The sequence below is a fragment of the Pantherophis guttatus genome, chromosome 3 (genome assembly GCF_059756535.1).
Source record: "Pantherophis guttatus breed Tessera chromosome 3, ASM5975653v1, whole genome shotgun sequence".
Lineage (NCBI taxonomy): Eukaryota > Metazoa > Chordata > Lepidosauria > Squamata > Colubridae > Pantherophis > Pantherophis guttatus.
Window position 1 is genome coordinate 26,723,754 of NC_142065.1, and position 66,433 is coordinate 26,790,186.

Here is a 66,433-nt window from a genome sequence, read left to right on the forward strand (position 1 = left end):
CTTCTTTGGCACTGGGATGATAGCAGAGCAATTGAAGCACTAGCACATCTCTAGTGATTTATTGAAGATTTGGGTGAAGATGGGAGCCAATTGGTCAGCACAGACTTTTAAGCAAGAAGGAGTTATCTTGTCTGGGCCTGGAGCTTTTCCTGACTTTTGTCTGTGAAATAGGTCTTGCACTTCCTTTTCTGTGATCACTAGGGATTGTGAACTGAATGGTATGGGATCAGTTATAGGAGGAGACTTGGCTATTGTTGGTGTGTCTGAGATGGGGATTGTGGAGATAGGTGGCTGTAGTTTCCTTTCAAACCTGCAGTAAAACACGTTCAGGTCATCTGCCAGTTGTTGATTTCCTTCAGCCTGAGAAGGAGGTTTGCCGTAGCCAGTGATATTTTTAAGAGTTTTCCACATGTTTGCTGGTTTATTTATTGAGAACTGATTCTTTAGCTCTTCAGAGTAACTTCTTTTTGCTGCTCTGATCTCCCTTTTTAATTCATTTCTGGCCTGATTGTACAGCATTTTATCACCTTTTCTGTAGGCTTCCTCTTTGGAATGATGTAGCTGCTTAAGTTTAGCTTAAGCTAAAGATTTGTTGTTATTGTATATTTACAAGTTCCTGGTCGATACACATAGGTCTTCACAGAAGCTGATATATGATGTTACAGTATCTGTGAGTTCATCCAGGTCTACAGAGGTATCTTCAAAAATATTCCAATCAGTGCAGTCAAAACAAGCCTGTAGCTTTAACTTTGCCTCCTCAGTCCAAATCTTCACTGATTTAATTGTTGGTTTTGTGGTTTTAAGTCTTTGCCTGTAAGTTGGTACAAGGTGAATCATGCAATGATCAGTGTCTTACAGCTGCTCGTGGTAAGACCAATAAGCATCTTTTAGTGTTGTGTAGCAATGGTCTAAAGTATTCTTGCCTCTAATGGGACAATTGACATGCTGAAAGTATTTTGGTAGCTCTTTCCTTAAATTTGCCTTGTTTTGATCTCTCAAAGTAATGGCCATTGAATCGGGGTATTTGGCTTCAGCCTTCATAATTTGGTCAGATAGAGTTTGTAATGCCTTGTTTACACAGGCTTGTGGTGGGACATAAACTGCAATTAGAAGAAATGAAGAAAATTCACGAGGCGAATAGTACAGTTTGCAGTTGATAATTAATGTCTCTATGTTTTCATCACAGAATTTATATATTATAGTTATATCCTGAGACCAGTTGTTGTTGATGTATAAGCATACGACTTCTCCCTTCTTTTTACCAGATGTTTCTGCAATTCTGTGTGATCGTTGAAATGGAAACCCTGGGATATGCAGGCTGCTATCTTCAATTCATTATGTAAAATACAGTCCGTGTTCGTAGTTTTCCAATATACACATGTGTCAAGGCTCCCGTCTGGGTTGCGGTTGACCAGCACATCCAGAAAGCCCAGCGTGTTGTTGGTCTCTTCCTCCATCATAAATTGAATATCTGGAAATATGGAATTGAGAGTTCTTATAAATCTAGTCTTATCTTGCCGTTTAATGATGACAAACATGCCATCAACATAATGTGCCCAAAACCTGGGCTTGTAAATTTTCATAGCCCCCATTTTCCAATTTCTGGAGGACCACCTCTGCTACCACTCCCGAGATCGGAGATCCCATGGGCGTCCCCTTTATCTGCTTGTACCAATGGCTGCCAAATGTGAAATAGGTCCTGAGGCAGAAATTCAACAGGTGGAGGAGGTTGTCTATGCTAGGAGATTTGGGGTTGTGTGACTCCCTCTCCACTAATAATTTCTTTATAGTTAGGGCTGCGAGCTCCTGGGGGATGGATGTAAACAAAGACACGACATCAAATGATATCATAGTGTCATCTTCCCCAACCTCCACTCCCTCCAACTGTTGTAAAAAGTCAGTGGAGGACCTCACGCTGGTAGTGGCATCTTCAACCAGATGTCATAGTTGTGGGGTGCCCCATTGTCTCCCTTTGTGGCACTCCTACATTTGGCTTAGCCAAATGGTTATATGGGCAACTACGACATCTGATATGGTAGTTTAATACTCTGACGTCAGCAGATGGCTGACGAAAGCTTAATAGAATAAAAATGTAATTATTTTAGTTCCGGAGTTCGCAGAATGTCTGCTTCTTTCTTTACACACAGACACATATATTATATATATAAAAGCGAAATACCACTCATGTATTGTCACAAAATCTCCACAACCATAACGCTTACAAACATGAAATTTGCCACATATGTTCCACTTGGCTTCTAAGTGCTCACTAAGAAAGGATTTTTTTGAAATGACCATCAGAGCATTAGTATTTCCTATATTATTATTAACACGCTCTGATGCTAAGGAGTTCCGTTCCCTCTCCCCACCTGAAAAGAAATCTGTTCCAAATGCAAAACAAAAGCAGAGGAGAGGAGTTTCACAAGGCTGAGGGAGAGAAGAGAATAAGGTAGGGGTGGCTTCTGTGGGGCAAGCCTGAGGGAGAGAAGGGGATAGGATAGGAAACATTTCTGTGGGTCAAGCTTGAGGGAGAGAAGGGGAGAGGAGAGGCCGATCGTAACTACTTATTAATTTTCAAGATCAATCCAGGAGCCCTCAAGCAGTCGCATTCACGACAAACCATTTTATACCAAATTTATATTTTGCTGATAAAGAAATAAAGGGAGACTAGTATAGATCTATTTCAAGCTTTTTAGCTTTCATCAGCTAGCCATACCCTTACTCGGATTCGAACTTGGGCTTCCTGCATGTTAGGCAGTTGAATTAACCTTCTGAGCCACAAGTTCTCCTTCCTTTGTCAGCTTGAGCCAGGGGAAAGATTAAGTGTTTTTCTATTGAGACACCTGGTCTACTCCAACATGTGGGAGGGGGCATTCTGCTCCCTTTTGCCTTTCAGCTCCAATCCAGGAGCCCTCAAGCAGTCGTATATATACCCGGTTGAAGAAAAATACACACAAATCTTACTAGATATATATATAGAGAGAGCTACAAAAAAACCTTGGCTACGTAGGGAAAACCTGGCTAGAAGAAAAACATATATTATATATATATATATATATATGTAGGTCTTTGGTTATTCGGGTCTTCTCCCACGTAAAATTGGAAGTGTCTTGGCGACGTTTCGACGAAGTCTCATTCATCATCTTCAGGCTGGTGTTCTCGGCTTCATGCTTCCAGGAGCAATGTGAGATCGCAGCTGTCTCTTCCTTTTAACTGCTAGTGGGGGTGTGAGCTGATTGGGTGGGAACTTGGCTGTGTTCTGATTGGGCAGAGGTGTGTTCTGATTGGTTAGGGGCTTGGCTGTGCTCTGATTGGATGGGGGGTTGGTTGTGCTCTGATTGGCTGGGGGTGTGTTCTGTTTGGGTGGGGGCTTGGTTGTGCTCAGCTTAGTCTGAGTTGCAGGGGATTTGAGCTGGTGAGCTGCGTTGTTGTTTGGCTTCGTGTTCGTGGCTGTGCTATCTCTTCATGGTGGGTGTCAGTCTGCTTCATGTATGGATTGGAGGGGTTTAAAGTGGCTAATGATGCAGCTGTGGTCTGGCTTCTGGTCCTTGGTCGTGGCTCATTATCAGTGTGGGTTTGAGTCTGCTTTCTGCGTGGATGTATGGTGGTGACATCCTGTGTGGCTCTCGTGAGTGTGGGTCTGGTGTCATTCGTCATGTTAGGGACTTGTTTGTCAATAAGGGCGGGTTTCCAAATGGCTGGTAGGCGGGAGGTATTGTCTCGTTTGTTCATGCTGTGTGGGCGTTTTTCTATCTCGATGGCTTCTCTGATTATTCTGTTGTTAAAGTGTTCAGTTTTGGCGATAGTTCTGGTCTTTTTAAAGTCAATATCATGTCCTGTGGCTTTAAGTGTTGGACCAGGGAAGAAGTTGGTTCCTCTTTTCTGACTGAGTTCTTGTGTTCTTCTATGCGTGCACTTATTCGTCTGATGGTTTGTCCGATGTATGTGGTGGGGCAGGCGGTGCATGGGATTTCATATACTCCTTGATTTTCTAACTCAATTTTGTCTTTGGGTTCCTTAGGATGATGGATATTTTTCGGTTTGTGCAGAATGCTGTCTTGATGTTATGTTTGTGGAGGATTTTGCTTATTCTGTCTGTGGTGCCTTTTATGTATGGGAGGAGGGCTTTGCCGTTTTCTTGTTCTCTGTCTTGGGTTTTAGTGGGGGTTTCTTTTTGGATTAGGTTGGTGATCTTATTTCTTTGGAATCCATTGGATGTTAGTACATTAGTGAGAGTGTGTAGTTTGGTTTTTAGGTGTTGTTCGTCAGCTAAGCGTTTTGTTCTGGAAATGAGTGTCTTGGCTACAGAGTTGATCTGGGTAGGGTGGTGGTGTGAGAGTGCGTGCAGATAGCGGTTTGTGTGTGTTTTCTTCTGGTAGATAGTGTGTCCTAGGGAGCCATTGGATTTTCTGTAGACTAAGACATCCAGGAAGGGAAGTTGGTTGTTCGCTTCTGTTTCCATGGTGAACTGTATTTTGGGGTGTAGGCTGTTGAGGTGTGTGAGGAAGTTGTCCAGTTTTTCTTTCCCATGTGGCCAGATTATGAAGGTGTCGTCCACATATCTGAGCCAGAGTTTGGGTTTGTGATCAGATTTTTCTAGAGCTTGGGTTTCAAAGTATTCCATATAGAGGTTGGCAATGACAGGTGAGAGGGGTGATCCCATGGGTGCTCCTTCTGTTTGTTTGTATTTCTGTCCATTATAGATGAAGTATGTGTTGGACAGAAATGGACTATATCGTCGCACATGCATGAAGCTGAACACACCACCCTGAAGATGACGAGTGGGACCTCATCGAAACGTCACCAAGATACTCTCAATTTTACACAGGAAAGGACCCGAATACACCAAGACTTGCATATATATGCGAAAACCTCAGAAAATAAATACACACACACACACATATATATATCTTTAGCCAGGTTCCACCTATGTAGAGAGGTAGGTGAGAAATAGAGAGGCTAGAGAGAAATACACATAAAACCTATGAAAAAGAAAGAAAAACATATATATATATATATATATATGTTTTCTGAGGTTTTCGCGGGTATTTGTATGTAGGTCTTTGGTTATTCAGGTTTTCTCCCGCGTAAAATTGGAAGTACCTTGGTGACGTTTCGACGAAGTCTCATTCATCATCTTCAGGCTGGTGTCTTTGGCCTTGTGCTTCTAGGAGCAATGGGAATATTGCTCCTAGAAGCACAAGGCCGAAGACACCAGCCTGAAGATGACGAATGAGACTTTGTCGAAACATCACCAAGGTACTTCCAATTTTACGCGGGAGAAAACCCAAATAACCAAAGACCTACATATATATATATATATATATATACATAATTTTTGATAAAGGTAGTCATTCAAGAACCAAGATTCATGTAATTTATTTCCTGATTCCAGCAATTGGCTTTAATCTGGTCCCTTCAATTTTATGATCACAGTAATCTGTAGATCACATCATATTTTCCTAGGGTAAAATTTGAAAAGCACATCACAATTGATACTATATGAACACTAGCATTTTTCTTTCTTTTAGTAATAATTTTGCAATGGTAATAGAAAACAGCAACCCCAGAGCACAGAGGATTTTCTTACTTGTTGTTCAGTATGTTGATTGGAAAGTATAATTCAGATAAAGAATGGAGGGAGCAAGGAGCAAGGTGGAATTTATTATTCGTCCATCAACCACCTCCAACATTATAGCATGAAACTCTTCCATTGGGGCCCCAAGCCAACTGGCAGAGTCAAATCTTCTGACTCTTACAGAAGGTTAGGAGGGTGGAGGCAGATCTTACCCTGGGAGGCAAGATGCTCCCAAGGGTTGGTGTCATGGCAGAGAAGGGTCTTCTCCGGGATCCCAGCAGCTGGAATTCCTTGCCCAAGATGCCTCTTCTGCTGGCATGAGTGCATCAGGCCTATCTCTTTCAGGTGAGACAATTCCTCAAGTAACCTGCCACTCAATGCTTTGTAGCAATAACCAACACATTGAATTACATTAGGTTGGTATATGAAGAGTGCGTTTAGTATTTGGAAAAAGAGTTTTCCCATTTTTTAGTTCATGAGTTTGGACACTAGGGAGACATTTTGTCTCACATACTGTTACCATGCCTTTTGTAACTGAAGGAAATGTATAGTTATTTGCAACTAACTATACATTTATTATGCAAATTGCATAATATAGTTATTTGCAAATAGCAAAAGTTAAATATTTCTGAAATAACAGAATGACCACATCTTTGAAGATCTATTGCATGTACAGGGCATGTTGCTCTTACTTCAAAAGCTCAAAAAATGCAAATTGTTTCTCTGGGTTGCAAAAAATCTTTGGATTCTTCTTCTGCATTCTTCGACACAAGGCTAATTTGAAGGGCTATTGTCTTTAATCAGTGCTTTAAACTGGCTACCCCTTGAATCTGTCAAAGAAATAACCATGAGGAATGTTACCAAATGATGCCAACGGGCCAAGACTTTGCTGTACCTTCAGCAAGGAAGATGATATTGCTGAACCAGGACAGTGGAATCCTGCATTTGCCAGATGATCCTTGAAACTTCAGCCATATGTATATAATCTCCAATGCACCGGGATGCCTCCTCCCCACCTTTTGACAGTATTTATTACTTATTATTGTTGTCGTTTTTGTTTCATTCTAATACGTACCAGTTTTAATGTTTATAAGATGACCAGAGTCATCTATGATGAGATGCAGCACACATACAGTAAATTTAACAGGTAGGTAGGTAGGTAGGTAGATGATAGATAAATAAACAACCTATTACCTTGACGTTTTTGGGACATTGATGCACCAAGTGGCTATTTTTTTCTTATTAGGTCTCTTAACGGTTTGTGGTTAACTGACACTTTCTTGAAACTGTAATGTGGTTCGGTTATTTCACATTCACTCCATCAGCAATATCCTGTTACTTTTCCCATTCAACATCTCAAGCAAAGCAGTTCTTGTCTCCTACATTCTGATGGAAGAACCAATTGACAAAGTAAGAATCTGCCCATGCTCCTTTTTTTTTTCATACTGTTTTATTTTTTTACACAAACACACACACAAACATAGAATGTATTTTTGTTGAACAGAGTATTTGGCCTATTAACAAATTTAAACAGTTTTTAGTCCTTTCAACTAAATTACAATTTCTATACCTCCTTTTTGCCATAGTATTTATTCATCTATTTTTTCTACCAATATTACCCTTCATTTTCATCTCTAATTTTAATCAAATTCCATTTTCCCCTTCTATTGTATGTTAAACCCCATTCCATCCCAACCCCCTATCTAGAACCCACCACTGGATGGGAGGTCCAGTTAGAAGAACCAATCGGTGTAGTAAGGATCTGCCAGGGGTGAAATGCAGCCGGCTCTATCCAGCTCGCGTGGGCCAATAATGCCGGCGGTGTGAGGTTCGGCAACCTGGTAGCGCCAACAATGGGAGGCTCTGCCCATGTCACCATATTGCGGTTTTAACCCTCTGGTCTTGTGCAAAGCCTTCTGTGCATGAGCACAGGGTCAAAACCGTGATGTGATGATGGCACACATGTGAATGAAGCGAGCACACTTCTGAACCAGTAGGGAAGCCAGCTGCATTTCACTCCTGGGATATGCCCATGCTCCTTATGGATAATAGTTCCCATATTTAGTCTGATAATAATATACAGAATTCTTCAAACACAATCCAGTTTCAAATATCATAAACTTTGCACAAGATGTTAAAACTTCCTGATCCTGAGAATGCTGAAAAGAGGTGATTTGTGGTTGAGAAAAGTTATATTAGAAGAGAATCAGAATCATCTAACCTGGGGGAAGGCTGACTGAAAGGAGGGATAAAATGGATTGTGGAGAACTCTTTCAGTTAGGAAATGATTTGAAGCATTGGGTGGAGGCATGTGTGATTGCTATTGTGGAGGATTTCAGCTATAACTTATGTGGTTGCAAGGTGGCAGCTTTCCTTGTCATATTTGATCTCTTAAGGACTTTTAATAATATCAGTTCTAGTATAATTTGGGAATTCAGGGCACAGTATTACAATTGTCTATTTATAATATGATTCTTTTGCCCACTCAAGCCTGAACTTTTCCTTCTTTGAGGTATGAAAATGTGAGAATAACATCACAGTTCAATGGAATCTATTCTGTCATGGTTGTATTGTCTTTTTCTTTTAAAAATGGTGAATTAAAAATGACCAAGATTGCATTCTATAGATAAATAAAGGAAGAATTAAAAAGTGAAATTTGCAGAAGTAACTTTATTTATAATAGAGAAGTAATCATTGGCATTGTAATGAAAAACACATACAGTTTTATTCATTTTTCATTATCCATTGATTATCCTTTGAAAATATCTATATAATAGCAAGCTATAAAACAGAAACTGGGAAATTCAGCGAAAGAGACAGAAAGAAAAGTTCCGTGAAACAACAAGGAGTAAAGCAGTGTGGCAGATATCTTGCTCTTCTCATCTCTTGTTCAAGAGACATTTTTGAGGCTTATGAAGGGATCAGAAAGATGCTGTCATATTGTTGAATACATTGAACCGTCAAACCACTTTCATTAACTGGGAAACCTGTTATGGATTAGGAGTGACATGTTAAAATTTAAGAAAGCAACACTCCAGAAGTCACTACATAAGAATCACATTTCTTACAACCAAACTAGTTTCAAGAGTACTGTACCCATTTTGCTGGAGAAGTTGTCAAAGAAGAAGCCAAATGATACAATAAAAATATCTGTCAAGTTGGATTGGAGGATTCTAGTTGTAAATGGCTTGCTGAAGAATTTAAAATAAGGGTCAAGGGCTGACTTTATATGGGAATTTTAGTGAAATATAACGATGCCAACAAATTAGGTTGTCCAGTACCCACAGAGTTCATCCCAAGCAGGGGGAATCAGAGGCAGGCGAGGTGAAAGCAATAGCTATATCCCCCCCCCCAGGAAAAAAAAAGGAAAGAATGAAGGGGAGGTGAGGGTAGAAGGTTAAAGTGAAAGAAACATGGAGGATATCACAATGAATCACAAAGAAGATGAACCAAGAGTGCCGTTGAGAAAAATGCATATAAAGTATTACCTGAGTCTCAGAACTTCCTTGGAGGTACACAGCGAAATGCACAACAATACGGACAACATTTATTCCTTCCTTTGCAATTATTATCTCTCTGGCACTCTCTAAGTTTAAAAGTAATGCAGATGCAAGGAGAGATTGGGCACTCCCCTGGCTTCTCAGGACTTTGCTTTCCTGCAATAGCAGAGGATAATGCAGAACAACAGTGGTTAACCTTAAAATATAATGTATAGGTAGACCATCCAGACCATCCCAACGATGCCTTGGAAGTGATGTCCCAGTGCCTGGAGGCCGTGCGGGTCTGGATGGGGAGAAACAGGCTTCGACTCAACCCTTCCAAGACCGAGTGGCTGTGGCTGCCGGCGTCCCGGTATAGCCAGCTGACGCCATCGCTGGTTATTGGGGGTGAATCATTGGCCCCCACGGAAAGGGCCCGCAACTTGGGCGTCCTCCTGGATGCACGGCTGTCCTTAGAAGGGCATATGACGGCCGTGGCCAGGGGGGCTTTTTATCAGGTTCGCCTGATACGCCAGTTGCGCCCCTTTCTGGATCGGGACTCCCTACGCACAGTCACTCAAGCACTTGTCACTTCTTGTCTGGACTATTGTAACACTCTCTACATGGGGCTCCCCTTGGGGTACACCCGGAGGCTCCAACTGGTGCAGAATGCGGCCGCGCGGGGGATTATGGGAGCGACTGGGCGCTCCCATGTGACTCCTCTCCTGCGCGAGCTGCATTGGCTTCCGGTGGACTTCCGGGTGCGCTTCAAGGTGTTGGTGATCACCTTTAAAACGCTCCATGGCTTAGGGCCAGGGTACTTACAGGACCGCCTTCTGCCACCAATAGCCTCCCACCGGCCAGTTCGCTCCCACAGAGAGGGCCTCCTCAGGGTGCCGTCGGCTAGACAATGCCGGCTGGCGACCCCCAGGAGGAGAGCCTTCTCTGTGGTGGCACCTACCCTTTGGAACAATCTACCCCCAGAGATACGAGTGATCTCCGACCTCCGGACCTTTCGTCGGGCCCTAAAAACTCATCTCTTTCAGTTAGCCGGTCTCTCTTGATTTTATGATTTTAAACTATGGGCCAAATTTAATTATTTTAAATCTATTTTTAATCGTATTTATGTATAAATGTTTTTATTTTGGCTGTTCACCGCCCTGAGTCTGAAAGGAGAAGGGCGGTATAGAAATTCGAATAATAAATAAATAAATAATAAATAAATAAATAATAAATAGAAGTCACTTATAAACTGCTTTCTTTAGTGACTAAGCACAGTTACTATTATGATGAAAAAATAATAACCAGCCCAGCATTTATTCTCTTTACAGATTTTTAAAACAAAGGAAAGCTGAAGGACAATCACCGTTGCATTTGGTGACTGCTTTGCTTATCAAGAGAGTTGCTAAAAGAGAATTACCTGCATTAGGAACACATAATTAGCAGCCAAAAACCAACATTATCAATGGCAAAATTACTAAAGCTTGTTAAAAGGATGAGCTGTGCTCATTTTCCTGGAGACTAACAAAGAGGAGATTAATTAGCTTCTGTGTTTCTTGTTGTGTTTATTCTCTGTTTACAGAGCTACCTCAAAAAGATTTCTGAGAAGGATGCTTTGAACAATTTCATCTTCCTAAATTCCTGTGGTACAACTACTATTTTGTTCTTTTAATACCTTGTTTTTATTTGGAATGTGATTTTTTTCTTTGATACTTATTGTTAAGTTGGGTGAATGAGGATGCAGCAAGCCAGGCAGTGAGTGCCTGCCCAAAATCTACATACATAACACTTATAAAGCATTTTTGGCTCACGTAATAGTCACAATCAGCACTGAACAGCAGGAAATTTTGTCACAGCTATTGTTCAACATATTCTCTGTGGAATTCCTAACCCTATCTTCCTTACAGAGGCCAATCCAATCCACTCACTTTGTCAGGCTTCTGACTTAAATCTATGCTAACAAAATACAGAGGGGGAGAAATGTGGAGTAAGTTAAGTAATCAATCAATCAATATCAGCTTTAGAAATTTTTGATTTCTATTTAATTCCTTTCAAGTGTTGTAAAATTAATATAGATTATTTTTATACTGGAAATGTGCATCTTCAGTTTACTGAAATAAAAATAGAGATGTTTGAAATTGTTGCCATCTACAGATGTAGCTAATATGTATAGCATGGAGTACATTGAGTTTGAAAACCCCAACATATCCGTGAGATGAACTGATGTGTCTTAAATCAAATTCTATTGGTCAAGTGGAAAAACTCTGAAAGTCCACAGGTTGGTTGAATACTATAAGGACCACAGTACATTGTATGAAGAGCATCTCCAACAAAATACATTTACATATATATGCAAATTATGGATTTAAATATGTTAACAGATTTCTATGATAACAATAATTGTAATAAATAAAGCAATACAGAAATCAATATTCAATCATCCACAGAAAATAGATGATATTTAAATAAGAATGTAGGTATAAAAACCAGTAAGACTTCCTGCTCTTTCCTTCGTCCTGTCTTCTCACTAACAGCAAGTTTTATATCTTACCTGTTTGGAAGTCCCTTCCAATTACGGAGGGGACTCCCATCCAAATTACCAGAAGGAAGATTGCAAGGGGAAAGATAGTCAGCAGCTTCATGTTGTCCTCCAGATTCAGGAAAAATTAATAATAATCAAGAACTATAACTGAGTAAAGCCAAGATATAAACAGAGATGTTCTAATGAATATAGTTGCACCTAACTGCAATCAATAGGTTGCAAAAGATCTTTATATGGTTTCACCCCACCCCACCCCAAACTTAAGCAATTGCCTTGGTCTAATTTCCACAGAATATATGCTGTGTTAAGGGAACTGGTGTCTACATCCATAACTGCCATATTCTGGTGTGGTGTAGACTATAGTCACCCTTTCATGTCCTGAGACCTGGGGTTCCCTCACCTCCAGCAAATGCAGGAGATGTCCTTCTCTTTCTTCTCATGACCTTTGTCTATATGGTCCATTGGGATTTTGCTATTAATGGAAGTTTTTTTTTACAAAAGTAGTCATTCAAACGTTTATATATTGTGATCTTGTAAATTGTCTGCTTCTTTTTCCTCACATCTGACAACAGACTAGACAGCCAAAATATAATTTATTTAATATATTTCTTGATTCTTTAATTCTATAATCACTGTAAATCACATGATACATTTTATCTCTCTCTCTCTCTCTCTTTCTCTCTCTCTCTCTCACTCACTCACTCACTCACACTATCTCTCTATCAGGGTGAAATTTAAGAAGCAATTCTTCTCTTTTTTGTTGAAACAGAAGCTAGGGTTACAACAGGTGGGAACATTAGTAACTGCAATATTAAGGCATAGTCCAGATCATGATCATCCTTCCATGTCTGTAAGCTCTGATGTCCAACAAAAGGAGATGTCTTCTTTTTTGTCCTCTATCTCTGTCTGGCAAGCAGAGTCTTAAAATCAAATATATATTATATATATTTTAAATTTTTGAACCTTTTCGATAAAGGTAGTCATTCAAACTTTCATATATAGTGGCCTTTTAAAATGTCTGCTTCTTTCATTTCCTCATCTGTGAATAGATTTAAGAGCCAAGATTTATGTAATTTATTTCCTGATTCCAGTAATTGGCTTTAATTTGCCCCCTTCAATTCTATGATCATGGTAATCTGTAGATTATTATTGATGAATTAATTGATGAATTGATTAGTTAGACATTGATTAATTAATTAATGTAACAGTGAAATCCAGCAAACAAGAGGTACTCAGTTACACAGTTAAAAAATCTTTTTCAATTGCACCAGTGCCTCCACAGAAAACCTACCATGCCAGGCAAACACTTCACTGCCAAACCCCAACCCAAAAAGGATGACCACACGACTCCTACACATGATTAATCTATACAGAATCTTTCAAGGAGGATGAGAGTAGCATGAAGTGCTCCCTATGCAACATGTATGGTCACCACAAGTGCTTAACCAAAAACAGCCCAGTTCCAACAAGCAGCCTCACTTAAAACCTCCCAGTTTGCATTTCCACTTTTCTGCCCATCATGCAGACCCAGACTGGACAAATTTATTGTCCTACTTGAAAGATCAACACCATTGAAGCACAATTAGCATCCCTCCAAAAAAAAAAAAAAAGATAAAACACAGAAAAGCGAAGATCCAACACAACAACCACAACAACCACAACTACATGAAACCACCAACCCTACGAGTAACATCTCCATCCTCATCAAAGATGCAATAGAATGCGAACAGAAGTGTCCCAGCGCTTTCTTATTTGGACTTGAGGACACCAATGAACCCGAAGACATCACAAAGGTTTGCAACATCATCAGCAACTTTCAAGCAGCAACCATCTCTCCCAATGAAATCATCGACATTTCCTGTGATGGCCCTGAGTTCAAGAACAGCGACAGCTCAGTGGCCCCACACTTCTGCAGAGTCATTTGCAAGAGTGAGTCCAGCAATTGCAAATTCATCTACACAATAAACTCACTCACCAAAAGCAGCATTAACTGTAAGAAATTTTGTTCATGTCCGACCTATCCATATTGTAACATGCCCGCGAGCTCCACTTGGAGCTCAAAAGACGCCAGGACCAAGGAGAGATTGATCTATACATCGACTACCGCACTGACTGTGTCAAACGCAAGACCAATGGCCCGGGCCCCAACAACCACCCCTCCAACAACCAAAACTAGGCATGCACGCCCCCAACTTCCTCCCAGTCCACTCTACTTTCCTCTTTTTCCAGCCCTTGTTGGGAGACGCATGACTTTTCACTGTGCCTTGAGACTGGCTGGGCTGCTCAGCTGCAGCCAATTCTCTACATTGTAATGAGCTCCAGGAGGAGACTACCGTGCTGACTGTATCAAACACAAGACCAATGGCCTGCGTCCCAACAACCCCCCCAACAACCAAAACTAGGCATGCACACCCCCAACTTCCTCCAGGTCCACAACTACAGACCTTAAATGCAAGCTACTTAACGCAAGAAACCTCACAAACAAAATTCCTGAATTCCTCTTCCTATTTGACCTTATACTTGTCTGCGAGACGTGGTTGAACATATCCTTTCCAGACTCCATTACCACAATAAGTGACTATCATGTTTACAGGTCCGACCATGAAATCTGTAGAGGGGGTGGTGTTGCTATCTTCTATAAGAAGTCCCTTGATCTGAAAAAGATTCAAGTTACACAGGAGCTTGCTCTTCCTGAGACCATTGTCTGTGAACTGTCACTAAATACCATATTTCGCTTCTTACTATGTTACAGAGCCCCTGATTACAATCTTGGTCATGCAAACAAGCTAACTGCATTACTAACATGGGCAGCCTCCTGCCCGCACCCCCTTATCTTTCTTGGTGACGTCAATTTACCTCTTATTAATTGGACCCTAAACGAATGTACAACCGAACCTATACATGCAACCCTGTACAAGGCCTTTACTACTCTGGGTCTGGATCAATTGGTAAGGAACAACACTACGGTCAACAACTGTCTTGATCTCATCTTCTGCAATTTTAAACTTAATGTATGGCCTCCAAGTTAAAGAACCCTTTTCCAACAGTGACCACAGCATAATTGACTTTGGTCGCAATTTACGTCCTTGCAAAGAAGGTCATAATGATGGGACACCAAATTATAACTTTAAAAATCAAACTATGATCTCATAGCTGCTGACCTCTCATCTCTTGATTGGCACCTTCTGTTCACTGGCTGTGTTCATACTTATACCTGTTATCTCGTACATGTTTGACAAACTAAATAAATAAAATAAATAAATATGTTCCTAGGGTAAAATTTGAAAAGCACACCATAGTAGATACTGTATGATCGCTAACAATTTTTCTTTCTTTTCATAATAAATTTGGAATTGTAAATGAGCATAGAAGGTTTTCCTACCCATTGTTCCATTGAAAATCTCTAAATTCCCTAAATTTAGAATGTCATAACATTTCCAAAGGATGTAAACAAGCGTTCCTCTGAGGGGGAAAACAGGAGACGATATGGATTTGGAAAATAAATGTGCTTAAAGAGAGAAACAGGATCAATGGACAAGGACTGATTGAAAGGAGGATTGAAATGAATGAGTTAAAGCCCTTTCAGTCAGAGTTCAAACTGGAAACATGGGATGCAAGCATATGTGGTTGCTCTTGTGAATGACCTAAGTTGTAACTTAGATGCTTGGAGTGCAGCCTTCCTTAAAGCAGGGGTGCCAAACTCACGGTGTCACATTTTTTTGTCATATGCCAAGCCACGCCCACCAAGCCACATTCACAGAACCGGTAGTAAACAGTTTTGAAACCCACCACTGCAGAGAAGAGTCTTCTCCTGGATCCAACCAGCTGAAATTCCTTGACCGACACGATCTACGGCCTCCTCTGCTGGCATGAGTGCATCAGGCCTGTCCCTTTCAGCTGAGATGATTCCTCAAGTAATCTGGACCCCTGCCATTCAGTGCTTTGTAGTAATAACCGACACATGGAATTGCATTAGGTTGGTATAAAAAGAGTTCCTTTAATATTTGGGAAAGGAGTTAAAAGCTTTTGTGAATTTCCCATCTTTTAGTCCATGTGTTTGGACACAAGGGGGGAAATTTTGTTTCACATACTGTTACCATGCCTTCTGTAACTGAAGGAAATGTGTAGTTATTTGCTGCTACAGAAAATTAAAATATTTCTAAAAAAGCAGAATGACGACATCTTTGAAGATTTCTTGCATGTACAGGGCATGGTGCTCTTACTTTAAAAGCTCAAAAAATGCAAATTCTTTCTCTGGGTTGCAAAAAATCTTTGGATTCTTCTTCTGTATTCTTGGACGCAATGCTAATTTAGAAAGCTATTGTCTTTAATCAGTGCTTGGGGAATAAAAAACTGGCTACCCCTTGAATCTGCCAAAGAAATAACTATGAGGTATGTTACCAAATGATGCCAACTGGCCAACACCTGGCTGTACCTTCAGCAAGGGAGATGATGTTGCTGAACAAGATAACCAGGACATTGGAATCCTGCATGTGCCAGATAATCCTTGAAACTTCAGCCATATGTATACAATATCCAATGAGCCGGGATGCCCCCTCCCCATCTTTTAACGGTATTTATTACTTATTATTGTTCTCATTTTTGTTTCACACTAATATGTACCAGTAATAATGTTTGTAAGCTGAACAGACTCATCTATGATGAGATGCCGTTGCGAACTGGTAGTAAAGGTAAGTAGAACCCACCCCTGGATGGGAGGTCCAATTGGAAGAACCAGTTGATGTAGTAAGGATCTGCCCATGCTCCTTGTGGTTCCCATATTTACTTTGGACATTCAGAATTCTTCAAACACAATCCAGTTTCAAATATGATAAATTCCGCAGAGGATGTTAACAAACCTTCCTGATCCTGAGGATGCTGAAATGAGGTGATATCAGGTTGAGAAAAGTTATATTTGAAGAGAATCAGGATCATCTAACCTGGGGGAAAGCTGACTGAAAGGAGGGATAAAATGGATTGTGTAGAACCCTTTCAGTCAGGACACAATCTGTGCAGCTTAGATCTCTTAAGGACTTTTAATAATATCAGTTCTGGTATAATTTGGGAATTCAGGACACAGTATTACAATTGTCTATTTATAATGTGATTCTTTTTCCCACCTAAACCTGAGCTTTTCCTTCTTTGAGGTATGGAATTGTGAGATTAACATCACAGTTTAATAGAATCTATTCTGTCATGGTTGTATTGTCTTTTTCTTTTAAAAATTGTGAATTAAAAATGACCAAGATAGCGTTCTAATAGGTAAATAAAGGAAGAATTGAAAAGTTAAATTTGCAAAAGTAACTTTATTCATAATAGAGAAGTAATCATTGGCAATGTAATGGAAAACACATATAGTTTTATTCATTTTTCATTATCCACTGATTATTCATTGAAAACATGTATATAATAGCAAGCTGTAAAACCGAAAGTGAGACATTCAGCGAAAGAGACAGAAAGAAAAATTCCCTGAAACAAAAAGGAGTAAAGCAGTGTAGCAGATTATCTTGCTCTTCTCATCTCTTGTTCAAGAGACATTTTTGAGGCTTATGAAGGGATCAGAAAGATGCTGTCATATTGTTGAATACATTGAACCGTCAAACCACTTTCATTAACCGGGAAACCTGTTATGGATTAGGAATGACATGTTAAAACTTAAGTAAGCAACACTCCAGAAGTCACTACATGAGTATCACATTTCTTACAACCAAACAAGTTTCAAGAAGACTGTACACATTTTGCTGGAGAAGTTGTCAAAGAAGAAGCCAAATGATACAATAAAGAAAAACGTCTGTCAAGTTGGATTGGAGGATTCTAGTTGTAAATGGCTTGCTGAAGAATTTAAACTAAGAGTCAAGGGCTGACTTTATATGGGAATTTTAGTGAAATCTACCAATGCCAACAAATTAGGTTGTGCAGTATTCACAGCAGGGGGAATCAGAGGCAGGGGAGGTGAAAGCAATAGCTATATTCCCCCCCTCCCCTCCCACACACACAAAAGGAAAGCATGTGGGGAAGATGAGGGTAGAAGGCTAAAGTGAAAGAAACATGGAGGATATCACAAAGAAGATGAACCAAGAGTGTCCTTGAGAAAAATGCATATAAAGTACTACCTGAGTCTCAGAAGTTCTCTGGACGTACACAGCGCAATGCACAACAATAGTGACAACATTTGTTCCTTCCTCTGCAATCATTATCTCTCTTGCACTCATTAGGTTGAGGAGGAATGCATAGGCAAGGAGTGACTGGGCACCTCCCTGGCTTCTGTGGACTTTGCTTTCCTGCAATAGCGGAAGATAATGCAGAACAACAGTGGTTAATCTTAAAATATAACATATAGGTAGTACACTAGATTCAGTGCACTAGATTTAAAAAAGGTGCTTGCAAAGAGAAATGTGGAGTAAGTTAAGTAATCAATCAATCTCAGCTTTAGAAATTTTTGATTTCTATTTACTTCCTTTCAAGTGTTGTAAAATTAGTATAGATTATTTTTATAGTGGAAATGTGCATCTTCAACTTACTGGGAAAAAAATTAGAGACATTTGAAATTGTAGCTACAAATGTAGCTAATATGTATAGCATGAAGTACATTGAGTTTCAAAACCCCAACATATCCGTAAATTGAACTGATGTGGCTTAAATCAAATTCTATTGGACAAGTGGAAAAACTCTGAAAGTCCACAGGTTGGTTGAATACTATAAGGACCACAGTACATTGTATGAAGAGCATCTCCAACAAAATACATTTACATATATATGCAAATTATGGATTAAAATATGTTAACAGGTTTCTATGATAACAATAATTGTAACAAATAAAGCAATACAGAAATCAATATTCAATCATCCACAGAAAATAGATGATATTTAAATAATAATGTAGGCATAAAAACCAGTAAGACTTCCTGCTCTTTCCTTCGTCCTGTCTTCTCACTAACAGCAAGTTTTATATCTTACCTGTTTGGAAGTCCCTTCCAATTACGGAGGGGACTCCCATCCAAATTGCCAGAAGGAAGATTGCAAGGGGAAAGATAGTCAGCAGCTTCATGTTGTTCTCCAGATTCAGGAAAAAATAGTAATAATCAAGAACTATAATTGAGCAAAGCCAAGATATAAACAGAGATGTTCAAAGAAATATAGTTGCACCTAACTGCAATCAATAGGGTTGCAAAAGATCTTTATATGGTTTCACCCCACCCCACCCCACCCCAAACTTAAGCAATTGCCTTGATCTAATTTCCACAGAATATATGCTGTGTTAAGGGAACTGGTGTCGACATCCATAACTGTGACATATTCTGGTGTGTTGTAGACTATAGTCATCCTTTCATGTCCTGAGACCTGGGGTTCCCTCACCTCCAGCAAAAGCAGGAGATGTCCTTCTCTTTCTTCTCATGACCTTTGTCTATATGGTCCATTGGGGTTTTGCTATTAATGGAAGTTTTTTTTTTACAAAAGTAGTCATTCAAACGTTTGTATATTGTGATCTTGTAAATTGTCTGCTTCCTTTTCCCTCACATCTGACAACAGACTAGACAGCCAAAATATAATTTATTTAATATATTTCTTGATTCTTTAATTCTATGATCACTGTAAATCACATGATACATTCTCTCTCTCCCTCTCTCTCTCTCTCTCTCTCTCTCTCTCTCTCTCTCTCTCTCTCTGTCTCTCTCTCTCTCTCTTTCTCTCTCATGGTGAAATTTAAAAAGCAATTCTTCTCTTTTTTGTTGAAACAGAAGCTAGTGTTACAACAGGTGGGAACATTAGTAACTGCAATATTAAGGCATAGTCCAGATCATGATCACCCTTCCATGTCTGTAAACTCTGATGTCCAAAAAAAGGAGATGTCCTCTTTTTTGTCCTCTACCTCTGTCTGGCAAGCAGAGTCTTAAAATCAAATACATATAATATATATATTTTAAATTTTTGAACCTTTTCGATAAAGATAGTCATTCAAACTTTCATATATAGTGGCCTTTAAAATGTCTGCTTCTTTCATTTCCTCATCTGTGAATAGATTTATAAGCCAAGATTTATGTAATTTATTTCCCGATTCCAGTAATTGGCTTTAATTTGCTCCCTTCAATTCTATGATCATGGTAATCTGTAGATTATTATTGATGAATTAATTGATGAATGTGAATAGGTAAATAAAGGAAGAATTGAAAAGTGATATTTGCAAAAGTAATTTTATTTATACTGAAGAATTTAAACTAAGAGTCAAGGGCTGACTTTATATGGGAATTTTAGTGAAATCTCCAATGCCAACAAATTAGGTTGTGCAGTATTCACAGCAGGGGGAATCAGAGGCAGGGGAGGTGAAAGCAATAGCTATATTCCCCCCCCAACACACACACACACACACAAAAGGAAAGCATGTGGGGAAGATGAGGGTAGAAGGCTAAAGTGAAAGAAACATGGAGGATATCACAAAGAAGATGAACCAAGAGTGTCCTTGAGAAAAATGCATATAAAGTACTACCTGAGTCTCAGAAGTTCTTTGGACGTACACAGCGCAATGCACAACAACTATAACAACATTTTTCCCTTCTACTGCAATCATCATCTCTCTCGCACTCATTAGGTTGAGGAGGAATGCATCTGCAACGATCGATTGGGCACAGTCCTGGCTTCTGTGGACTTTGCTTTCCTGCAATAGCGGAAGATAATGCAGAACAACAGTGGTTAAACTTACAATATAATGTATAGGTAGAAGTCACTTATAAACTGCTTTCTTTAGTGACTAAGCACAGTTACTATTATGATGAAAAAATAATAACCAGCCCTGCATTTTTTATCTTTATAGATTTGTAAAACAAAGGAAAGCTGAAGGACAATCACTGTTGCATTTGGTGACTGATTTGCTTATCAAGAGAGTTGCTAAAAGAGAATTACCTAATGATGTGTTTAGGAACACATCATTAGCAGCCAAAAAAAATCAACATTATCAATGGCAAAATTACTAAAGTTTGTTAAAAAGATGAGCTGTGCTCATTTTCCTGGAGACTAACAAAGAGGAGATTAATTAGCTTCTGTGTTTATTGCACATTTTCAGAGCTACATCAAAAAAGATTTCTGAAAAGGGAAGCTTTGAACGATGATTCCTTCCTGAGTTCCTGTGGTACAACTACTATTCTGTTCATTGAATACCTTGTTTTTATTTGGAATGCCATTTTTTTCTTTGATACTTTTAAAGCAATTTTGGCTCACATAAGAGTCACAATCAGCACTGAACAGCAGGAAATTTTGTCACAACTATTGTTCAACACATTCTCTGTGGAATTCCTAACCCTATCGTCCTTACAGAGGCCAATCTAATCCACTCACTTTTTCAGGCTTCTGACTTAAATCTATGGTAACAAAATGCAGAGGGAGATGGCTGAATGCCATGACCTGTTCCTATCCATGAGTAAAAGTAGCTTGCTATTTGCTTCAGCCGTTTATATGAACACAGCCATTTATTCTTCATTCATTAGCAATTTAGCCTGTTCTTCATTCTCTTCTCATAGAACCTATCTCACGCAACACTTACAAATTTTGAAAAAGTGAACTGAATTGTAATTTTCTCCAACTGAAAAGCCTTCAGGGCACTAGATGTAAAAAAGGTGCTCACAATGACAAATATGGAGTAAGTTAAGTAATCAATCTCAGCTTTATAATTCTTTCACTTCTATGTAATTCCTTTCAAGTATTGAAAAATTAATGTAGATTATTTTTATAATGGAAATGTGCATCTTCAACTTACTGAAAGAAAATAGAGACATTTGAAAATGTTGCCATCTACAGATGTAGCCAATATGTATAGCATAGAGTACATTGAGTTTGAAATTTCCAACATAGCCATGAGTTGAACTGATGTGTCTTAAAACAAATTCTATTGGGCAAATGGAAAAACTGTGAGGGTCCTCAGGCTGGTTGAATACAGTAAGGACCATGGTACGTTCTATGAAGAGCATCTCCAACAAAATACATTTACATATATATGCACATTATATATGCAAATTATGGATTAAAATATGTTAACAGGTTTCTATGATAACAATAATTGTAATAAATGCAACAATACAGAAATCAATATTCAATCATCCACAGAAAATAGATGATATTTAAATAATAATGTAGGCATAAAAACCAGTAAGACTCTTGCCTGCTCTTTCCTTTATCCTGTCTTCTCACAAATAGCAAATTTTATGTCTTACCTGTTTGGATGTCCTTTCCAATTACAGAGGGGACTCCCATCCAAATTGCCAGAAGGAAGATTGCAAGGGGAAAGATAGTCAGCAGCTTCATGTTGTCCTCCAGATTCAGGAAAAATTAATAATAATCAAGAACTATAACTGAGCAAAGCCAAGATATAAACAGAGATGTTCTAAGGAATATAGTTGCACCTAACTGCAATCAATAGGGTTGCAAAAGATCTTTATATGGTTTCACCCCACCCCACCCCACCCCAAATTTAAGCAATTGCCTTGGTCTAATTTCCACAGAATATATGCTGTGTTAAGGGAACTGGTGGCTACATCCATAACTGACATATTCTGGTGTGGTGTAGATTATAGTCACCCTCCTGTGTCCTGAGACCTGGGGTTCCCTCACTTCCAGCAAAAGCAGGAGATGTCCTCCTTTTTCATCTCATGACCTCTGTGTATATTGTCCAGCCTTTGGGTTTTCTTTAATTTAATGGAAGTTTTTTTCGTTTTTTTACAAAAGTAGTCATTGAAACCTTGTGACCTTGTACATTGTCTACTTCTTTCATTCCCTCATCTAACAACAGACTAGACACCCAAAATATAATGTATTTAATATATTTCTTGATTCTTCAATTCTATGATCACTGTAAATCACATTACACACACACACATACACACACACACACACACACACACACACACAAATGGATGAAATTTGAAAAACGAATCATGGTGAGTTGTACATTATCACAAAAAGTTTTTCTATATCTGAATAATGATCACTTCCAGTACTTTGCTGGTAGAATCTAGATGAATATTCTCAAAGCAGAAAATGCTCACAATGAAGCTTCTGTTCCTATATTACAGAATGCGCAGAAAACTTTATCAAGAATCACTTATACTTATTTATAAGTACCTATGGTCACTAGCCATGGTCTCCAGCCTAGTCGAAAATTACAGACCAATCTCTTTATGCTGCGTCACCTGCAAAGTCATGGAATCAATCATCAACCAATCCATTACCCTCCACCTAGAAACAAACAACCTGCTCTCTAATAAACAATTTGGTTTCAGAAAAAAAATATCCTGTAATCTACAACTTCTACACTGCAAGAACATATGGACTATGAATCTTGATCAGGGCAAAGCAATAGATGCAATTTACATAGACTTCTGTAAAGCCTTTGATTCAGTGGCACATGACAAACTACTTCTAAAACTAAATTCCTACGGCATCTCCAGACCTCTCCATAATCGGATAACTACGTTCCTGTCAAACAGACAACAAGTGGTCAAAATAGGGAGCGCCCTATCAAATCCTGCACCTGTTAATAGCAGTGTCCCCCAAGGCAGCGTTCTAGGAACAACACTCTTCATACTACACAGAAATTACCTTTGTGATCATATTATAAGTAACTGTGTTCTCTTCGCCAATGATGTTAAACTATTTAACACTACCAACAATGCTGCTACCCTTCAAAATGACCTTGACTTTGTGTCGAAATGGTCAAAAAATTGACAACTCCAAATCTTAACTAACAAATGCTCTGTCTTACACATTGGCAAAAGGAATCAGAATACAAAATACAAGCTAAGTGGACATGACCTTGTAGATGACCCGCACTCTGTTAAGGACCTTGGACTACTCATATGAAATGATCTAAGTGCCAAAGCCCACTGTAACAACATCACCAAAAAGACATTAAGGGTTGTAAACCTTATCTTATGTAGCTTCTTCTCCGGTAATATTACACTACTAACCAGACCATACAAAACATTTGCTAGACCAATTCTCAAATACAGCTCATCTGTCTGGAACCCGCACTGCATATCGGACATTAATACAATTGAGCACATCCAGAAATATTTCACAAGTAGTGTACTCCACTCCTCTGCTCACAACAAAATACCTTATGCCACCAGACTCTAAATTTTGGGCTTAGACAACTTAGAACTTTGCCATCTTTGGTCTGACCTAAGCATAGTACATAAAATCATCTGCTACAATATCCTACCAGCCAATGAATACTTCAGCTTCAACTGTAGTAGTGCGGGAATAATGAGAGGCACAAGCAAGCTAGTGACAACAGCTCTTTAATTCAGGGTGAGACTTCAGCAAAGAAACACAGGCAACAGTCCTCTTTATATACTGTTCAGGGACAACCGTTAACCAATCACAAGTAACAGTGCATTTGAATTTCCCACACAAAATAGATACATACATAACACCCCTCCACTCCCAGAAGGCACTTATCCTATCTATTTACATATTTACATACAAAATCACGCAGGTGACCAGGGCGTGACTTTACCCTGGTGGACCTGCGCAATTCAGTTGTTGGTGAGGCGTCGAGCTGGTCAGAGGGACCTCCCATCTGTCCTGGCTCCACCAATGGAACCTCCTGGATTTCTCCAGAGGTGTGGCCATCCCCGGCTGGGAGTGTTGACTCGTTGGGGCGGTGCTGGAACTCAGGCTTACCCGAATAATAATCCGGTTTACTCGGGCTTGAGATAGCTGTTTCGAGGAAACTTTGGAAGTTAGGTTTCAAAATATCGGGACTTTCACAGGCTTCACCAACCAAACGTTTACGCAATTGATCTATATGCCTTCTCCAAATTTTACCTTGCCCTACGTCCACTGTGTACAATTTTGGGCTGGTGATTCCAACAATAATTCCCCCTATCCACAGTGGACCGCTAGCATAATTTCTTGCAAATACCGGGGTTCCGATTTGGAATTGTCTTAATCCTCCCTCTTCCCCCTTAACATTATCTGTGGAATAGTTTGGATGTAAGTGATCGAGAGTGCACCTGAGTTTACGACCCAGTAAAAGTTCTTCTGGGCTGCGCCCTGTGGCAGTGCACAGGGTTGCATGCTGTATTGCTATGAATTGATCAACCCTAGCTTGCCAATCCCCCGCATCGAGTCGGGACAGGGCTTCTTTGGTCGTTCGTACGAATCTCTCTACAAGGCCATTAGAAGCCAGATGGAATGGGGCAGATAATGCGTGTCTTATTCCTAATTCGGCCAGGTAGCTTTCAAACTGAGTCGCTGTGAATTGGGGCCCGTTATCTGATACCAGGGTGTCTGGTAACCCGTGGGTAGTGAATAACTTCCTGAGGACCTTGATTACTGCCTCGGAAGTGGTTGATGGCATTAGGGCTATTTCCAGCCATTTGGAAAAGGCGTCGACAATTATTAGAAAATTCTGGCCATTGAAGGGCCCTGCAAAATCTATATGAATTCTCCCCCATGGTCCCTTAGGCTTTTCCCACTCTCTAATGGAAACTACAGGGGATCCGGGCGGGACTCCTGCATTTTCCCACCCACTCTGTGACGTCTTTGTCAAGTTGTGGCCACCACACATAACTCTGAGACAGACTCTTCATTCTGACTATACCAGGGTGCCCCTCATGTAGCAATTCCAACACCCGATGCCTTAACCGTGAGGGAATAACCACCCTATCGCTCCACAATAAACAGCCCTCCAGCATAGACAACTCATTCTTCTTGTTAAAGAACACTTGAAAATCCCCACTGTCCACCTTAGTTGGCCAACCCCTCATGAGCCAGCCCATAACAGTTCGTAAAACAGTGTCTTTGGCAGATGCCCTTGCCACCTCGCCAGACGAGAGTGGCCCCAGGGATACAACATCGATCAACAATACAGGGGCTTCCGGAGTCGGGTTTTCCAACAGATCGGGCAAGGGGCACTGGCTGAGGGCGTCAGCATGGCCTAGTGTCCGGCCCGGTCAGTGGATTAGTCTATACGAATAAGCGGCCAAGAAAATAGACCACCTGGTCATCCGGGGGGAGAGAGCGGCCGGGGTTGATTTGTCACCAGCCAAAAGTCCCAACAATGGCTGATGGTCCGTTATAAGTTCAAAAGTCCGGCCAAACAAATATTCGTGAAATTTTTTGACCCCCGCCACAGCCGCTAAAGCTTCCCTGTCCAGCTGACTGTAATTTCGTTCTGCACTGGACAGGGTATGAGAGTAGTAGGCAATGGGTGCCTCTAACCCATTCGGTAGTCTATGGCTCAACACAGCGCCCACTCCAAAAGGGGATGCATCACAGACAAGCACAAGCGGCAATTCCGAGTTGTATTGGATAAGAAAACTGTCTTCAGAGAAAAGTTTTTTAACAGCCTTAAACACAGCCGCTTCAGTCTTGCCCCAAACCCAAGGAACGTTTTTTCCTAGCAGTCTATGTAATGGTTCCGCAATGGTGGCTTTGTCTTTGAGGAACATGGTATAAAAGTTCAGAAGTCCCAGGAAGGCCTGCAGTTCGGCCTTCGACTTTGGTGTGGGTGCATTTTGGATGGCCCTTACTTTCCTTTCCGTGGAGTGAATGCCTGTGCCGTCAATTCGATAGCCCAAAAATTCTATGGAGGGTACCGCAATTTTACATTTGGACTTTTTGAGTTTAAGTCCTGCTTCTCTAAACCTGGTGAGCGCTTGTCTAACTCTTTCTCCAAGTTGTGCCTCATTCTGGCCACTAATGAGGACATCGTCAAAATAGGGTACAACCCCTGGGAGTCCTTGTAGTAGGTGCTCCATTGTGCTTTGGAAAAGCCCTGGTGCAATGCTAACCCCAAACTGCAGTCTAGTGCATTTGAACGCACCTCTGTGCGTTACTATAGTTTGTGATTCTGCCATAGCGTCATCTACCGGCAGCTGCTGGTACGCCTGCAAAAGGTCTAACTTAGTGAATATCTTGCCAGGGCCCAGGGAATGAAGCAAATGGTGGACGATCGGGACTGGGTATGCGCTCTGTGCAACGCCTTATTGATCGTGCATTTATAATCAGTGCAGATTCTGATTGATCCGTCTGACTTTACTGGCATGACTATTGGGATTTCCCACTTAGCGTGATCTACAGGAACTAACACCCCTTGTTTGATCAGTTTGTCAAGTTCCGCATCTATTTTTGGTTTTAGGGCAAATGGTACTCGTCTTGTCTTTAACCTAATCTGGGCTACATTAGGGTCTAGATTAAAAGAAATAGCGGTCCCCACGTACTTGCCTAGCGACTCTTCAAAAATGTCCTGGAACTCGTGCAGGAGGCTGTCCTTTAGAGACGGTCCGCCGAGGCTGTGGACACCCATGAAGCCCATGCCGAGGGCTCGAAACCAAGCTAGGCCCAGGAGGCTTGGCAGCGACTTGCTGACGATGGTCAGGGGAAGTTCTTTCTGGAACTCGCAGTAGGTGACCCGGAACGTGCCCACGTCTTCCACAGGAACTCGGTTTCCTTGGTAGTCAAGAAGGCAAACTCGTTGCCGTGAAAGCTGGCTTCTCTGGAACTTCGGTAGAAGTGATTTAAGCGTTGCCCAGGACATGATTGACAGGGCAGACCAGGTGTCGATATCCATGTCACATGGTCTCCCTTCAATTTCTACTCTCGTGTAGACTTTTTCCTCTACAGATGTGCTGACTTGGCCGATTCTCGTGCTGTAGGTGTCTTGCTTTTGATTCTCATGCCGTTTTCTTGCGCCACCATCTCTGGTTGGCTGGTTTGAACGTGTCGGTTCTGGTTGGTCATGATGGTCACCTGACTTGTTATTTCGAGGAAATTGAGCTCTACAGACTCTCGCCAAATGGCCCTTCTTTTCACAGCGCCTGCAAATGGCGTCTTGGTATTTGCAGGACTGTCTCTCGTGATTTCCACTGCAACTCGAGCAGTTCTCACGGCGGCAACTTTGCTCGCCCTTCTTTTTGTCAGTGTGGAAGACGTCCTCATCTGACTCTTCCTCTGTACTGGTTCGCGCCCCCTCTCAATGAACAGGGGCTGACTTCGGGCCGTCTTTGCTCGGCTGTGGACGTTGTAGCACTTCGGAAGCCTTAGTGGACGCTTTGTGTGCTCTAGCTTCATCGAGTGCGCCGGCTAATGTCAAATCTGGCTTTGTGAGCAAGCGCCTCTGTAAACAAGTGTCTCTAATGCCACAAATCAACTGTTCGTGGAGTGCGTCGTCTAGATCCCGGTAGTCGCAATGCGTTGCGGGTTTTCGAAGTGCGGCCACATATGCGCTGACCGGTTCTCCTTCTCTTTGTACTCGTTGCTGGAGCTCGTAGCGTTGTACAAACTTCTAAGGAATGGGAGCATAGTGGGCTCTCAGATTCACTTGCAGGACGTCCAGGGGAGCGTCTGAACCGGTGTAGTTTCGCAGAGGGATTCGGCCATCTCGAAAACGTCTGGCCTGCAGTGGCTTAGGAAGAGAGCTCTTTTACGATTTGCCGAGAGGCCTTGCATCTCACTTGCTTCCAGGGAACACTCGAACCTGGTTAGATACGACCCCCACTTCTCTCGGGTCGGGTTGAAGGGTTTTGGCGGAATGTAGGCAGACATCGCAGTATGTCTCCGTAGTCCGCTTGTCACCCTGGCTGAAACTCAAAGCTCTTTTTGTTTTCCTTCTTGTGGCCTCAATCCCACCTTCATTGCCAATGTAGTAGCGCGGGAATAACGAGAGGCACAAGCAAGCTAGTGACAACAGCTCTTTAATTCAGGGTGAGACTTCAGCAAAGAAACACAGGCAACAGCCCTCCTTATATACAGTCCTGAAATAACCTTTAACCAATCCCAAGCATTCCTGCATTTGAATTTTCCACAGAAAATAGATACATACATAACATCAAGCAAAACAATACAAGAGCACACAATAGATACAAACCTAAAGTTTATTCGTATGTTTTTCATGTATTTATAATTATGTTTACACTTGTATCTGTCATAAAATACATGCTTGATAAATAAAAAAATAAAAAAAATGCTTGGTGAAATAGTGGATGCACCTTCTTTGAAGGGGTAATGGGATGTGGAAGGCTACAGGGTTGATTTGTCGGAGAACTTTGAACAAATTTATCATCTAGTTTCTTGGAAGGTCTTGAAGTAGCTAAAAACTTGGTAGAAAGTCAAACTTGCCCTGTGGACCTGCATTGCTGAGTGGACCTTGACTCTGGACCTTGCCCCATGAGCTTGCGCCTTGTCTTCCTCTCTGCCTTTCAAATTGGTTTGTTGCTTACTGGCTTTTGTTTGTGGGACTGTGAGTGGCTGCCTTCTGGGAAGAATTGGGTGGATCCTTACGGGCTGTTGGAGGCCTGTTTGTTGTGCCATTTAACAGAGCAATAAGGGACTCTATTGAAGCCTGCCTCTCCTAGGCAACCTAGGTCATAACAATATGTATAGGGTCTTCTGCATATGGTATATATAATCCATATATTTGGACTTGGCTTTGAGGCATGGATATACCAAGTGGCTTTTTCTAATTAACTTTCTTGTCAGTTTGTGGTTAACCAATAATTTCTTTGAGCAATAATGTGGTTAGCTCATTTCACTTTCAGACTGTTAGCAATATCTTGTCCTTTTCCTTTCTCATTCAACATCTCAAGCAGCGAATTCTTCTTTCCTACATTCTAATGTGAGGTCCAGTTGGAAGAACTACTGACACTCCTTGTGGTTAATAGTTCCCATTTTTATTTTGATAGTAACATTCAGAATTCCCCAAATGCAGTCCAGTTTGGAATATCATAACATTTCCAAAGAATATAAACAAACTTTTCTTGACCTGAGGAGGACAACAGAAGGTGATATGCAGTTTGGAAAATAAGTGTAATTTAAAGAGAAACAGGTTTAACTAGGGAAGCGCTGATTGAAAGGAGGATGGAAATGAAGGAGTTATAGCTCTTTCAATCATGGTTCAAACTGAAGTAAGGGGTAGAAGCCAGAGGTGGATTGCTATCAGTTCATACCAGTTCAGGAGAACTGTCAGTGGAAATTTGGTGCGTTTTCCCAAACCGTTAGTGACCTTTGGCTGGCCACGTCCCCAAACCGGTTCCCACTCATTCACCCTGCCCACCTGATGCTCGCCTGCCTTGCCCAGCCACTAGTTGCAGAATCTACCCCCATACTTCTGCTCACCACTGCTGGCAAAGGTAAGGCTGAAGGGCCCGCGCTGCCAGGGGAGGGAGAGCTGGTAGAGGGGCGATACCAGCAGCGGGTGGTGGGCCGATGCGCCACAGGGAGAGATGGGAGCACGTAGGAGATCACAGCATCGGAGCTCTTCCCATATGTTTCCCCAAGCCAGCCTTGCCTGCAAGGGAAGCACGCAGGAGATCATAACTGCAGTTTATTTGTGAGCAACATTGACTGGGAGAGGCAGGGAGAAAGGCCAATGGTGCTCACGAGTAAACTGAGGCTCCTAAGAGGGGGTCGAGCCTCCCCGCCCACAACATCTTCACCTGAGGGCATCGCTGGCAGCCACTTCCTGCACCTCCCATCCCATGCTCTTCCCACTGCTGCTCAGCCTCCTTGATGCACGGAGGCAGGAGGCAGCGGTTTCTTTCCTTGCCTGCGAGCTGCGAGCTGCCTCTAATCTGCAGTTTACTCATGAGCAAATTTACTCGTGAGCATGGTGCTGGCTTACTTGCTCTGCTGCTCGCCTGGCAGTGTGCAGACTGTCAGCTCCAGGTCGTCTATCAGCCGTTGTGTGCAGGGAAAAACCTTGCAAAGTAAAGGAAAATTTCTCCTGAGTGTGAGAAGTTAATTGCCTTGCACTCCCTGCATCAATGGCTGAGAAATGACCCAGAGCTACCACTCTCCAGTAAAATGCGCGTCTCGCAGTGGGGTGCAATTTGAGGTGGCAGGTGGGGCAGGGGATGGGGGGGGGGAGCTCGGCAAGCTTTGCTTTGCTATGCTCCCCTCTCCCTGCCAGTCAGTGGCGTTGCATGCAGCCGCTGTGCTAGGACTGATAGGGGCAGCAGCAGCCCTCTCCTGTCTTTCTCCAGCTGGGCGGGAAAAAAAAGAAGGGGGACTTCACAAACAAAAGAGAATTCCCTCTTTTGGCACTGGAGCCAAAAGAAACTGGTGGGGAGAAAAAGAGGGAGGGTAGGAACAGGGGAAGGGCAATTTTTTCATTGTTTTAACTCCATGGCTCCAAGCGCTCCATGGCTCAGGACCTGCTTATTTATGAGACCGCCTTCTGCCACCGGTAGCCTCTCACTGGCCAGTACTCTCCCACAGAGAGGGGCTCCTCAGGGTGCCATCGGCCAAACAGTGTCGACTGGCGGCCCCCAGGGGAGAGCCTTCTCTGTGGGGGTACCTGACCTTTGGAACGAACTCCCCCCAGAGATATGGAGGATCCCGGATTTGCTCACTTTCCGCCATGCCCTCAAGACCTTTTTATTCCAGCAAGCGGGGCTGGCCCAACCCTTTTAATGGTTTAATTTTAATTCGAATCTGTTCTTAAAAATAGGGGTGTTTTAATTAGTGGGCCAAATCTATTTAATATGTTTTTTAACTGTTTTTAAATTTTATATTACATTTGTTTTATTTATGGCTGTTCACCACCTTGAGTCCTTCGGGAGTAGGGTGGTATATAAATCTAATAAAAGATAAAGATAAAGATAAAGATAACTCTGTAGCAACATCCATTCCAGCTATTGCTTTCTCTACTCAGCAGCAGAGCTTTCTTTTTACTTTAAGGTTAGTCCCCTTCTTCCCGTGAGAGAGAAGAGCGGGGGCAGGGAGAGAAAAAGAAGGCAGCGTGGGATGGTGGGGGATGGGAGTGGGGGTCTTCTTAGTCCTGGCTGGATCCTGCTTCCTTGGGTCCCCTCAACTTTTCAGTCCCAGAAAGTGGCTGAAAAATGCCCTCCTTTTTTGCAGCCATGCACCATTTTCTGTCCTTGCCTCTTCCCATTTTTATTTGGTTTTCCCTCCCACCCTGAAAGGAGTTTCAAGCAAAAGAAAGCGGGTGGGGGGGGAGGATCCGGGAGTGGGAAGGGAAGGGATTGGGAAGAATGAGAATGAAGAGGGCTTCCTGGCTCAGGGAACGCTCGGAGTCCGGAATCCAGAGTGCGCCTTTCCCCTTTTCTCTTGCTGCGCTTTTATTTCCAAAGCCCCCCCTTCCAGTCCACTCTCTTTCCCTAAAAACGGAGCTCTTGGTCCGAAGCGGAGCGGTGTGTAACGAAAGCAAGATTTAAAGGAAAGGAAGTTGAGCTAGTTTGTAAGGAAAACAAGTACTGTCAAGGTTCAATGCAAGCCATACTAATATTCCAAACTAATGAGTCTTAATGTCTGGTTAAAATGGGTAGTACTTCCATTTAAAGAAGAAAAGCATAGCTCAGACTATTGCTATGATTTTTTTGCTCCTATATTCTGTTGTTTAGGTATAAATTTTGTTAATGTAGAAATTTTACTTACAGCCTATTAAACAACGGAGCTAGCTGTCTGCCTGCAATCATGTGTATCTATTAAGAGTAAATCCCACTGAAAGAGAGTAGCCTTACTGCCAAGTAAACATGCATAGGCTTTACATAGTTGAGAGATAGGGTATTGATTAGTATGAGATGTATTATAGAGAGAAATGAGAACTTCTGTAACAACAGATACTTTGTGCCCAGACCAGGGCTGTTTGTCTCTCTCTCTCTCTCTCTCTCTGTGTGTGTGTGTGTGTGAGAGAGAGAGAGACAGAGAGAGAGAGAGAGAGAGAGAGAGAGAGAGAGACAGAGAGAGACAGAGAGAGACAGAGAGACAGATAGACAGAAAGAGGGAAGGAGAGAGAGATAGAAGAGAAAGAAAGAGGAAGGAAGGGAAAGAGAAAAAAACCTCTGTGCTATTATTTTTAATTGTTCCATTATTTATCATGTATTAATATTTTACACTGTCCCTACACCTAGGGTGATTTTACTGCTTTTCTTTTGCCCAGGGCTACCACATAGTTTTCAGGGATTTACATGCATTCAATGACTATAGTTCAGAGCATAAATATGTGTGTGTTTATTTGTACATCAGGTTGCATATGTCCATCTTAATATGCTATTCCTGGTATGTGATGTTTTATATACATACAGAGAAAGAAGCACTCTTACGATCTTTGACTTTTAGGCTTGCTGTCAAGCATCAGCCATAATACTAATGACTGTTTTGAACAATATGCAGGTTGTATTACACGAATGGCTATTTTATATGTGAAATTATGACTGAAATATTTCTGCACCTATATTGGTTCACACTGTCAGGAAGTTTCTCCTTAGTTTTAGGTTGCTTCTCTCTTTGATCAGTTTCCATCCATTGCTTCTTGTTTTGCCCTCTGGTGCTTTGGAAAATACATTGCCCCCCCTTCTTTCTGGCAGCCCCTTAAAAGCCTGTTGCTTATCACACTCTTGGGCAAAGCATGTGAGCCATTTCCTCTTTTCAGTGGTTCATGAAAGTACATCTATAGTATGTAGATAATAAAGTTGAAAAAAGGTGAACAACATTTTTACAGAATTATAGATACGTTGAGGCTGGGTGTCACAAGGAATGGCTGGGAGGGGTGGGGCTAGATGACGTGATGACCCTTGACATGAGTGACATTGAGTTGGCCACGCCTAGCTGGTCACATGACCATCAAGCCACATCCACAAAATAAGCGACGCCCACAGAACCGGAAGTAAAAAAAATTAGAACCCACGCCTGGTGGAAGCACATATGGTTGCTCTTGTGAATTACCTAAATTGTAACCTAGGTACTTGGAGTGCAGCTTTCCTTGTCTTATTAGATCTTTGGGGGACTTTTGATACTATCAATCCTAATATGGTTCTGGGCTGCTATGAAAGTTACAATTTGAGGGCATGGCATTGTAGGTGTCTACTTAAAATGTGAGCTTTTTAATTTTTATTTTATTTAAAAGATTAAAATACAAATCCAAAAAATGCAACAACAAACGAAAACAGGACAAGAACATTAAAGAAATGTGAATTAAATGGACAAAAAACCCAAAATCACATATTATCCACTCAGCTGAACGTTGAGAGATATACTGCAAAAATAATATCTTCCCCTTTTGTAAAAAAAAGGTCCAAAATTTATAGACTTCTATATCTATTTGAAACCTAATTTGACTTGTCATATATTCTATACAAGAAAGAATAGTTAACAGGTTAAACAATAGCAACATTAAACTTCAAGGCTTCCATTAACAATGTGATCTGTAAAGTTCTCAATTTTTCCTTCTTGGTGATACAAAAATACGAGACCAAGCTCACAGTTTAGTGGAATCTATTCTGCCATGGATAGGTTGTCTTCTTAGGAGAAATATTGTAATTAAATTTTGTCTCCTAGAGATTATCGAGATGTATTCTGTAGGTAAATAAAGAACTGAAAAGGGAAATTTGAGATGCTAATTTTACTTATGATAGAGAAACAATCATTTCCATTACAATGAATCATCTTTCTTCATTTTTCATAATATTTCATTATCATTATAATAAGCTGTACCCACCCAGAAGGAAGGAAGGAAGGAAGGAAGGAAGGAAGGAAGGAAGGAAGGAAGGAAGGAAGGAAGGAAGGAAGGAAGGAAGGAAGGAAGGAAAGTTCTCTGAGGCCAGAAATTTCCGAGGCCAGAAAGATGCTGTAAAATTACTGGAGGTTTACATGGAGTTGCCAAATACGCTTTCATCAATGGGGAAGCCTGTAAATGGATTGCAAATTAAATGTTAAACTTAACAACACAAAAGTAGCTAAACAAGCATCTATGTTTCTCATTACCAAACTAGTTCAAGAAGAAACATTTTGCTGGAGGCAGCATCAAGGAAACAGCCAAATGATATAATAAAGAAAAACTTCTGTCAGCCTAGGTTGGAGGAACCTGGATGGCTGAAGAATTTAAAATAAGTGTTAAGGACCAGCTGCTACGGGAAGATTGCTGAAGTACAACAATGCCAGCAAATTAGGTTTGCATGTGGTTGATCAAAGTTTCTGGTAGCTAATCTGAAGCAAAGGAATCAAAGGCAGGTGAAGTGAAAGCAATACCTGTATTCACCCAAGAAAGAAAGAAAGGAAAGGAAGAAAGGAAAGAAAAGAAAGAAAGGAAGGAAGGAAGGAAGGAAAGAATGGGTTGAAGATTAGGCTACAGGGCTAAAGGGAAGGGAGCATGGAGGATATTTCCTTTTTCACCAAGACTATGACAATATGGAACCCAGTGCACCCTTGAGAAGAAAGTACTACCTGAATCCCGGAGTTTCTTATTTTGGGTCCACACAGCGCATTGCACAACAAGAGTAACAACATTTCTTCTTTTTTTCACAACCATAATCTGTCCAGCACTCATTAGGCAGAGGACCAGAACAATCGCACATATCGAATGGACACACTCCTGGCTTCTTTTTAACTGGACCTTTTGGTAATGGCAGAGGGGAAACAGGAGAGAAATATTGTTGAATTATTACATTATATTAGATCATATCATATAATCATATAATTATATTAATTATATTATATTAATTACTTTTAATATATATATAAACACACACACACACACATACACATGCAGTATGCTCCCTCCCACATGCTGGGGTAGACCAGGTGTCTTGATAGAAAAACACTTAATCTCTCCCCTGGCTCAAGCTGATGAAGGGAGGAGAACTTGAGGCTCAGAGGTTAATACAACTGCCTAACAGGCAGGCAGCCCATATTCAAATCCAAGTAAGGGTATGGCTAGCTGATAAGAGCTAAATAGCTTGAAATAGATCTATACTATTCTCCCTTTATTTCTTTATCTGCAAAATATAAATTTGATAAATTTTGATATACACATGTAATCAAATATGTATATATGTAAACGTAAAGGTTCCCCTCGCACAGATGTGCTAGTCGTTCCCGACCCTTGGTGGCGGTGCTCATCTCTGTTTCAAAGCCAAAGAGCCAGCGCTGTCCGAAGACGTCTCCATGGTCATGTGGCCGGCACGACTAAATGCCAAAGACGCACAGAACACTGTTACCTTCCCACCAAAGGTGGTCCCTATTTTTCTACTTGCATTTTTTACGTGCTTTCGAACTGCTAGGTTGGCAGAAGCTGGGACAAGTAACGGGAGCTCACCCCGTTATGCGGCACTATGGATTCAAACTGCTGTACTGCCAACTTTTCGATCCACAAGCTCAGCATCTTACCCAGTATTTTGGGCTAACTCTGCTCACTTCCAGCAGTTTGATCAAGGTTGACTCAGCCTTCCATCCTTTCAAGATCAGTAAAATGAGGGCCCATATTGTTGGGGGCAACGGGAAAGATGTTGTTGAATTATCATATCATATCATATCATATCATATCATATCATATCATATTTATTACATGTATTATTATATTAATTACTTTTAGTATATCAAACACACAAACAGAGACACAGAGACAGACATAGACACACATCTATAATATTATTAATTCACCATGAGTCAATTTTGAAAGGTAGTTTTATTTGGAATAGCTTACATCCGGCAACAATTCTTCTAACACCATTGCATCAAGTTAAATCGACCACTGTAGCCAGGGCCGGATTTTCCTATAGGCTAACTAGGCTTCAGCCTAGGGCCTCAAGATCAAGAGGGGCCTACACAGTGGTGGGATTCTGGGGGTTCTAGGGGGTTCGACCGAGCCCTTTGTTAAATTCCTGGCTCGCCCGCCCCTCGCCTCCCAACCGCGCGGCGCCAGCCTACCGTAGCCAGGGGTAGGTAATTGTGGCTCTTTTACAACCTGTGGACTTCAACTTCCAGAATTCCTGAGACAGCTTGGCTGTCTCAGGAATTCTGGGAGTTGAAGGCCACAGGTTGTAAAAGAGCCACAATTGCCCACCCCTTCCCTAGCCTGAGTTCCGCTGCCTGGGATCCACGTGGGCTGCCACGTGGTTCCCCACCGGCTCCAGATGCAAGAGAGCAGGATGGAGAAAGCAGCTTCCACGCCTTCACTCACCCTCACTCTCTGCTCTGTTGGATCGCCGGTCATTCGCTTACCCCGCCCACTCCCAACCTATTGCTGCCTCCGATGGCTAGAGGAAAAAAAAACTTCAAATTCTTGCCGCGGGGCTTCAAAGGGCTGCCCTAGAGCCAGTGGTGCAGCCGAACCCTTTGTTAAATTACTGGCTTGCCCCGCCCCTCCGCACCACTATTTATTGCCAATAAATAGTGGTGGGCGAGGGGCGGGGGAGCCAGCAATTTAACAAAGGGTTCGGTGTTTTTTTTGTAGTTTTATTGGCCCACGGAGCTTCAGCAGAGGCTAATTGGCCTCCCGGCTCTCAGCTGATTTGTCTCAGCTGTTTTGCTCAGGGCTCTTCTGCTTTGGTGCAAAGAGTGCTGATTTTTTTCCCCCTACCTATGCTGAGAAACGAAACTGAAACTGCTTTGCTGTTGCTACAAGGTTGGAAAATTAGGCAGGCAGAATTCTTTTCTTTTTCCTCACCAAAAAAGGTAGGTGCAAACAATGGGAAATTTAGGGAAAAAGAGGAGAGTTCAGGATTTTAAAACACAAAAGAAAAAAAGCTCTATTTAACTAGGGAATGGTAATAATTGAGATACTATTAATTGTATATTTCTGAAAGCAGAAATGGTTAAGTTGTGGTTTGGAGGAATATATGGGGGAAATTATTTGGTTTATTATTATTGGTAAATATAATTAATGGATTTGTAAGAAATTGGATTGCATGGAAATAATTGAAATATTCATGTTCATATTGATTAATATACAAAAAAGGTAGTTATATAACTAATTGATTTATATTAAAATGTTGAATTTATATTAAACAACTAATATTACATAATTAACCAATGTGAGGATGGATATAAAAATAGATGACAATGGGAAGGGGTATAATATAGAATAGAAGGGAAAAATTGAATTTGATTAAGATTAGAGATGAGGATGAAGGGTAATATTGGTTTTTTACAAAAATAGAGGAGGAATAAATATGGCAAAAAGGAAATATAGAAATTGTAAATTTAATTGAAATGACTAAACACTGTTTAAATTTGTGAACCGGCCAAATACTCTGTTCAAAGAAAATACATTGTATGTTTGTATGTGTGTTTCTAATTATTGTTATTTATTCATATTTGTTCTCTTTTATTCTTTAAAGTTTAACAATTCATTCTTTATCTTAATATCTTTATATTTGTTTGGGGTTGGCTTTCTTCCCTTTCATCTTTTTTATTGTACAGCAATCTTTCTCCTCAAACCTACCACCTCTCTCTTTTCTTTCCTTCTTACTTTCTCTTCCTCCCCCTCTTCTTCTCCTCCCTACTTCCTCTTCCTTTCTCCTTCTCCTCCTCTCTTCCTCCCTCTCTTACCCTCCCTCCTACTCTAATTTCCCTTCCCTTCCTTCATCCCTCTCTATTGCTGTATCCTTTTATGCATATGGACTACTCAGAGGGGTGAAAAAGTTATTTTTGACTGGTCCTCGCACTTTTGACCAGTTCTCGAACTTACGACTATCCTCACATTTTACGTTTTTGCCCTATTTTGTCACCATGGTGAAGAGAAGCAGTTGTGAAATGAGTGACATGGTTGTTAAGAATGCTACAATGGGCATAAATGATGACCAGTCATAAGTGCGAAGACGGGTCAAAAGTGCGAGGATCTGTCAGAAATCACTTTTTTCAGCCCTCTGGGTAGTCCTTTTGTGCATATGGACTACTCAGAGGGCTGAAAAAGTTATTTTTGACTGGTCCTCGCACTTTTGACCAGTCCTCGAACTTACGACTGTCCTCACATTTTACGTTTTTGCCCTATCTTGTCACCATGCTGAAGAGAAGCAGTTGTGAAATGAGTGACATGGTTGTTAAGAAAGCTGCACGGGCATAAATGTGAGGATGGTCATAAGTGTGAGAACCAGTCAAAAGTGCGAGGCCCAGTCAGAAATGACTTTTTTCAGCCCTCTGAGTAGTCCCTATGCACATAGCCACGCCCACCCGGTCACATGACGAGCTACCCACGCCTACACAGTCACATGATTGCCAAGCCACACCCCCAACTAAGCCACGCCCACAGAACCTGTTGTTAAAAAAATTGAATCCCACCACTGGTGAAAGGGCCTCATAAGTGGAATAGCCTAGGGCCTCTTTTCATCTAAATCCGGCCCTGACTGTAGCCTTTATTTTCCACATCCTCTCCCCTCTTTCAGGCCCTGGTACTTTTCCAGCTTTTCATACTCTTTCCTGATATTTACTCTGTCAACCACTTAGAAAAAGCTGTAAAGCACTTTGAAGTGGTATATAAGTTTAAGTGCTATTGCTATGTATGTGTGTCTTTATGTATGTACATGTAATTAACAGAAAAAAAATCCTCATAGTTTTCAACCTCAAAATTATTACCAAAAATTGTTGAAACTCATTTTCCAGGAGACGAATAGCAATAGCGCTCCTGTTGCAAACCAGTAGTAAAGGTAAGTAGAACCCACCCCTGGTTATAGGTTTAAAAAAAGTGTCTAAACAACCAATGTGAAGTTGGTTAAGTAATCAATTTCAACTTTAGAGTTCTTTATCATTCTTATTTCTTTTCAAGAAATAAGCACCTTCAACTTATTGAGAGAAACTGGAGATGATAGTTGAAAAAGTGACCATCTAGAGATGCAGCTAATATCTCTAGCATGGAGTACACTGAGTTTTAAATTTCTGATGTATGTATGTATGTATGTATGTATGTATGTATGTATGTATGTATGTATGTATATTCTGATTGATTATATATATATAGATAAAGATGGCAACCTTTCTTTTCAGATATAATCTCCATTTTATCTCAACAAAATACACACACACTCATATATACATACACTTACATACATACATATATACATGAAATAAAACACAGATTGGTTGACTAATATCAACATTACAGTAAATTGTATGAAGAGCATCTCCAACAAAATTTAAATAATTGTGTTTCTGAAACCGCATTACAGTTTAACATATGTTAGCATATTTTCCATGATAATAATGGTAGTAAAAGCTATATAAATTCATATTCAATCAGCATCGATTAATCAAATATTTATCAAATAGACAATTTAAAGGTAAAGATGAAGGCATAAAACTCTGTCAGGCTTCCTTCTCTTTCCTCCATCATCTCTCTTCACCAAACAGCTACTTTTATGTCTCACCTGTTGGGAGGTAGCTCCCAGATGTGGAGGGGAATCCCATCCAAAGAGCTAGAAGGCCCACAAGGAGAAAGGTGGTGAGCAGCTTCATGTTGTCCTTCAGATTCAGCAAATGACTTAGAATGATAAAAAAAAACTACTGTTGGGTAGAGCAGTGTATGAACAGAAATGTGGTTAGGGCTACAGTTGCACAGAACTGCTATCAAAGTTTTGCCAAACTGGTTTGTATGCTTCAATTCTTTCTCCACCCCCCAAACATAGGCAATTCTTCTCATTTTTGTTGAAACAGAAGCTAGGGTTACAACAGGTAGCAGCATTAGTAACTGCAATATTATTGTTTATTTCCAAAGGTTATAAACAAGTTTATAGTTGCCTGAGAGATAAATCAATATAGTAAGAATCTGCCCACGCTCCTTGTAGTTAATAGTTCCCATATTTATTCTGGCAATAATACTCAGAATTCCATCATAACATTTTATGATGATAACATGTTATGATAACATAAACAAATTTTCATGGAACCGAGGAGGAAAACAGGAGGTGATATGGATTTGGAAAATGTACTTAGAAAGAGAAACAGAATCAACCGGATAAGAGCTGACTGAAAGGAGGATTGAAATGAATAAGTTAGAGCCCTTTCAATCAGGGCCGAAACTGAAAACATGGAATGCGAGCATATGTGGTTTCTCTTGTGAATGACCTAAGTTGTAACTTAGATGCCTGGAGTGCATCTTTCCTTAAAGGAGGGGTGTTACACTTGTGGTGTCAGATTTTTATCAAGTGACCTATCAAGACTTTTTTCCCTTCACTAAATGGGAGTGGGTGTGGTCAGCACGTGAAACCCCTGCCTTAAAGGAAATCTTGTAATTAAATTACCAATTACCATGATGGCATTCTGCAGGTAAATAAAAGAAGAAATGAAAAGCAAAATCTGGGAAGCTAATTTTATTTATGATAAAGAAACAACAATTTCCATTACAATGAATAATTTTTCCTCATTTTTCGTAATATTTCATTATTATAAGCTTTGCCCACCGAAAAAAAGGAAGGAAGGAAGGAAGGAAAGTTCTCTGAAATAACCAGGAGTACAACAGGTGGCAAATATCTTGCTGATCCAATCTCATGGTGAAGACAGCTGATGAAGGTATCAGAAATATGCTGTGAAATAGTTGAATACATGGAGTTGCCAAAACTCTTTCATCAGATGGGAAACCTGTTAATAGATTACAAGTTAGATGTTAAACGTAAGCAACAATTGAGAAGTAGCTACACAAGCACCTATGTATGTAATTTCCAAACTAGTTCAAGAGGAAACATTTTGCTGGGGATAGAGTCAGGGAAGCAGCCAAATGATATAATAAAGAAAAACGGCTATCAACCTGGGTTGGAGGAATCCTAGTTATGAATGGATGGCTGAAGAATTTAAAATAAAAGACAAGGACCAAGGATTCGTAAAAGGCCAGTAAATTAAGTTTGCCTGTGGTTGCTCGAAGTTTATGGCAGCTAATCTGCAGCAAAGGAAATCAAAAGCAGGTCATGTGAAAGCAATATCTGTATTCCACAGAGAAGGAAAGGAAAGAATGGGAGAAAGATTAGGCTACAGGGCTAAAGTGAAGGGAGCGTTGATGATATTTCCTTTTTCACCAAGAATATGATAAGATTGAATCCAGTGGATCCTTCAGAAGAAAGTATATGTAAAGTACTACCTGAATGCCAGAGCTCCTTATGCTGGGGCCACACAGTTCCTTGAACAACAATAGTAAAACACTTCTTATTTTTTTCACAATCGCGATCGCTCCGGCACTTATCAGGTTCAGGTTGTACGCAGCTACAATCATTGATTGGACACCTCCCCGGTTTCTGTTGGATTGGATGTTCTGGTAATGACAGAGGACAGTAGAGGGGGTAAAAAGTGGAATCAATATGTATCTCTCTTGTCTGTCTGTCTGTCTGTCTGTCTGTCTGTCTGTCTGTCTGTCTGTCTCCATCCCTATCTATCTATCTATCTATCTATCTATCTATCTATCTATCTATCTATCTACCTACCTACCTACCTACCTACCTACCTACCTACCTACCTACCTACCTATGGCTTTTATCATTATGGGTAAGAGGCCTGGAAGTTTGAGGATTCTTTCCTTCCATTGATTACTTTGGCCTCTACTATCCACATCGTCTTTCAGGTCCTGATACTTCTTCAGCTTTTTATACTCTTTCCTGATGTTGCTGTCATTTGGTGGCAAGAGCGCTTGGGGCTGTGACTCTTAAGCTGGGAGAGAGAGTCCCCAAATTCGGAATTTGCTGTCCGATGGGTGCAGAGCTAAGAACAGCTAAGAGAACCCTCAAACTCCTAGGCTCCTCTAGTAGAGGAGCAGAGATTGAGGAAGACACAACCACCAAGAAGGGGATTTTTCTATGTATGCATGTATGTATGTATGTATATAACTTTACTCATTATATACCTTGCACTTTAAAATATAATGTATTGGTAGCACTAGATTATCAACTGCCTTGTTTAGTGACCATGCGCAGTTAGTACCATAAGAAAAAACTAACTTTATGACTAATCCATGTATTTACTACCCTCACAAGTTTGTAAAGCAAAAAAAAGCTGACAAAAGTTTAAAAGCATATTTCACTTAGCGCTTGCTTTGCTTATCAACCAAACTGATGGTCCCAATTATAGTTGCTCAACAAAGACTACTTGTATGCAAAGAGAAAGATTCAATGCTACCCACTTTGGAAGAATGTTTGGTGAAGTTGACAATGAGCAGCAGGAAATTTCCTGACAGAAATTGATCAAAACCTTCTCGGTTGAATTTCTAATTTTATCTTTCTTTCAAAGACCAATACAATCTGCTGACTTTTTCAGGCTTCCCACTGCAAATTTTACTTAAAGCTTTAGATTTCATTATTTTATTCTATTCTAATTCAAAGTACACATCATAGCAAGGCATCTGGCCCCTTAACCATGTTGCCTCGGTTGATTCGACTGGAAGCGTTGCAGCGAGACAGTCAGGGAATTAGCGGGCTCTGATGAGCTCCGCAAAAACCCGGACTGACGAACTGCCGCCGAGAGGTCTTCAGACCAGAACCATCCTGTAGGGTCAGGGATAAAGGAGAGGCACCTTGGAAGACCAAGAGGAATAGGCAAGTTCCTCAAAAGTCAGAAGAAACTCTCTATGACTCGGTGGCGGGGGGCGGCAGCCATTGCGGTTGTCATGAAGCTGGGGCAACCGGACTAAGCATTGAGCAGGAGTGGTGAATGGAACGGAGCTTTTTGAAGCCAGGTGAGTGACAGCCAGCCCATGGGTGAAACACCAATTAGGAAAAAAATTTTAAACTTGAAGACCCCTAGTGACAAAATGGTGGCTAATGAGCATGGGGGAAAGAGCTGTTTGAATTTGGACTGGACTATAAAACTGATTTGATAGCTTTAAAGCTAAAAAGAAAAAGAGAAGCTAGTTAAGATTGTTAATGTAGATGGAAACAAAATGGATACTTGTTAGACAATCAGAAATTGTGGATTGCAGAGAGACACCTTCAGGAGTAAAAAGGAATATTGTAATTTGGTCTTTGCTTTGGAAAATTGTGAACTTTATAGATAACAGCCACGAGAATTTTGGGGAAGGATTTCTTTTTCTGCAAGTGGCTTGACTTGGGGAAAATAAAAGGGAATACAACAGAACTTTTAAAATTGGAATAATGCTAACTCAAAAATAATAAAATGGCGCAGGAAATTAGAGAAATGATTAAATTGATGTACTTGTCATGGAAAATGGAAATAAGAGAAATAACTACAATGCTACATGGAGAATTAAAATCTGAGGACACAAAAATTGAGATGGAGCATACGCAAGCTGACAAGAAAATAAAGATGGAGAAGCAAGACACACAGGCTGAAAATAAAGAAGATAAAGACAATGTGATTAAATATGAAAAAGTAACTGAACATGTGGATAGCAATAATAAAAAGGAGGTTTTTAGAGATTACATTGAGATTAACAATGAAAAAAATAAAGAGGATGGAAAGAGGCAAATAAGGAAAAAAGGGTGGAACAGAAAGAATATAAAGAACTTAAATGATTACATTGGGATTTACAGTGAAAAGATAAAAAAAGAGAAAAAGGGTGGAAAACAACAGGAAATATAGGGCAAAGAAGAAGAATCTAGGATTTTGAAATACAAAATTATAATACTGGGATAAACAGTGGGCTAAATAGTGGTGAAATTAAAAAAAAGAGAAAAGAGACTGGGAATAATGGGAAATATAGGGCAAAACAGGAGAGATCAAGATTTTAAAGCACAAAAGGAAAAAAGGGGAAAGAAAAAGGTCAAAATAAAAATGAAAAGGGAGAAAAGGAAAGAAATGAAGGAGGAATATGATGTATATAACTAGAATTGAAATATATTGTAGTAAGAAATAGTATTATATGATGGTGAAAATGAATTGAAAAATAATTGGAATAATAATTGAAATATTTTTAATGGTTTATGGTGGTGTGTATAGAAATGATTAAGTGATGATTTGGAACAACACATGGGGAAAGCTATATGACTAGAGGATAAGAGCTAGAATATTTTTAAATTTAACTAAGGAAACTGTAATAAATGAAATATCTTTAATTGCATATCGTGGTGAAAGTAGAAATGATTAAGATGTGGTTTGGAGGAACATATAGAGAAAAGTATTTCATGTATGAAAATGAAACTAATTGGAATATCCACATTTATATATATAATTTTCTTGTTTGAATATATAAATGGAAAAGATATTTACATAATTAATTGATTTATATTAAAATATTGGACTGTATTATTTAAGGAAATGTATGTCATAAAACAAGTAGGTTTACTATTCCTATAACAATTGAATAACTGTAACACCACAACATTAATTAGAGGATGGATATAAAAATAGATGACAATGGGAAGGGGTTTAATATAGAATAGAAGGGGAAAATGGAATTTGGTTAAAATTAGAGATGAAAATGAAGGGTAATATTAGTAAAAAATAGATGAAAATAAATACTATGGCAAAAAAGGAGGTATAGAAATTGTAATTTTAATTGAAAGGACTAAAAACTGTTTAAATTTGTTAACTGGCCAAATACTCTGTTCAGCAAAAATACATTGTATGTTTGTGTGTGTGTTTGTGTAAAAAATAACAAAAAAACTTTTTATAAAAAAAACCCCATGTTGCCAGGAGCCAGGGCCCTTGGTGCATGTTATGCCGCAGCCTTGGGAGCATAGCCAGATGTTTAGAGGTTTACAAAAGCTTGTACGGTTCAGCAGCTTCTATGCACAAAGCCACTTTGTTGTCACTCTTCAGCAATATAGTTTGTTTTTTGTTTCCTCCTTGCCTGAAGAAACCCTGTCTGATGAAACACCTAAAAGCCTTAACAAAATAAATTGTGCAATATGTAAAAAAAGTGCTCAGAGCAACCGATGTGGAGTTGGGTTAAGTGCTTTCTTCATCATTTTTACTTCTATTCAAGTGTTATGAAATTAATATAGATTGGTTTTACACTGGAAATGTGCATCTTCAATTTATTGAGAGAAAATGAGTGAAACTGAATGAAATTATATTTTAAAAGATTGCCATCAACAGATGCAGCTAATATCTCTAGCATGGATGTGCTGAATCATGAATTGGCCTGACAAGGCTTCAAACAAATTCTACTGGATAAATTGATATATGGAAAAACTAACGAGGTTTACAGATTGGTTGAATAATATAAAGACTACAATAAATTGTACTGTAGTACAGTTTAGAATAATTTAGCATATTTTCCATAATAATAATGGTAGTCAAAGCTATATAGATTAATATTCAATCAGCTATATCAAAGAGATAATTTAAAAAGTAAAGATGAAGGCATACAACTAAGTGAGGCTTCCTTCTCTTCCTCCATCAGCTCAGTTCACCAAACAGCTACTTTTATGTCTCACCTGCTGGGGTGTTGCTCCCGGTTGTGGAGGGGAATCCCACCCAAAGAACTAGGAGGCCCACAAGGAGAAAGGTGGTGAGCAGCTTCATGTTGTCCTCCAGATTCAGCAAATGGCTTAGAATGATCAAAAACTACTGCTGGGCAAAACAGTGTATGAACAGAAATGTGGTGAGGGCTACAGTTGCACAGAACTGCTATCAGAGTTTTGCCAAACTGGTTTGTATGCTTCAATTCTTTCTCCTCCCTCCAAACGTAAGCAATTCTTCTCTTTTTTGTTGAAACAGAAGCTAGGGTTACAACAGGTGGGAACATTAGTAACTGCAATATTAAGGCATAGTCCAGATCATGATCACCCTTCCATGTCTGTAAGCTCTGATGTCCAACAAAAGGAGATATCTTCTTTTTTGTCTTCTTCCCTCTGTCTGGCAAGCAGTGTCTTAAAATCAAATATATATTATATATATATTTTAAATTTTTGAACCTTTTCAATAAAGATAGTCATTCAAACTTTCATATATAGTGGCCTTTTAAAATGTCTGCTTCTTTCATTTCCTCATCTGTGAATAGATTTAAGAGCCAAGATTTATGTAATTTATTTCCTGATTCCAGTAATTGGTTTTAATTTGCCCCCTTCAATTCTATGATCACGGTAATCTGTAGATTATTATTGATGAATTAATTGATGAATTGATTAGCTAGACATTGATTAATTAATTAATGTAACAGTGAAATCCAGCAAACAAGAGGTGCTCAGTTACACAGTTAAAAAATCTTTTTCAATTGCACCAGTGCCTCCACAGAAAACCTACCATGCCAGGCAAACACTTCACTGCCAAACCCCAACCCAAAAAGAAGGATGACCACACGACTCCTACACATGATTCATCTATACAGAATCTTTCAAGGAGGATGAGAGTAGCATGAAGTGCTCCCTATGCAACATGTATGCTTACCACAAGTGCTTAACCAAAAACAGCCCAGTTCCTACAAGCAGCCTCACTTAAAACCTCCCAGTTTGCATTTCCACTTTTCTGCCCATCATGCAGACCCAGACTGGACAAATTTATTGTCCTTCTTGAAAGGTCCACACCATTGAAGCACAATTAGCATCCCTCCCAAAAAAAAAAAAAGATAAAACACAGAAAAGCGAAGATCCAACACAACAACCACAACAACCACAACTACATGAAACCACCAACCCTACGAGTAACATCTCCATCCTCATCAAAGATGCAATAGAATGCGAACAGAAGCATCCCAGCGCTTTCTTATTTGGACTTGAGGACACCAATGAACCCGAAGACATCACAAAGGTTTGCAACATCATCAGCAACTTTCAAGCAGCAACCATCTCTCCCAATGAAATCATCGACAGTTCCCGTGATGGCCCTGAGTTCAAGAACAGCGACAACTCAGTGGCCCCACACTTCTGCAGAGTCATTTGCAAGAGTGAGTCCAGCAATTGCAAATTCATCTACACAATAAACTCACTCACCAAAAGCAGCATTAACCGTAAGAAATTTTGTTCATGTCCCAACCTATCCATATTGTAACATGCCCGGGAGCTCCACTTGGAGCTCAAAAGACGCCAGGACCAAGGAGAGATTGATCTATACATCGACTACCGCACTGACTGTGTCAAACGGAAGACCAATGGCCCACGTCCCAACAACCACCCCTCCAACAACCAAAACTAGGCATGCACGCCCCCAACTTCCTCCCGGTCCACCCTACTTTCCTCTTTTTCCAGCCCTGGCTGGGCTGCCCGGCTGCAGCCAATTCTCTACATTGTAATGAGCTCCAGGAGGAGACTATCGTGCTGACTGTATCAAACACAAGACCAACAGCCTGCGTCTCAACAACCCCCCCTCCCAACAACCAAAACTAGGCATGCACACCCCCAACTTCCTCCAGGTCCACAACTACAGACCTTAAATGCAAGCTACTTAACGCAAGAAACCTCACAAACAAAATTCCTGAATTCCTCTTCCTATTTGACCTTATACTTGTTTGCGAGACGTGGTTGAACATATCCTTTCCAGACTCCATTACCAGAATAAGTGACTATCATGTTTACAGGTCCGACCATGAAATCTGTAGAGGGGGTGGTGTTGCTATCTTCTATAAGAAGTCCCTTGATCTGAAAAAGATTCAAGTTACACAGGAGCTTGCTCTTCCTGAGACCATTGTCTGTGAACTGTCACTAAATACCATATTTTGCTTCTTACTATGTTACAGAGCCCCTGATTACAACTTTGGTCATGCGAACAAGCTAACTGCATTACTAACGTGGGCAGCCTCCTGCCCGCACCCCCTTATCTTTCTTGGTGACCTCAATTTACCTCTTATTAATTGGACCCTAAACAAATGTACAACCGAACCTATACATGCAACCCTGTACAAGGCCGTTACTACTCTGGGTCTGGATCAATTGGTAAGGAACAACACTACGGTCAACAACTGTCTTGATCTCATCTTCTGCAATTTTAAACTTAATGTATGGCCTCCAAGTTAAAGAACCCTTTTCCAACAGTGACCACAGCATAATTGACTTTTGTCGCAATTTACGTCCGTGCAAAGAAGGTCATAATGATGGGACACCAAATTATAACTTTAAAAATCAAACTATGATCTCATAGCTGCTGACCTCTCATCTCTTGATTGGCACCTTCTGTTCACTGGCTGTGTTCATACTTATACCTGTTATCTCGTACATGTTTGACAAACTAAATAAATAAAATAAATAAATATGTTCCTAGGCTAAAATTTGAAAAGCACACCATAGTAGATTCTGTATGATCGCTAACAATTTTTCTTTCTTTTCATAATAAGTTTGGAATTGTAAATGAGCACAGAAGATTTTCCTACCCATTGTTCCACTGAAAATCTCTAAATTTCCTAAATTTAGAATGTCATAACATTTCCAAAGGATGTAAACAAGCGTTCCTCTGAGGGGGAAAACAGGAGATGATATGGATTTGGAAAATAAATGTGCTTAAAGAGAGAAACAGGATCAACGGACAAGGACTGACTGAAAGGACGATTGAAATGAATGAGTTAAAGCCCTTTCAGTCAGAGTTCAAACTGGAAACATGGGATGCAAGCATATGTGGTTGCTCTTATGAATGACCTAAGTTGTAACTTAGATGCTTGGAGTGCAGCTTTCCTTAAAGCAGGGGTGCCAAACTCACGGTGTCATATTTTTTTGTCATATGGCAAGCCACGCCCACCAAGCCACATTCACAGAACCGGTAGTAAATATTTTTGAAACCCACCACTGCAGAGAAGGGTCTTCTCCTGGATCCAACCAGCTGAAATTCCTTGACCGACAGGATCCACGGCCTCCTCTGCTGGCATGAGTGCATCAGGCCTGTCCCTTTCAGCTGAGATGATTCCTCAAGTAACCTGGACCCCTGCCATTCAGTGCTTTGTAGTAATAACCGACACATGGAATTGCATTAGGTTGGTATAAAAAGCGTTCCTTTAGTATTTGGGAAAGGAGTTAAAAACTTTTGTGAATTTCCCATTTTTTAGTCCATGTGTTTGGACACAAGGGGGGAAATTTTGTTTCACATACTGTTAACATGCCTTCTATAACTGAAGGAAATGTGTAGTTATTTGCTGCTACAGAAAATTAAAATATTTCTAAAAAAGCAGAATGACGACATCTTTGAAGATTTCTTGCATGTACAGGGCATGGTGCTCTTACTTTAAAAGCTCAAAAAATGCAAATTCTTTCTCTGGGTTGCAAAAAATCTTTGGATTCTTCTTCTGTATTCTTGGACGCAATGCTAATTTGGAGAGCTATTGTCTTTAATCAGTGCTTGGGGAATAAAAAACTGGCTACCCCTTGAATCTGCCAAAGAAATAACTATGAGGTATGTTACCAAATGATGCCAACTGGCCAACACCTGGCTGTACCTTCAGCAAGGGAGATGATGTTGCTGAACGAGATAACCAGGACATTGGAATCCTGCATGTGCCAGATAATCCTTGAAACTTCAGCCATATGTATACAATATCCAATGAGCCGGGATGCCCCCTCCCCATCTTTTAACGGTATTTATTACTTATTATTGTTCTCATTTTTGTTTCACACTAATATGTACCAGTAATAATGTTTGTAAGCTGAACAGAGTCATCTATGATGAGATGCCGTTGCGAACTGGTAGTAAAGGTAAGTAGAACCCACCCCTGGATGGGAGGTCCAATTGGAAGAACCAATTGATGTAGTAAGGATCTGCCCATGCTCCTTGTGGTTAATAGTTCCCATATTTACTTTGGACATTCAGAATTCTTCAAACACAATCCAGTTTCAAATATGATAAATTCTGCAGAGGATGTTAACAAACCTTCCTGATACTGAGGATGCTGAAATGAGGTGATATCAGATTGAGAAAAGTTATATTTGAAGAGAATCAGGATCATCTAACCTGGGGGAAAGCTGACTGAAAGGAGGGATAAAATGGATTGTGTAGAACCCTTTCAGTCAGGACACAATCTGTGCAGCTTAGATCTCTTAAGGACTTTTAATAATATCAGTTCTGGTATAATTTGGGAATTCAGGACACAGTATTACAATTGTCTATTTATAATGTGATTCTTTTTCCCACCTAAACCTGAGCTTTTCCTTCTTTGAGGTATGGAATTGTGAGATTAACATCACAGTTTAATAGAATCTATTCTGTCATGGTTGTATTGTCTTTTTCTTTTAAAAATGGTCAATTAAAAATGACTAAGATAGCGTTCTAATAGGTAAATAAAGAAAGAATTGAAAAGTTAAATTTGCAAAAATAACTTTATTCATAATAGAGAAGTAATCATTGGCAATGTAATGAAAAACACATATAGTTTTATTCATTTTTCATTATCCACTGATTATTCATTGAAAACATGTATATAATAGCAAGCTGTAAAACCGAAATAATAATAATAATAATAATAATTTTATTTCTATACCGCCCTTCTCCCGAAGGACTCAGGGCGGTGTACAGCCAATTTAAAAACACAAGACACAACAATAATTAAAAATTAAAATAATTAAATAGATTTGGCCGATTTAAAACCCCAAAAATTTAAAATACCCCAATTTAAAATTATCATGTCGATAGCCCGGCCTGGCGGAACAACAGGGTCTTCAATGCGCAATGAAACACCCGGAGGTCGGAGATCTTGCGTATTTCCGGGGGCAGTTCATTCCACAGGGCTGGGGCTCCCACAGAGAAGGCCCTCCCCCTGGGTGTCGCCAGCCAACATAACTTGGCTGATGGCACCCTGAGGAGACCCTCTCTGTGGGAGCGGACTGGTCGGTGGGAGGCTATTGGTGGCAGAAGACGGTCTTGAAGGTACCCGGGTCCTATGCCATGGAGCACTTTAAAGGTGGTAACCAACACCTTGAATTGCACCCGGAAGACCACTGGGAGCCAGTGCAGCTCGCGCAGGAGGGGTGTCACGCGGGCACAACGAGTTGCGCCCATAACCACCCGCGCGGCCGCATTCTGGACCAGTTGGAGCCTCCGAGTGCTCTTCAAGGGGAGCCCCATGTAGAGAGCATTACAATAGTCCAGCCGGGAGGTGACAAGGGCATGAGTGACCGTGCGCAAGGCGTCCCGGTCCAGAAAGGGCTGCAACTGGCGGATCAGGTGAACCTGATAAAAGGCCCCCCTGGCCACGGCCGTCATATGCTCTTCTAAAGACAGCCGTATGTCCAGGAGGACACCCAGATTGCGAGCCCTCTCTGTGGGGGGCAAAGATTCACCCCCAATAGTCAGCGATGGCACCTGCTGACTATATCGGGACGCCGGCAGCCACAGCCACTCGGTCTTGGACGGGTTGAGTCTGAGCCTGTTCCTCCCCATCCAGACCCGCACGGCCTCCAGGCAGCGAGACATCACATCAAGGGCATCGTTGGGGTGGTCTGGGGTGCAGATGTACAGCTGAGTATCATCAGCGTACAGATGACACTTCACCCCAAAACCATGGATGATCTCACCCAGTGGCTTCACATAAATAAACAGAAGGGGTGAGAGGACCGACCCTTGTGGCACTCCCCATGCGAGATGCCTCGAGGTCGACCTCTGCCCCCCTGCCAACACGAACTGCGAGCGGTCGGAGAGGAAGGAGGAGAACCACCGCAGAACGGTGCCCCCTATTCCTAACCCTCTTAACCGCCGCAGCATGATACCATGGTCGATGGTATCAAAAGCTGCTGAGAGATCTAATAGGACTAGGACAGAGGAGCAACCCCTGTCCCGAGCCCTCCAGAGATCATCCACCAACACGACCAATGCCGTTTCTGTGCTGTGCCCCTGCCTGAAGCCCGACTGGCATGGGTCTAGATAGATAGCTTCATCCAGGTGCCCGGGCAGTTGTCGTGCCACCACACTCTCAACAACCTTCGCCACAAAACGAAGGTTGGAGACCGGACGGTAGTTAGCTAATTCAGCCGGGTCCAGGGAAGGCTTCTTGAGGAGGGGCCTCACCACCGCCTCTTTCAAGGCGGAGGGAAAGGCACCCTCACTCAGAGAAGCAGTTATAATCCCCTGGAGCCAGCCTCGTGCAACCTCCCGGGAGGCCAGTACCAACCAGGAGGGACACGGGTCCAATAAACATGTGGCGGCATTAATCCTACCCAGAACCCTGTCCACATCCTCGGGAGCCACAGGATCAAACTCCTCCCAGATAATATTCTCAAGGCCTGCCCCTGTCTCCTCCCCTGGACTCATCCAATCGGAGTCCAAGCCATCCCGAATCCGAGCGACTTTATCATGCAGGAATTGCACAAAATCCTCAGCGCGGCCCTGCAAGGGATCTTCCTGCACTCCCCCCTGAAGAAGGGAGTGGGTCACCCTAAACAGGGCGGCTGGGCGGTTCTCTGCAGATGCGATAAGAGCCGAGAAATGGTTAGATTTCGCCGCTTTTATCGCCACTAGGTAGGTCTTGATATAAGACCTCACCTGTGTCCGGTCGGAATCGGATTGACTAGTCCTCCAAATGCTCTCTAGGCGTCTTTTCCGACGCTTCATCTCTCTCAGCTCCTCAGAGAACCAAGGAGCCAATTGAGATCGGCATCGGGTCAGAGGCCGCAAAGGCACGACGCGGTCCAAAGCTCCGGCGGCTGCACTCTCCCAGGCGGCCACCAGCTCTTCGGTCGAGTCGTGTGCCAGAGCCTCAGGAAACGGCCCAAGCTCCATCTTGAGATATTCAGCGAAAGAGACAGAAAGAAAAATTCCCTGAAACAAAAAGGAGTAAAGCAGTGTAGCAGATTATCTTGCTCTTCTCATCTCTTGTTCAAGAGACATTTTTGAGGCTTATGAAGGGATCAGAAAGATGCTGTCATATTGTTGAATACATTGAACCGTCAAACCACTTTCATTAACCGGGAAACCTGTTATGGATTAGGAATGACATGTTAAAACTTAAGTAAGCAACACTCCAGAAGTCACTACATGAGTATCACATTTCTTACAACCAAACAAGTTTCAAGAAGACTGTACACATTTTGCTGGAGAAGTTGTCAAAGAAGAAGCCAAATGATACAATAAAGAAAAACGTCTGTCAAGTTGGATTGGAGGATTCTAGTTGTAAATGGCTTGCTGAAGAATTTAAACTAAGAGTCAAGGGCTGACTTTATATGGGAATTTTAGTGAAATCTACCAATGCCAACAAATTAGGTTGTGCGGTATTCACAGCAGGGGGAATCAGAGGCAGGGGAGGTGAAAGCAATAGCTATATTCCCCCCCTCCCCTCCCACACACACAAAAGGAAAGCATGTGGGGAAGATGAGGGTAGAAGGCTAAAGTGAAAGAAACATGGAGGATATCACAAAGAAGATGAACCAAGAGTGTCCTTGAGAAAAATGCATATAAAGTACTACCTGAGTCTCAGAAGTTCTCTGGATGTACACAGCGCAATGCACAACAAAGGTGACAACATTTGTTCCTTCCTCTGCAATCATCATCTCTCTCGCACCGATTAGGTTGAGGAGGAATGCATCTGCAACGATCGATTGGGCACAGTCCTGGCTTCTGTGGACTTTCCTTTCCTGCAATAGCGGAAGATAATGCAGAACAACAGTGGTTAAACTTAAAATATAATGTATAGGTAGAAGTCACTTATAAACTGCTTTCTTTAGTGACTAAGCACAGTTACTATTATGATGAAAAAATAATAACCAGCCCTGCATTTTTTATCTTTATAGATTTGTAAAACAAAGGAAAGCTGAAGGACAATCACTGTTGCATTTGGTGACTGATTTGCTTATCAAGTGAGTTGCTAAAAGAGAATTACCTAATGATGTGTTTAGGAACACATCATTAGCAGCCAAAAAAAATCAACATTATCAATGGCAAAATTACTAGTTTGTTAAAAAGATGAGCTGTGCTCATTTTCCTGGAGACTAACAAAGAGGAGATTAATTAGCTTCTGTGTTTATTGCACATTTTCAGAGCTACATCAAAAAAGATTTCTGAAAAGGGAAGCTTTGAACAATGATTCCTTCCTGAGTTCCTGTGGTACAACTACTATTCTGTTCATTGAATACCTTGTTTTTATTTGGAATGCCATTTTTTTCTTTGATACTTTCAAAGCAATTTTGGCTCACATAAGAGTCACAATCAGCACTGAACAGCAGGAAATTTTGTCACAACTATTGTTCAACACATTCTCTGTGGAATTCCTAACCCTATCGTCCTTACAGAGGCCAATCTAATCCACTCACTTTTTCAGGCTTCTGACTTAAATCTATGGTAACAAAATGCAGAGGGAGATGGCTGAATGCCATGACCTGTTCCTATCCATGAGTAAAAGTAGCTTGCTATTTGCTTCAGCCGTTTATATGAACACAGCCATTTATTCTTCATTCTTTAGCAATTTAGCCTGTTCTTCATTCTCTTCTCATAGAACCTAACTCACGCAACACTTACAAATTTTGAAAAAGTGAACTGAATTGTAATTTTCTCCAACTGAAAAGCCTTCAGGGCACTAGATGTAAAAAAGGTGCTCACAATGACAAATATGGAGTAAGTTAAGTAATCAATCTCAGCTTTATAATTCTTTCACTGTAATTCCTTTCAAGTATTGAAAAATTAATGTAGATTATTTTTATAATGGAAATGTGCATCTTCAACTTACTGAAAGAAAATAGAGACATTTGAAAATGTTGCCATCTACAGATATAGCTAATATGTATAGCATAGAGTACATTGAGTTTGAAATTTCCAACATAGCCATGAGTTGAACTGATGTGTCTTAAAACAAATTCTATTGGGCAAATGGAAATACTGTGAGGGTCCTCAGGTTGGTTGAATACAATAAGGACCATGGTACGTTCTATGAAGAGCATCTCCAACAAAATACATTTACATATATATCCACATTATATATGCAAATTATGGATTAAAATATGTTAACAGGTTTCTATGATAACAATAATTGTAATAAATGCAACAATACAGAAATCAATATTCAATCATCCACAGAAAATAGATGATATTTAAATAATAATGTAGGCATAAAAACCAGTAAGACTCTTGCCTGCTCTTTCCTTTATCCTGTCTTCTCACAAATAGCAAATTTTATGTCTTACCTATTTGGATGTCCCTTCCAATTACGGAGGGGACTCCCATCCAAATTGCCAGAAGGAAAATTGCAAGTGGAAAGATAGTCAGCAGCTTCATGTTGTCCTCCAGATTCAGGAAAAATTAATAATAATCAAGAACTATAACTGAGCAAAGCCAAGATATAAACAGAGATGTTCTAAGGAATATAGTTGCACCTAACTGCAATCAATAGGGTTGCAAAAGATCTTTATATGGTTTCACCCCACCCCACCCCAAACTTAAGCAATTGCCTTGGTCTAATTTCCACAGAATATATGCTGTGTTAAGGGAACTGGCTACATCCATAACTGCCATATTCTGGTGTGGTGTAGACTATAGTCACCCTCCTGTGTCCTGAGACCTGGGGTTCCCTCACTTCCAGCAAAAGCAGGAGATGTCCTCCTTTTTCATCTCATGACCTCTGTGTATATTGTCCAGCCTTTGGGTTTTCTTTAATTTAATGGAAGTTTTTTTTGTTTTTTTACAAAAGTAGTCATTGAAACCTTGTGACCTTGTACATTGTCTACTTCTTTCATTCCCTCATCTAACAACAGACTAGACACCCAAAATACAATGTATTTAATATATTTCTTGATTCTTCAATTCTATGATCACTGTAAATCACATTACACACACACACACACACACACACACACACACACACACACATGGATGAAATTTGAAAAACGAATCATGGTGAGTTGTCCATTATCACAAAAAGTTTTTCTATATCTGAATAATGATCACTTCCAGTACTTTGCTGGTAGAATCTAGATGAATATTCTCAAAGCAGAAAATGCTCACAATGAAGCTTCTGTTCCTATATTACAGAATGCGCAGAAAACTTTATCAAGAATCACTTATACTTATTTATAAGTACCTATGGTCACTAGCCATGGTCTCCAGCCTAGTCGAAAATTACAGACCAATCTCTTTATGCTGCGTCACCTACAAAGTCATGGAATCAATCATCAACCAATCCATTACCCTCCACCTAGAAACAAACAACCTACTCTCTAATAAACAATTTGGTTTCAGAAAAAAAATATCCTGTAATCTACAACTTCTACACTGCAAGAACATATGGACTACGAATCTTGATCAGGGCAAAGCAATAGATGCAATTTACATAGACTTCTGTAAAGCCTTTGATTCAGTGGCACATGACAAACTACTTCTAAAACTAAATTCCTACGGCATCTCCAGACCTCTCCATAATCGGATAACTACGTTCCTGTCAAACAGACAACAAGTGGTCAAAATAGGGAGCGCCCTATCAAATCCTGCACCTGTTAATAGCAGTGTCCCCCAAGGCAGCGTTCTAGGAACAACACTCTTCATACTACACAGAAATTACCTTTGTGATCATATTATAAGTAACTGTGTTCTCTTCGCCAATGATGTTAAACTATTTAACACTACCAACAATGCTGCTACCCTTCAAAATGACCTTGACTTTGTGTCGAAATGGTCAAAAAATTGACAACTCCAAATCTTAACCAACAAATGCTCTGTCTTACACATTGGCAAAAGGAATCAGAATACAAAATACAAGCTAAGTGGACATGACTTTGTAGATGACCCGCACTCTGTTAAGGACCTTGGACTACTCATATCAAATGATCTAAGTGCCAAAGCCCACTGTAACAACATCACCAAAAATCACGCAGGTGACCAGGGCGTGACTTTACCCTGGTGGACCTGCGCAGTTCAGTTGTTGGTGAGGTGTCGAGCCAGTCAGAGGGACCTCCCATCTGTCCTGGCTCCACCAATGGAACCTCCTGGATTTCTCCAGAGGCGTGGCCATCCCCGGCTGGGAGTGTTGACTCGTTGGGCCGGTGCTGGAACTCAGGCTTACCCAAATAATAATCCGGTTTACTCGGGCTTGAGATAACTGTTTCGGGGAAACTTTGGAAGTTAGGTTTCAAAATATCGGGACTTTCACAGGCTTCACCAACCAAACGTTTACGCAATTGATCTATATGCCTTCTCCAAATTTTACCTTGCCCTACGTCCACTGTGTACAATTTCGGGCTGGTGATTCCAACAATAATTCCCCCTATCACAGTGGACCGCTAGCATAATTTCTTGCAAATACCGGGGTTCCGATTTGGAATTGTCTTAATCCTCCCTCTTCCCCCTTAACATTATCTGTGGAATAGTTTGGATGTAAGTGATCGAGAGTGCACCTGAGTTTACGACCCAGTAAAAGTTCTTCTGGGCTGCGCCCTGTGGCAGTGCACAGGGTTGCATGCTGTATTGCTAAGAATTGATCAACCCTAGCTTGCCAGTCCCCCGCATCGAGTCGGGACAGGGCTTCTTTGGTCGTTCGTACGAATCTCTCTACAAGGCCATTAGAAGCCAGATGGAATGGGGCAGATAATGCGTGTCTTATTCCTAATTTGGCCAGATAGCTTTCAAACTGAGTCACTGTGAATTGGGGCCCGTTATCTGATACCAGGGTGTCTGGTAACCCGTGGGTAGTGAATAACTTCCTGAGGACCTTGATTACTGCCTCGGAAGTGGTTGATGGCATTAGGGCTATTTCCAGCCATTTGGAAAAGGCGTCGACAATTATTAGAAAATTCTGGCCATTGAAGGGCCCTGCAAAATCTATATGAATTCTCCCCCATGGTCCCTTAGGCTTTTCCCACTCTCTAATGGAAACTACAGGGGATCCGGGCGGGACTCCTGCATTTTCCCACCCACTCTGTGACGTCTTTGTCAAGTTGTGGCCACCACACATAACTCTGAGACAGACTCTTCATTCTGACTATACCAGGGTGCCTTTCATGTAGCAATTCCAACACCCGATGCCTTAACCGTGAGGGAATAACCACCCTATCGCTCCACAATAAACAGCCCTCCAGCATAGACAACTCATTCTTCTTGTTAAAGAACACTTGAAAATCCCCACTGTCCACCTTAGTTGGCCAACCCCTCATGAGCCAGCCCATAACAGTTCGTAAAACAATGTCTTTGCAGATGCCCTTGCCACCTTGCCAGACGAGAGGGGCCCCAGGGATACAACATCGATCAACAATACAGGGGCTTCCGGAGTCGGGTTTTCCAACAGATCGGGCAAGGGGCACTGGCTGAGGGCGTCAGCATGGCCTAGTGTCCGGCCCGGTCAGTGGATTAGTCTATACGAATAAGTGGCCAAGAAAATAGACCACCTGGTCATCCGGGGGGAGAGAGCGGCCAGGGTTGGTTTGTCACCAGCCAAAAGTCCCAACAATGGCTGATGGTCCATTATAAGTTCAAAAGTCCGGCCAAACAAATATTCGTGAAATTTTTGACCCCCACCACAGCCGCTAAAGCTTCCCTGTCCAGCTGACTGTAATTTCGTTCTGCACTGGACAGGGTATGAGAGTAGTAGGCAATGGGTGCCTCTAACCCATTCGGTAGTCTATGGCTCAACACAGCGCCCACTCCAAAAGGGGATGCATCACAGACAAGCACAAGCGGCAATTCCGAGTTGTATTGGATAAGAAAACTGTCTTCAGAGAAAAGTTTTTTAACAGCCTTAAACGCAGCCGCTTCAGTCTTGCCCCAAACCCAAGGAACATTTTTTCCTAGCAGTCTATGTAATGGTTCCGCAATGGTGGCTTTGTCTTTGAGGAACATGGTATAAAAGTTCAGAAGTCCCAGGAAAGCCTGCAGTTCGGCCTTCGACTTTGGTGTGGGTGCATTTTGGATGGCCCTTACTTTGCTTTCCGTGGGGTGAATGCCTGTGCCGTCAATTCGATAGCCCAAAAATTCTATGGAGGGTACCGCAATTTTACATATGGACTTTTTGAGTTTAAGTCCTGCTTCTCTAAACCTGGTGAGCGCTTGTCTAACTCTTTCTCCAAGCTGTGCCTCATTCTGGCCACTAATGAGGACATCGTCAAAATAGGGTACAACCCCTGGGAGTCCTTGTAGTAGGTGCTCGATAGTGCTTTGGAAAAGCCCTGGTGCAATGCTAACCCCAAACTGCAGTCTAGTGCATTTGAACGCACCTCTGTGCGTTACTATAGTTTGTGATTCTGCCGTAGTGTCATCTACCGGCAGCTGCTGGTACGCCTGCACAAGGTTTAACTTAGCGAATATCTTGCCAGGGCCCAGGGAATGAAGCAAATGGTGGACGATCGGGACTGGGTATGCGCTCTGTGCAATGCCTTATTGATCGTGCATTTATAATCAGCGCAGATTCTGATTGATCCGTCTGACTTTACTGGCATGACTATTGGGGTTTCCCACTTAGCGTGATCTACAGGAACTAACACCCATTGTTTGATCAGTTTGTCAAGTTCCGCATCTATTTTTGGTTTTAGGGCAAATGGTACTCGTCTTGCCTTTAACCTAATCTGGGCTACATTAGGGTCTAGATTAAAAGAAATAGGGGTCCCCATGTACTTGCCTAGCGACTCTTCAAAAATGTCCTGGAACTCGTGCAGGAGGCTCTCCTTTAGAGACGGTCCGCCAAGGCTGTGGACATCCGTGAAGCCCATGCCGAGGGCTCGAAACCAAGCTAGGCCCAGGAGGCTTGGCAGCGACTTGCTGACGATGGTCAGGGGAAGCTCTTTCTGGAACTCATAGTAGGTGACCCGGAACGTGCCCACATCTTCCACAGAACTCAGTTTCCTTGGTAGTCAAGAAGGCAAACTCGTTGCCGTGAAAGCTGGCTTCTCTGGAACTTCGGTAGAAGTGATTTAAGCGTTGCCCAGGACATGATTGACAGGGCAGACCAGGTGTCAATATCCATGTCACATGGTCTCCCTTCAATTTCTACTCTTGTGTAGACTTTTTCCTCTACAGATGTGCTGACTTGGCCGATTCTCATGCTGTAGGTGTCTTGCTTTTGATTCTCGCGCCGTTTTCTCGCGCCGCCATCTCTGGTTGGCTGGTTTGAACGTGTCGGTTCTGGTTGGTCGTGATGGTCACGTGACTTGTTATTTCGAGGAAATTGAGCTCTACAGACTCTAGCCAAATGGCCCTTCTTTTCACAGCGCCTGCAAATGGCGTCTTGGTATTTGCAGGACTGTCTCTCGTGATTTCCACTGCAACTCGAGCAGTTCTCACGGCGGCAACTTTGCTCGCCCTTCTTTTTGTCAGTGTGGAAGACGTCCTCATCTGACTCTTCCTCTGTACTGGTTCGCGCCTCCTCTCAATGAACAGGGGCTGACTTCGGGCCGTCTTTGCTCGGCTGTGGACGTTGTAGCACTTCAGAAGCCTTAGTGGACGCTTTGTGTGCTCTAGCTTCATCGAGTGCACCGGCTAATGTCAAATCTGGCTTTGTGAGCAAGTGCCTCTGTAAACGAGTGTCTCTAATGCCACAAATCAACTGTTCGTGGAGTGCGTCGTCTAGATCCCGGTAGTTGCAATGCGTTGCAGCTTTTCGAAGTGCGGCCACATATGCACTGATCGGTTCTCCTTCTCTTTGTACTCGTTGCTGGAGCTCGTAGCGTTGTACAAACTTCGAAGGAATGGGAGCATAGTGGGCTCTCAGATTCGCTTGCAGGACGTCCAGGGGAGCGTCTGAAATGGTGTAGTTTTGCAGAGGGATTCGGCCATCTCGAAAACGTCTGGCCTGCAGTGGCTTAGGAAGAGAGCTCTTTTCCGATTTGCCGAGAGGCCTTGCATCTCACTTGCTTCCAGGGAACACTCGAACCTGGTTAGATACGACCCCCACTTCTCTCGGGTCGGGTCGAAGGGTTTTGGCGGAACGTAGGCAGACATCGCAGTATGTCTCCGTAGTCCGCTTGTCACCCTGGCTGAAACTCAAAGCTCTTTTTGTTTTCCTTCTTGTGGCCTCAATCCCACCTTCATTGCCAATGTAGTAGCGCGGGAATAACGAGAGGCACAAGCAAGCTAGTGACAACAGCTCTTTAATTCAGGGTGAGACTTCAGCAAAGAAACACAGGCAACAGCCCTCCTTATATACAGTCCTGAAATAACCTTTAACCAATCCCAAGCATTCCTGCATTTGAATTTTCCGCAGAAAATAGATACATACATAACATCAAGCAAAACAATACAAGAGCACACAATAGATGCAAACCTAAAGTTTATTCGTATGTTTTTCATGTATTTATAATTATGTTTACACTTGTATCTGTCATAAAATACATGCTTGATAAATAAAAAAATAAAAAAAATGCTTGGTGAAATAGTGGATGCACCTTCTTTGAAGGGGTAATGGGATGTGGAAGGCTACAGGGTTGATTTGTCGGAGAACTTTGAACAAATTTATCATCTAGTTTCTTGGAAGGTCTTGAAGTAGCTAAAAACTTGGTAGAAAGTCAAACTTGCCCTGTGGACCTGCATTGCTGAGTGGACCTTAACTCTGGACCTTGCCCCATGAGCTTGCGCCTTGTCTTCCTCTCTGCCTTTCAAATTGGTTTGTTGCTTACTGGCTTTTGTTTGTGGGACTGTGAGTGGCTGCCTTCTGGGAAGAATTGGGTGGATCCTTACGGGCTGTTGGAGGCCTGTTTGTTGTGCCATTTAACAGAGCAATAAGGGACTCTATTGAAGCCTGCCTCTCCTAGGCAACCTAGGTCATAACAATATGTATAGGGTCTTCTGCATATGGTATATATAATCCATATATTTGGACTTGGCTTTGAGGCATGGATATACCAAGTGGCTTTTTCTAATTAACTTTCTTGTCAGTTTGTGGTTAACCAGGAGATCACAGCATCGGAGCTCTTCCCATGTGTTTCCCGAAGCCGGCCTTGCCTGCAAGGGAAGCACGCAGGAGATCATAACTGCAGTTTATTTGTGAGCAACATTGACTGGGAGAGGCAGGGAGAAAGGCCAATGGTGCTCACGAGTAAACTGAGGCTCCTAAGAGGGGGTCGAGCCTCCCCGCCCACAACATCTTCACCTGAACATCGCTGGCAGCCACTTCCTGCACCTCCCATCCCATGCTCTTCCCACTGCTGCTCAGCCTCCTTGATGCACGGAGGCAGGAGGCAGCGGTTTCTTTCCTTGCCTGCGAGCTGCGAGCTGCCTCTAATCTGCAGTTTACTCATGAGCAAATTTACTCGTGAGCATGGTGCTGGCTTACTTGCTCTGCTGCTTGCCTGGCAGTGTGCAGACTGTCAGCTCCAGGTCGTCTATCAGCCGTTGTGTGCAGGGAAAAACCTTGCAAAGTAAAGGAAAATTTCTCCTGAGTGTGAGAAGTTAATTGCCTTGCACTCCCTGAGAAATGGTGGCTGAGAAATGACCCAGAGCTACCACTCTCCAGTAAAATGCGCGTCTCGCAGTGGGGTGCAATTTGAGGTGGCAGGTGGGGCAGGGGATGGGGGGGAGCTCGGCAAGCTTTGCTTTGCTATGCTCCCCTCTCCCTGCCAGTCAGTGGCGTTGCATGCAGCCGCTGTGCTAGGACTGATAGGGGCAGCAGCAGCCCTCTCCTGTCTTTCTCCAGCTGGGCGGGAAAAAAAAGAAGGGGGACTTCACAAACAAAAGAGAATTCCCTCTTTTGGCACTGGAGCCAAAGGTAAAAGAAACTGGTGGGGAGAAAAAGAGGGAGGGTAGGAATAGGGGAAGGGCAATTTTTTCATTGTTTTAACTCCATGGCTCCAAGCGCTCCATGGCTCAGGACCTGCTTATTTATGAGACCGCCTTCTGCCACCGGTAGCCTCTCACTGGCCAGTACTCTCCCACAGAGAGGGGCTCCTCAGGATGCCATCGGACAAACAGTGTCGACTGGCGGCCCCTGGGGAGAGCCTTCTCTGTGGGGGTACCTGACCTTTGGAACGAACTCCCCCCAGAGATATGGAGGATCCCGGATTTGCTCACTTTCCGCCATGCCCTCAAGACCTTTTTATTCCAGCAAGCGGGGCTGGCCCAACCCTTTTAATGGTTTAATTTTAATTCAAATCTGTTCTTAAAAATAGGGGTGTTTTAATTAGTGGGCCAAATCTATTTAATATGTTTTTTAACTGTTTTTAAATTTTATATTACATTTGTTTTATTTATGGCTGTTCACCACCTTGAGTCCTTCGGGAGTAGGGTGGTATATAAATCTAATAAAAGATAAAGATAAAGATAAAGATAACTCTGTAGCAACATCCATTCCAGCTATTGCTTTCTCTACTCAGCAGCAGAGCTTTCTTTTTACTTTAAGGTTAGTCCCCTTCTTCCCGTGAGAGAGAAGAGCGGGGGCAGGGAGAGAAAAAGAAGGCAGTGTGGGATGGTGGGGGATGGGAGTGGGGGTCTTCTTAGTCCTGGCTGGATCCTGCTTCCTTGGGTCCCCTCAACTTTTCAGTCCCAGAAAGTGGCTGAAAAATGCCCTCCTTTTTTGCAGCCATGCACCATTTTCTGTCCTTGCCTCTTCCCATTTTTATTTGGTTTTCCCTCCCACCCTGAAAGGAGTTTCAAGCAAAAGAAAGCGGGTGGGGGGGGGGAAAGGATCCGGGAGTGGGAAGGGAAGGGATTGGGAAGAATGAGAATGAAGAGGGCTTCCCGGCTCAGGGAAGGCTCGGAGTCCGGAATCCAGAGTGCGCCTTTCCCCTTTTCTCTTGCTGCGCTTTTATTTCCAAAGCCCCCCCTTCCAGTCCACTCTCTTTCCCTAAAAACGGAGCTCTTGGTCCGAAGCGGAGCGGTGTGTAACGAAAGCAAGATTGAAAGGAAAGGAAGTTGAGCTAGTTTGTAAGGAAAACAAGTACTGTCAAGGTTCAATGCAAGCCATACTAGTATTCCAAACTAATGAGTCTTAATGTCTGGTTAAAATGGGTAGTACTTCCATTTAAAGAAGAAAAGCATAGCTCAGACTATTGCTATGATTTTTTTGCTCCTATATTCTGTTGTTTAGGTATAAATTTTGTTAATGTAGAAATTTTACTTACAGCCTATTAAACAACGGAGCTAGCTGTCTGCCTGCAATCATGTGTATCTATTAAGAGTAAATCCCACTGAAAGAGAGTAGCCTTACTGCCAAGTAAACATGCATAGGCTTTACATAGTTGAGAGATAGGGTATCGATTAGTATGAGATGTATTATAGAGAGAAATGAGAACTTCTGTAACAACAGATACTTTGTGCCCAGACCAGGGCTGTTTGTGTGTGTGTGTGTGTGTGTGTGAGAGAGAGAGAGAGAGAGAGAGAGAGAGAAAGACAGAAAGAGAGAGAGAGACAGAGACAGACAGATAGACAGAAAGAGGGAAGGAGAGAGAGATAGAAGAGAAAGAAAGAGGAAGGAAGGGAGAGAGAAAAAAACCTCTGTGCTATTATTTTTAATTGTTCCATTATTTATCATGTATTAATATTTTACACTGTCCCTACACCTAGGGTGATTTTACTGCTTTTCTTTTGCCCAGGGCTACCACATAGTTTTCAGGGATTTACATGCATTCAATGACTATAGTTCAGAGCATAAATATGTGTGTGTTTATTTGTACATCAGGTTGCATACGTCCATCTTAATATGCTATTCCTGGTATGTGATGTTTTATATACATACAGAGAAAGAAGCACTCTTACGATCTTTGACTTTTAGGCTTGCTGTCAAGCATCAGCCATAATACTAATGACTGTTTTGAACAATATGCAGGTTGTATTACACGAATGGCTATTTTATATGTGAAATTATGACTGAAATATTTCTGCACCTATATTGGTTCACACTGTCAGGAAGTTTCTCCTTAGTTTTAGGTTGCTTCTCTCTTTGATCAGTTTCCATCCATTGCTTCTTGTTTTGCCCTCTGGTGCTTTGGAAAATACATTGCCCCCCCTTCTTTCTGGCAGCCCCTTAAAAGCCTGTTGCTTATCACACTCTTGGGCAAAGCATGTGAGCCATTTCCTCTTTTCAGTGGTTCATGAAAGTACATCTATAGTATGTAGATAATAAAGTTGAAAAAAGGTGAACAACATTTTTACAGAATTATAGATACGTTGAGGCTGGGTGTCACAAGGAATGGCTGGGAGGGGTGGGGCTAGATGACGTGATGACCCTTGACATGAGTGACATTGAGTTGGCCACGCCTAGCTGGTCACATGACCATCAAGCCACATCCACAAAATAAGCCACGCCCACAGAACCGGAAGTAAAAAAAATTAGAACCCACGCCTGGTGGAAGCACATATGGTTGCTCTTGTGAATTACCTAAATTGTAACCTAGGTGCTTGGAGTGCAGCTTTCCTTGTTTTATTAGATCTTTTGGGGACTTTTGATACTATCAATCCTAATATGGTTCTGGGCTGCTATGAAAGTTACAATTTGAGAGCATGGCATTGTAGGTGTCTACTTAAAATGTGAGCTTTTTAATTTTTATTTTATTTAAAAGATTAAAATACAAATCCAAAAAATGCAACAGCAAACCAAAACAGGACAAGAACATTAAAAAAATGTGAATTAAATGGACAAAAAACCCAAAATCACATATTATCCACTCAGCTGAACGTTGAGAGATATACTGCAAAAATAATATCTTCCCCTTTTGTAAAAAAAAGGTCCAAAATTTATAGACTTCTATATCTATTTGAAACCTAATTTGACTTGTCATATATTCTATACAAGAAAGAATAGTTAACAGGTTAAACAATAGCAACATTAAACTTCAAGGCTTCCATTAACAATGTGATCTGTAAAGTTCTCAATTTTTCCTTCTTGGTGATACAAAAATACGAGACCAAGCTCACAGTTTAGTGGAATCTATTCTGCCATGGATAGGTTGTCTTCTTAGGAGAAATATTGTAATTAAATTTTGTCTCCTAGAGATTATCGAGATGTATTCTGTAGGTAAATAAAGAACTGAAAAGTGAAATTTGAGATGCTAATTTTACTTATGATAGAGAAACAATCATTTCCATTACAATGAATCATCTTTCTTCATTTTTCATAATATTTCATTATCATTATAATAAGCTGTACCCACCCAGAAGGAAGGAAGGAAGGAAGGAAGGAAGGAAGGAAGGAAGGAAGGAAGGAAGGAAGGAAGGAAGGAAGGAAGGAAGGAAAGTTCTCTGAGGCCAGAAATTTCTGAGGCCAGAAAGATGCTGTAAAATTACTGGAGGTTTACATGGAGTTGCCAAATACGCTTTCATCAATGGGAAAGCCTGTAAATGGATTGCAAATTAAATGTTAAACTTAACAACAGAAAAGTAGCTAAACAAGCATCTATGTTTCTCATTACCAAACTAGTTCAAGAAGAAACATTTTGCTGGAGGCAGCATCAAGGAAACAGCCAAATGATATAATAAAGAAAAACT

General features: G+C 41.4%; 1 protein-coding gene and 1 long non-coding RNA gene across 2 annotated transcripts; both read right to left on the reverse strand.

Moving 5' to 3' along the window:
* Positions 1-17,750: 17,750 nt before the first annotated feature.
* On the reverse strand, positions 17,751-39,867 carry LOC148114525 (uncharacterized). Its single transcript, XM_087889157.1, has 6 exons — positions 39,691-39,867; positions 35,717-35,781; positions 34,775-34,943; positions 21,802-21,898; positions 20,085-20,252; positions 17,751-17,880 (listed from the first exon to the last, which is right to left on the reverse strand). The coding sequence occupies exons 1-5, from the start codon at positions 39,776-39,778 to the stop codon at positions 20,183-20,185; spliced, it is 489 nt and encodes a 162-aa protein (XP_087745283.1). The 5' UTR covers positions 39,779-39,867; the 3' UTR covers positions 17,751-17,880; positions 20,085-20,182.
* Positions 39,868-40,617: 750 nt separating this feature from the next.
* On the reverse strand, positions 40,618-45,853 carry LOC148114526 (uncharacterized). Its single transcript, XR_015732851.1, has 3 exons — positions 45,640-45,853; positions 41,394-41,564; positions 40,618-40,900 (listed from the first exon to the last, which is right to left on the reverse strand). It is a non-coding gene; the product is annotated as an uncharacterized LOC148114526 (long non-coding RNA).
* Positions 45,854-66,433: the final 20,580 nt, after the last annotated feature.

Coding starts and splice junctions, on each gene's coding strand:
- LOC148114525 (XM_087889157.1), bottom strand. CDS start 39,778: ATGAAGCTGCTCACCACCTTTCTCCTTGTGGGCCTTCTAGCTCTTTGG. Junction 35,782..39,690: donor TGGGAGCTACCTCCCAACAG/GTGAGACATAAA, acceptor TGATCTTGAAAG/GATGGAAGGCTGAGTCAACC. Junction 21,899..34,774: donor TAAGAAACTCCGGGATTCAG/GTAGTACTTTCT, acceptor CTGAATCTGGAG/GACAACATGAAGCTGCTGAC.